Here is a 64,666-nt window from a genome sequence, read left to right on the forward strand (position 1 = left end):
GGGTTTTTCTCTATATTTTAATGGTATCTATGAAGCTTTTATCACATTCAGAATTCTCAGTTTAATGATAAACCTTACACTGTTTCATATCATTCACCTTCATTATAATGTTATTCTTTTTCATTCCAGTCTTAACCATATTGTATTATCATCCATCTTCATTATATTATTTTTTATAGGCAAAAGGGTTATTTATGTCCTTATAGTATACTCAATTTATCATTTTTACCTTTATTATATTTTTATATCAATTTAACCCCTAAAATTGCTCATTTACATCATTCTATTTCATATCACTCACTTAAAATCTTAAATTGAGGGTTTTAAGTTATAGATTAAAGTATGATTTAGGGTTTAGATGTCATTGGGATATGATTTAAGGTTTAGAGATATTGATTTAGGGTTTTAAGTTAGAGGTAAAATATAGAATGATGCAATTAAATAACTTTGAAGATTAAATTAATGTGAAAATACGATAAAGACGAAAATAATAAATTAAGTCTACTACAAGAATAAAAATGACCATTAAATCTTATTTATATCAGTTACGATTTATATTACCCTTTATTGTTATTCATCTCAAATAGTGTGGAAATTTGAATATGTTATTTATTTAATAATAATTGATTTTTTTTTTTGAAATTAAGAGATAAATATTTATATAAAAATTAATAAAATTGTCAATGAAAAATGAAAAAAATACTACCAAACTGTAATGTCGCTCTATTCATATAACGTGTAATTTGTTTAATAAATAAATAAATTGTGAAAAAAGAGGATATATGATTAATCTTATCAATAGCTAACAGAAATCAAAATCATTGATTAAATCTAAAAAGTGGAAAAACCTTGTAGCTACAAACATCTTGTAACACAAATATAAATATATCCCAATAATATAATGTAGTCGAAGTGAAAAATGGCGTTTTTATTTTAAAAAACTCATAATTAATTTTTTTTTATAGAAGTTGTTAATTTTATTAAAAATAAAAAATATTCAAATTGTAATGTATATTCACAACCACAATTGTAAACTAAACATATAATAAAAACATTTTCCTAAACACAAGAAAACTAGCCACTTAAGATCACACAATAATCATGTAAGGAAAATATTGAAAAACCTAACCAAATAAACTTGAACAACAGATAAATACGAACATATCTGACTGCATCGTCAAGCGAACCACAAAATGAAATAAAACTGTTAAAAGACCACCGATAAACTGCAAATCAGAATCGAGGGATGTGAAAATACAATCCACGAACTCAAATCGCATATCCAAATTCAATCTGAGGGTCCAAAACAGGGAATATCATCATAATAACAAATAAATGTCATATTGATCAGCCGTGACGATGCCAAATCCAACTATGAAAAAAAGATAAGCAAAAACAATGGTCAAACAACCAAAAATGTGTCATAAAAGTATAAGAAGATGCGTCAAAAAGATAAAATTATTAATAAAAAAAACAAAGATTCATTATAATAAAGCAAAGGAAAAATAATGAATACCGATTATCAACAACTAGTATCAAGATTGGTGCCACCATCGATCGCAAAGATAAACCTCATAATTAATTAAATAGAAAACAACTTCCAAATAACATTATTTAAAAAATTGACCCCCAAACTATCCACGTAAGATTATCTTACATTTTACGAAATATGAGGTCCATCAACTTTTCAAATAAATTCATTTAATTTATGAATAAGTGATACATAAATACATGAAACTCGTGTTTCGTAAAACACAAAGGTATTAATCGTTTTTTTGCGAAACGTAAGATTTATGAGACATTTTTCTAAAAAAAATTGATTAGGGGTTATTTTTTTTCAAGAAATGATGTTTATGAGTTATTTTTTCAAAAAAAAAGTAATTATGGGGCTGTTAAGATAATAATGCCATGAAAAATATCAAATATGGAATTAAAGGTAAATTTAAACATTAAATTAAACCATACATTTTCAAATCAATGTCAGTCTTTTCACTGAAAATGTAAAAGAGTAATGAATTGCAAGGTTCATTCTCTACCAACTTTTTTACAGACATCACATGCCTCTTTCCAAAAGGGCAATCACAGCAAATAAGTCTAATTTACCAAAAAGGATAAAGATAAATTAAGTCAATATGTTATTAATAATATATATTATATTTATATTAGGCATAAGTTAAAAGTTACATACATTGAAATTATGTTTATGACTAAAGTATACATAAAATTATATTAATATTTAATTAATAAATTATTAATAAATTATATTCATGAATATGGATATTGTAACATCGATATAAAATGACGATAAAAAAATGAAATAACTCTCGTTTTATCTTTGTCACGCAATATTATTATTCATCTTCATTATATTGTCATTCATGTTTTCTTGTAATTTTGAGTATATTGTTTTATCACTTATTTTTATTATATTATTATTCATATTCGTTTTAATCTCTGTCAGGCTGTATTATCATATATTATATTATTTATTTTTGTTCCAGTCTCTATCTCATTATATTATTATTCACTTTAATTGTATCATCCTTCATGTACATTACAATCCATATTACGTTTTAACGCTATTTACATTGAATAGTGTAAATATATATATATATATAATATTTATTCTAAATTAAAAATATATTAATTTATAAAATTAATAATTGATTTCTTGAAAATAGAAGGATAAATATTTTATATATTATATTGTCATTCATATTCATTCTAATTTCTAATCATATTGTATTATCATTCTCTTTCATTATATTATCGTTAACTTTTATTTATCTTTATTACGATATACTATCATTCACTTTTATTATATTACCATTCATATTCGTTATAATCTCTGCTACGTTGTATTATCTTTCACCTTTACTATATTACCATTCATTTTTGTTTCAGTCTCGGTCACGTTATATTATCATTCATTTTTATTATGTTGCCATTTATTTACGTTACAATCCATATTAAGTTTTATTGTTATTTTTCTCGGTTAGTGTGAGATTTGAAAAATAATGTTTATTTATAAAAATAATCATTGATTTATTTGGAAATATAGAGATAAATACTTTATATATTATATAAAAATAGTTATTTTTAATATAATTGTGAATGAAAATAATAAAAATTACTACCTAACTGCAATGCATATAGAGAGAGAGAGAGTCTCAAAACCTTCGTCTACAAGTTTACGGAGGGAAGAGGACAACGACTCCTTCGTGTTAATATTTGTTCAGGTGTTCTCTTCTGTTCTCTTGTCTTCTGCCCCGGAACAAAAGCCATGGAACCAGTTGACATGGAGATAGACATTTCCCAACAACAATTTGCTGATCCTGATCCTCTCTTGTTTGCCAGAAGGTGGTTCCTTCTCATCTCTTTTCTTTTGATAGTTTAGCTGATGAAGTGGGACAAAGTTTCTTCCTTTTCTTTTTATTCTGTTCTCTAGTCACCCTTTGTTATGTCAGATTCAAGAACTAAAGTCAAAAGCTGTGATCTTTTCTGTATTTGCTTGTTTATGCAACAGATACCAGGTTGAAGCATTAGAGAAAGCTATCAACCAAAACACGATAGCTTACCTGGAAACCGGCTCCGGCAAGACACTGATTGCCATCATGCTTCTCCGCTACTATGCCTACCTCATTCGCAAGCCTTCGTCCTTTTTTGCTGTCTTCTTGGTTCCCCAAGTAGTCCTGGTTAAACAAGTATGCCATATTACATATCCTCCCTTTTGATTCATACCATTACTAGAAAATCAGGAGAACAGAACAGGTTTTGTTGCTGAGACTTTTTGAACAGTATCTGTCCCATGTATATTGTTACAGAATACTTGAATTTGAGTATGATAGAATAGTGCTTTTATTTCCATATTGCGAGCATTGCATAACATTTTTTAGTTATGTATTGATATTAGTGTTTCCTTTTTAAAAAGCTTTTAATTTTGTCGTTTCTCTCATTGTTTTACATAATAATTAGTAAGCTGATGCTCTGGAAATGCATACGGACTTGAAAGTGGGCAAATACTCGGGAGATATGGAGGTCGACTTTTGGGATGGTGCGAAATGGAACAAAGAAATTGAGACATATGAGGTGGGGTTTCTCTATATGTATCATTTAGTTGATATGGCTGTGATGCATGACATCTCCGGGATGGACACAAGATTTTATGTCGCTTTATTCTAATCTAAGAAATTATATTAGAAATTGTGAGGTACGGAATTATAAAAATAGGAGGTTTTTCTATATTGAGTGGTCATTGGTCTGACATGCTGGTACTTATAAAATAGAGCTTTATGGTGTTCCATGTATCTCTTCCTATTGATCATCAAACACTAATATATATAGCCTGCAACATAGTTTCTTGCATACGAAGGTCTATCCTTCACGATTAAGGCCCCTAGTTCGTCACACATTCTCTGGCAGTTCAGTCAAAAAGGGAGCCATAAGAAGTTTATCCAAGCTGTCAGTTGGCCTTAAGATATATGTAGTTATACTATTTTAATGATGATTTACAGTGAGGCTTGTGGGTTAGTAGTCTACACGTCATTGCAAAATCTGTGAAGTGAAAACCATTATTAACTTTATTGTACGAAAAATGGGTTTGAACCTACTCATTCACTGGCATAGGATTCTTTTGTTAACTAGTGTTGTGCATCTTTCTTTCTTTCTTACATGTTGTACATGCAACTTAGCAATAACATGTCTTTCTTACAAACAGGTGCTTGTTATGACGCCTCAAATTTTACTAAATGGACTGCGACATGGATTTTTCAAAATAAACCTGATAATGGTTTTCATAATGGATGAATGCCATCATGCTAAAGGAATGCACCCTTATGCTTCTATCATGAGAGTGAGTTGTCTTTCTATTCACCATGTTGTACATGTTTTATGTTTTTACATGTTGATAACTAAGTATAATTCTATATTATATAATTTAGTTATGTTTGAGGATTTATTTATATTACAGGAATTCTATCATCGTCATTTCGAAGCTGGTGTATCTGACCTTCCTAGGATTTTTGGGATGACTGCTTCCCCTATTAACACAAAAGGTGATTCATTCAAGTTTTCATGTTTATTGGTTATTTGTGTTTCTATTTTATATTACTTGAACATCTTATCCCTCTGTATTATTTTAGGGCCAAGGTCGGCTGATGGCTATTGGAGGAAGATCCATGAACTGGAAACAATTATGAATTCAAAGGTTGGATTTTTCATTTCTGTTTTTATGGGACTGTTCTAATTTCAGTTTTCACATCTTACAAGTTAGTCTTGGAGTGGTGGGAAATTATATTTTAACATTTACATGGTATGTTTTCCTCCATTGAAGGTATATACATGTACAAGTGAATCAGTACTTGCTCAGTTTGTTCCATTTTCAACTCCAAAGTTCAAGTTTTACAAGCATATGAAAATACCAAATGACTTGTATGCACACTTGGAAAAGGGACTAGATGCTTTAAAAGTAAAGGTACTTATATTCTTTGTTGAAACTTTCTGCTATGTTGACAGTTTGTTGCAGAAAATTTCTTCTCTTTTATGAGGTTTGTAGGAGTGAGACTTTTACCAGTGAGGAATTGAAAATTTCTTCAGTTTCTGTTTTATATAACAATAGATGTACTGCTTTGCAGCATGAATGTTCGTTGGACAGTTTGGATCTTGAAGCTTCTGCAGCATTGTCTACAAGGAAAAAAAATATCAAAGATACATTTGGTTTTAATGTACTGTTTAAATGAGCTCGGTATCTGGTTGGCTTTTAAGGTACCTATTTCGACAATTAATTATTGTTGCGAAAGTATCGTATGTGTATCATTGATTCTGTTCATTTGTAATAGGCTGCAGAGTACTTGTCATGTGAAAATGAGTTTTTTCCATGGGAGAGATTGGAAGTGTGTGCTAAGAAAATTATTAGGAATTTCAGTTCGGATGCTTTCCATGCAATTAAAGCGTGCTTACCATCTGGTATTTGTATATTCCTCGTAGAGTTGATAATCAGTTTTGTTGTTATTTTTCTTAGTTATTTTTCTTTTCTTTTTGATTTCACCATTTAGGTACAGACTGGACCATTGGTAATGATATTAAAGCCAGTGTGAATGCTGGGTTTCTTACCACAAAAGTTTTATGCCTTACTGAATCTCTTTTCGAATACAGGTAATACAGTTAACATAAAGTTGAATCTCTTTACTCTATCTCCCTCCTTTTTCTCCTGGTTTGCAATCTTTCGGCTCGTTATATTCTGTTATGTGCTACGATGCAGGGCTTTCAAGGATATCCGATGCATAATTTTTGTACAGCGGGTTTTGACAAGTATTGTACTTGAGTCGCTACTCAGTGCATTACTTCCGAAGTACGGTAGCTGGAAGGCCAAATACGTGGCAGGAACTAGCTCTGGATTGCTAAATCAGACTCGGACAAAACAAAATGAGATTGTAGAAGAATTCCGTAAAGGAATAGTATGTTTTTACGTCACTTATAGTAGGAAATAATGATTTTTCTAGCAGCTGCATTTGAATAATAGTATTCCGTTCCTGCAGGTTAACATTATCGTTGCAACTTCAATTCTTGAAGAAGGATTGGATATCCAATCCTGCAACCTAATCATCAGATTCGATCCTTCATCAAACATTTGTAGTTTCATACAGTCTCGAGGACATGCTCGAATGGAGAATTCAGATTATCTATTAATGGTGGAGAGGTAATGTTCTATATTTCTATTACTAGTGCTACTATAGATAATTTATGTCCTTAACGATGCTTCTGGTTTAATCATTGCAGCGGGGATTCGAAAACACTATCTCGACTGCAGGATTATCTTGCTTGTGGAGAAGTAATGAGAAAGGAATCATTAAGCCATGCATCCGATCATTGTGCTCCTCTTACTAATGACTCATATGATGAAGAGTTCTATTTTGTTGCGAGTACAGGGGCACGTATGACCCCTAGTTCCAGTGTTGGTCTGATATATTTCTATTGCTCACGTCTCCCTGCAGACATGTTAGTAATACTCAGTATTTACTCGTCATACATTCCAATTAGAGCATTATTATCCTTATGTCCATGGTTTAATGTTATTGTTTCGTTTTCGTGTTTGTTTGTTCTCTCCAGGTACTTTAAACCGAGTCCGAGGTATGTCGAAGACAAAGAAATGGGGATTTGCACCATCCATCTACCCAAGAGTTGCCCTATACAAACTGTTTCTGTCAAGGGAAACGGTAAAAGCCTCAAGAAAAAGGCATGCTTTGAAGCATGCAAGCAACTCCATCAAATCAGTGCTTTAACAGATCACCTTGTACCTGATGTTGTGGAAGAAAAGGATGTAGAAGAAACTGGTAATAACAATGCATGCCTATATTTTCTCCATCTTTAACGATCATGCATGAGATTATTTGATGTAATTATTTGGTTTGTAGGAAAGGAACCCTATAATGATGATCAACCGATTTTCTTCCCACCTGAGCTGGTTACTCAGGGTTCACAGGAGCCCCTGACAAAGTATGACTGCTACTTAATGGAATTGAAGCAGAAATTCGAATACGAGTTTTCGGTTCATAACATCATGCTCCTCTTGAGGAATCAGCTTGAAATTGATGAAAAAAGTGTTGGATTTGAAATGGAAGTTGATAGGGGTTTAACAGTTAACTTGAAATATGCTGGACCAATTAGTCTTTATTCAGACCAGGTTATAGTGTGTAGAAGGTTTCAGATTGCCATTTTTCGAGTTCTTATCGACCGTAAAGCAGAGAAGTTGACAGAGGTGTTGTGTGACCTTACTTCAGGGCATTCTGACATTGATTATCTTATTCTTCCATCAAATTACGTGGACCAGAAGCCTTCCATTGATTGGTTCGCAGTTTCTTCTGTCTTGTTTTCTTACGAAAAGATCTGGAATCGTCACAAGAACTGTAATGGTAGTATGATACAGACCAAAAGTGGTCTGCTATGCACCTGCATGATTGAGAATTCGTTGGTCTCTACCCCCCACAATGGCCATGTCTATATCATCAATGGTTTTCGAAACAATTTAAATGCGAATTCGGTTTTGAAGGTGAGTGATGGAAGCATACAAAGAGTATTATCAACAACGGTAAGCATCTTTTTTAGTACTTTTGTGAAGAATTGATTTGGAATATGTTAGTAATCCAATTCTCTTGTGACATTACAGGCATGGTATTCATTTACGTTTCACTCGAGTCTATTTGCTATCTGCACGACACATTTTCCCTATACATAATCACCTTCAAAGGTGCAGAAGACAGAAGGAGAAAGGTATGGTTTCACTTATCATCTTGTCTTCTACAGATTAGAAAGATGGCTGTGAATGATTTTTATTTATTTATTTAGCAGAATCAAGTACTAATGCATTTGTAGAATTGCCTCCTGAACTTTGTGATGTCCTCGTGTCTCCCATATCGATCAGCACGTTTTATTCTTTTGCATTCGTTCCATCGATCATGCATCGGATTGAGTCTTTGCTCCTTGCTACCAGCTTGGGAAGAATGATTCATCCAGATCATTGCATGCAGAATGTTGCTATTCCAACCATGAAGGTAAGCTAGCATTGTTTCGAATTCATCGTACAGGAATATTATGTATTACTCTTTGGTTCGACTTGATGCGACTGTGCTCAGTAGGTTTTGGAGGCAATTACAACCAAGAAGTGCCTGGAAAGTTTTCATTTGGAATCACTGGAGACCCTCGGCGACTCTTTTCTGAAGTACGCCATTTGCCGGCAGCTATTCAGAACACATCAAAATCATCACGAGGGCCTTCTCAGTATCAAGAAGGACAGAATCATCTCAAATGCAGCTCTTTGCTTCCTAGGATGTAACAAGAAGCTTCCGGTAAATTTTCCTCTACATATTTGTTTAATTCCATCCGTGATTAGCCTTTTAATATGCTTCAAAAACTCCAAACTGCAGGGATTTATCCGTGATGAGCCTTTTGATCCAAAAAGTTGGATGATTCCTGGTTGTCGTTCAGGAATTTATACTTTTAATGAGGAGACTCTTTGCAACTCAAAAAATATATATGTTAGTGGGAGAAGAAAGGTGAAAAATAAAAAGGTTGCCGACGTTGTCGAGGCACTTATAGGTGCATATCTTAGCACTGGAGGCGAAGCCGCTGCCTTAGCATTCATGAACTGGCTCGGTATAAATACCGATGTTCCGGAAATACTGTATGTAAGACGATTTGAAGTGCAGGCAGAAACTTTTGTTAATGTCCGGTACTTTGAGTCACTTCTAAATTATTCATTCAAAGACTCCTCTGTGTTGGTGGAAGCACTAACACATGGTTCTTACATGCTTCCTGCAGTTCCGGGATGTTATCAGGTTAGTCCGGTGATAATCCACTATACGATCAACATGTTAAAATCATATCGTTTCCTCTTTATCGACCATAGTCAATTCTTTTCCGTGCAGCGGCTGGAGTTTCTTGGGGATTCTGTTTTAGATTACCTCATCACTCTGTATTTTTACAATAAATATCCCGGCATCATGCCGGGATTGTTAACCGATCTGAGGTCGGCGTCGGTTAACAACAACTGCTATGCATTATCGGCTGTCAAGACCGGGTTGCATAAGCACATTCTCCACGCTTCACAGAAGCTACACAAGGACATAAAAGAAACTGTCCAAAGCTTCCATGAATCGTCGTTGGAATATACATTTGGTTGGGAATCCCAAAAGTCCTTCCCCAAGGTGTGTTATTAAATTACATTTACTATTACATAAGTCATTGTTGTAAACTCTTTTTAATGTTTCTGTACTTAATACAATGCATGCACCAGGTACTCGGGGACGTGATGGAATCGCTCGCCGGGGCCATATTCGTGGACTCGGGATACGATAAGGACGTCGTGTTCCGGAGTATAAGGCCGCTGTTGGAGCCGATGATCACTCCCGAAACAATGACGGTTCACCCTGTCAAAGAGCTGCACGACATCTGTCAGAAGGAATATTATAAACTAGGAGAACCCGTTGTTTCTCGCGACGGCGGCGTTTCTTCGATTACGATCGAGGTGGAAGCAAATGGTAGGGTGTTCAAGCACACATCGACGGCTTCGGATAAGAAGATGGCGAAGAAACTGGCTTCCAAAGAAGTTTTGAAGTCCCTAAAAGCGGCTAATTTTAGCTAGCTTGGTTCTAACTTTGAGCCTTCTTCTCCATGAATTCTCGAAAGCTTGTCTTGTTGATGATAATTTTATGGGATCCTCCATTAGTGCATCATGCTATGAAATCCTCCATTGTCTCAATCTAAAAAAAAGTAAAGGATGTCATATTTGGTACCTGTATTTTGACAAAATGTTTAATATAGTATTTACAATATGATACTTGTATTTTTCACAAAATATCTAACCGGATACTGAAACTTTTGTTATATTCTCGTTCATTTTATTTTAATCTCTGTCACGTCATATTATTATTCACTTTCATTGTATTATTATTCATGTACGTTTTATTGTAATTTACATTTAATGGTATGAAAATTTAAATATGATACTTTAAATTAAAAATATATTTATTTATAAAAGTAATATATTTTTTACTAATTATAAAAGTAGTAATTGATTTTTAAAAATGGAGGGATAAATACTTTATATATTATATTATCATTCATACTCAATAATTAGAGAGATGATTGTTATCTTTAGATGTATCAGATTCAAGCACTTAAGACTGTAAATATATTTAAATTTTTATTATTAAATACTTACAAATCTTTAAAATGGATTATACTTATAATCCACCTAACATTAATAAAAAAAAGAAGTCTATCATAGTCCTTCGTTATATTACTACTCATTTTTATTCAGTCTCTGTCACATTATATTATCATTAACTTTCATTATATAACCATTTATGTACATGACAATCCATATTACTTTTTTTTTATTTTAAATTAAAGATATATTTATTATAAAAGTAATAACCGAATTCTTAAAAATAGAAAAATATTATATTATCATTCATATTCGTTTCAATTTCTGTCACACTGTATTATTATCATCCTTCATTATTTTACTATTCATTTTGATTTCAATCCCTGTCACGTTATATTGTCATTTACTTACATTTTATTACCATTCATATTTGTTCTAATCTTTATCATATTATATTATCATTTATATTTATTACAGCCTATATCATGTTTTGTTATTCATCAATAAGTAAAACATATTATATTCTTAATTTTTAAAGTTTAAAAATAATATTATAATAATGATTAATTTGTAACTCTAAGATGAAATATTGAAATGTAAAATGAAATAGAAGACGAAATTTTTTTACATATTTAGATTTGAATAACTAAAAAGGTAAATAAATATTTTGGCATTTACATTTGGCTACAAGGTATGATTGGATATGTAAGTTCTTTTATCCAATTCGATATTTGGATTTGGTACTAATGTTTAATTTGATATTTAATATTTTTTTGTCTAAATACTTAAATTTGATTCTCCAATGCAAAATAATGTCCAAAATTTTTCAGTCTAATTTGATATTTGCGGTAAATAACTTATTTTTAAACTATGAAACCTAGTTTAGATATTAATTTAACCTAGAAATCAAATTTAAATACCTAATTAAACAAAAAAAAACAAATTTTACATATCAATTGTCACGTCAAAACTAAATGCATAATCTAAAGTCAATAAAAGGGGAAAAATATAAACATTATATTAAATCTTGAAATTAAATTAAAATATTATAGAAGCCTATATTATACCCGGCCAAATGCATCCTAAAAATATAGTCACTAAAAAGAAAGGTCGTAGTCCAGATGTACTTAATTGTATTGTTGTAGTTGCTCTTTCTTTGTTTGTGCTATTTGATTCCTTAGAGATGCATCATGTAGCCAATTTGTTATTTTTCCTTTGAAGGGGTGGTACTACGAGATAAGAGAGTTGAGCAAAATAATAATATGATTTAAAATTTAGGTTTTGAGAGTTATATGATTTGAAATTTTAAAATTAAAATAAATAAAACTTATAAAATTTATTTTACATATATTATATATTAAATAATAATTTTCTATAAAGTTATGTTTTATCCTGAAAATCACTTCTCTTTCGGGTTTTTATTGTTTTTTTAATAATTTATGATTATAAGATAATATTTGTTTATAATATTTCTTAATTATTGATAATATATAGAGACTATAGCAGCTCGAATTCAGAATTTCAGATGAAAACAATACACCCTTCAACCTAACACGATTAATAAATCACACGATAATATCTCTTAAAAAGCTTTAAACAACAAATACAGATAATTAAACCCAACACCTCTTAGTTCTCTGTACCTAAAAGTGCATAAAAAAGAAACCACGACAGACGAGTGAAGAAGAACAGCAGCCGATCACCCACAACATCAAAACCAAAGACACCCCACTTTCCTTTTGACTACTCCTCTAATTAAGTTATAATATCTGTACAAATCAAGGGATTTCACCTAATCAATTAATAATCTAATATCTTTTCTTTTTATTCAATCTTGTCATAATACAGCTCCAGGTGATTTACTACTGTATGTATCTCATATATTCTTCATGTAATCTTCAAGCAACGCTGATGATGCTATTGTTATCCCCACTTGACATGGCCTGAAAACTAGACGAGTGTGCCGTCGACGTCGGCGGCTGCTCATCGGAGGAGGAGGGTGTTGAGAGTTTCAACGATAGCGGTAAAGGGTCAAGTTGGATCTTCTGGTTTAAGTTAAGATTGGACATTTTTGATGATGGAGGAAGTGGAAGAATCGGCACCGGACGGATAAGGTTCGGGGACGTTTTTGCTACCGGGATTGGCCCTAGCGTGAGATTCTCCATGGATTTATTTTCTCCTGTGAATTTTAAAACTACCGGAGCTGTGCTTAAACTTACCGGAAACATTGACATTGGAAAACCACTCATCTGCGGTGGCACCGGAATGTTTTCTCGGTGGACTACATCTTCTTCCAATATGGTTGAATTTATGAACTGCAAAATTTAGACCAACAAAAACAAACGAACATAAATAAATAATTACATATTAGGAAGACATGATGCACGAAGTTTACGTATACGTACGGAATCAGTTGTGATATCAAATAGACTAGATCGCCGGCGCCGGCGGTTATGGTTATTTCGCCGGAGAAAGTACTTTTGTGCATGACTGGCCACCTGAGTTGGTGTACGTGTCTTCACGAAGTTTCTGGAAATCCCTCTCCAGTCTCCTTTCCCTACTTTCTGTAACCCTAGTAAGAACAATCTATGCTCCTCCTCCGTCCATGGAACACCTGTAAACAAATTTTGCATGAAAAAACAAACAAACATGAATCATAAAACGAGCATAAAAAATACAATAAAGTAAACCTCTCTTGCGTTCACGGTATCTTCCAAATGCATGAACTACATCGTCGGAAGCATAACCGGCATCCGCGTTAGAATCTTGAGGCGGCTGATCAAACTGAGATAGATTATTCATGCTAACACTTTTACGAAACGATCCTTCCGTCACTCGAACACCGAATAACATGATACCCTTCTCTCCTCCACTTTCGTCGACGCCGACAACCTCTTCGTACCGAGACATGATGCCTCAAGAGAAATGAAAAAGAAGATGTAAGATATAATAGAAGAGTGGAGTGGAATTAGGGGAGTGTTTTTAGTTCATGAAAAGAGGGGATAAAAGGTGGAGCATGGAGAAGAAGATATAGGGACATGTCCAACAAGGGGGATTTATTCAAAGCAACATGATGTGCCATTGATGTTCAACATCTGCTGCCCAATTTAAGTGTTGCCCAATGATCATGAATCACGACCATCCAATGTCATATACCCCAGTAATGGACATGTACAAAATTTAAATTGTGAGAAGAATTTATAAAATTTTAAAATATATAAATTTATGAAATTTTAAGGAAAAAAATAAATTACTAATAAAAATATAAAGAAAATATATATAAAATTTTAAAATTTTAAGGTATGACCACCTCCACTCACCCTAGATCTGTCCATAATAGCCCCTTTTAAAGATATAAACAAGGCCAAGTGTTTTAATAATATCCAATAGACCAGATTCGTCGTATGTTTCCTAACATTGATAGTTACGTTTTGGGACACAAGTATGTTAATAGATTAGTATTTAATATATTAAAAACGTAAAATTACATGTATTATTAATGAATAGAATATTAATTAAAACCACGACGGAATATCACATCGGTTTAATCAACTATCGGTGACCATTGGTTTTGGATCCAATTATAAATTATATGATTTTTTGGGAAATATGTGCATATAAATAAAAAAAGATGTGTTAATGGGGAAAACTATATAATATGAGAAATAATTAAAATAGAATTAAAGATGATTTTAAAAAAAAAGGTATGGTGGAAGAAGTGAGCGTCTCCCTACCGTCGAATTGGCATATTCGGTGATGCTTACACAAAGGTTTGGTTGTCTACTACTCTCTTGTGTCCTTTCCTTCCCCCAATTCTTTATTTATTTAACTCTATCATGGTGGAGGATTACAAAACATGGACCCCACCAATCACCCACAATTCTACATTATAATATTTAATATCTATAAAACAATAAATAATATATAATGAATTAAGATTCACTTATATATTGTAATTTTTTTAATTTTATATTAATTTAAAATTGTTTGACAAATAAAAATAAACGATTGAGATTATTTTTTTTAATAAATATATATGTATTTCATACAATTAATCTCAATAATTTATTTTCGTTCATTCAATAACATTTTTTTAATGAAAATGAAACGCTAAGGGAAAAATTCAGCCTCTAGAAGGGAAAAATGGAATTTCATGAACGTCTCTGTGCAGAATACCGTGGAGCTCGGAAGAAGGTGCCTCGTGAATATCAAAGGTGCCATCAGCAGTAAAGACTCATTTGGCCATATTATCAACAATTTTGTTGGCTTCTCGTTTGATCAGCTGGAAATTGACGAATCACGTACACTTTGCTGCAGAGCTCGACAATGGCTCACCTGGAAGAAAGGACTATCTTTAGACAGTTGTGAGTATAGGTTAGATTTCGGCCAATTCAACTCGAAAAGTATATATTTTTTATTTGACCCGAATTCGAATCTAACCTGATTTTTATTATAAAATCTGACCCGATTTTAATAATAAAAACTATTATTTTTATTTAATAAAAATAGTGATTTAATTAAAAAAATATATAAAGAGATATTATTGTAATTATTTTTAAATATATAAGATGACATTATATTTTTTTTCGGGTCAATCGGGTTGGGTCGGGTATTTTTCACCATAAATTCAAATTCGACCTAACCCGAATATCACCTTTAAAAAAACTGACCCAAACCCAAAATTTATTTTTAAATTTTGTTCTGAGTTAGAATGAATTCAGATAATTAAAAATCATCTCGAATTGTATTTAGGTTGTTAATGGATCTCTCACAAAATTTTAACTGAAGATAATTTCAATTAAAATTAAAATTTTAATTAACTGTTCCATAGATGAAATGTCATTAAATTTTTTTTTCAACAATATTAATACATCATAAATTAATTAAATAATTACATATCACTAAAAGTAAATTTAAATAAAATTAATATTAAAGTTGTTAATAATATCAACATCAAATTCCCTTATATTATATAAAGTTATATATTATTAATAAATAAAATATAAATTGTATTAAAAAGGGTAAAAGATGGATGGGTGGCATTTGATTTCAAGTTTGGTGATTTGGTTGGGGCCCATTTATTCCCTCGTCCTTCTGTCAGGTCCATAAATAGTGTAGCGCCACTACTCTGCTGTTATCTAAAGAGTAATTTTATTAATTTAGATAAAAATATTTTAAATTCAAATAGAATCAATTAATTGTGTATAATATATAAATATCATATATGAAAAAATATGAAAAAATATATATGTATTATATATGATCATAAAAAATTATTTAAATTAAAATAAGATAATATCATAGTATTATAAATATTTATAATTAAATTTAAATAAAAACTCAAACAATACAACTAAACTAAAAAAATTAACTAAAATTAAAATTATAAAATATAACTTATCAATTTAAATAATTTAAAATTTATTGACTCCACCTCATCGAACGTTTACCTCTCGTTATCTTTAAAACTAATGACTGATTTTCAACTTTCATTTCACTTCCCGTATGGTGGGAGCACGTGTTTTATTATTATAATCCTTGTTTTCTTTCTCCTGCTTTTCATAATTTTCAACTTTCTGATGCTTTCTAAATATTTTAATGTAACGTCTACATCCTTATAGGTGATTATAAAATAAATATTTATTTTAAAAATTTAATTATTTATTACTGTCATCATAGTTCTTTTCGGATACAACACTTTTAACAATCTCGATTTAGGGAATTCAAAAATTAAGCATAATATTAGAGTTTTATTAGGATTCAAACTCTTAAAAATATGATAGAGTCTTACTATGATTTAAACTCCTAAAAATAGGATCCACAAACATTATAAATAACCATTATAACTCACTATTGTAACACACAATTTATAGACAAAATACGAACATAAAATTTGAAACAATCAAAGCATTTTTTTGCAAAGTTTCTAAGGCAACAAAGGTAAAAAAACCTTACATTTTTCGGTGGTTAGACTTGTATTTGTCATTTGTCATTTGTTTTTTGTTTTTGATTTGTAAAACCACAAAAACGCAAAAGACTGATGGCCGAAGGGGATTTTTTTCGAAACTAACTTTTTAGATCTACGGAATCTCGAGATTGTTTTGTGAAAATCGTTCGGATATTTAAAAAGAGGAGGGGGAAGAGCTTTAAAAAATTCAATTTTTTTTATATTTTATTTTTTCATTACTATTATTATTATATATATTTCATTATTATTATGTTTTATGTGTTTTATTTTGTTTTATCTTTTTTTAATTTATTATTATTTTTAAAACATTTTATTTATATGTATATTCATTATATTTTTTTATCTTATTTTATTTTATTTCCCTACCATTATTATTATTTTTTCTCTCTCTCTAGTATCTATCCATACGTATTACTATTATATATATATATATATATATATACATTTTTCCATTTATTTTTTATTTATTGCAAATATTATATTTATTATTATATATATACATATATTTTATTTATTATTGTTATACCCTTTTATTTTTATTTTATTTTATTACTCTTCACTTGTTGTTTTTATTATTATTAGTATTATTAGTATTATTCTATTTTATTTATTTCTATTTACCCTTTTTATTTTTTTCTTCCATTTCATTTTTTTTATTCCTTATCTTTATTTTATTTTTTTATCTTTTTTACATTTGTTTTATTTATTTGTATTTTCTTCTTATTTTTTATTTACTTGTTTATTATGTATATATTATTATCATTATTTTTTCATTTTATTTTTCTTATTGTATTCATTTTTATCTTTACTCTTTTTTTTATTCCTTTATTTCGGTCGTTTTTTTATTTTCTTTATTCTATTTTATTTTCATTTTTTATCTAACACGTTTCTTGACTCTTTTAAGGGTACACCTTTAAAACTATCTAAGGTAAGTAATTGTGATCGTATTTTTACCTTTTAATTGTAAATTACAATTTTCTTAATTTAAGACAACTGGAAATTGCGTAGTACCGAAAAGGCAGTTCAAGGGTGCTAACCCTTCCTTGACTGTAACCGACTCCCGAATCCGACACATCTTTGGAAAGACGCAAATCATGTAAGAAATAGGGTATCCGATCAACCCATTTGTTTTAAAATAAATGATCGGTGGCGACTCCAATTCGTTTAATCCAAGTCGAAACCTAATTTCGGGCCCATCCGAAAGATGGTTCCGACAATTAATAAATATTTAAATATTCATGTAAACGACGTGTTCAAACGTAAAACTTATAAAACCAACAAGCATACATGTAATTCTCGAGATCACTTAATTCTTACAATATTCTTCTCTCTTTTTAGTTCGTTTGATCTTGTTAGCTTGCATTTGATGTATAATTATGATAAGAAAAATGTCTACAATATTGTATTGAATTATGGTTAAATATTTGTATAGGGTACTTTTACTTTGATTATGTTGATGAAGATTAAGGTTTTGAGAACCTAAACTCTAAGGCTATGGATGGACTGAGAGACTGGTGGGGGTAGAGGATAATATTTTAGATTTTTTTATTTGAAAATATATTTTTGTTCAGTTGTAATTTTATAAGTTTATATCTTATAAAAAATTTAGAAGTTCGTTTCTTAATATAAAATTATGTATCCATCTCTATCTAACATGAGATATAAATTTATATATAATTACATATTTAATTTTTTTTTCAATCTAAACTTGACTATTTATTTATTCGTTTCCACTCTATAATGATTTATTCTAAATGAAGCAATACAATATATAGGTTATTATCTTCTCTTTTATAAAAAAAAATATTATCTCAAAATCAAACTTAAAATGTATTATAAATTTACTCTATCCCATAATTATCTCTTAAAATATTATTCTACACTCAGACAAGGGTCGCGACATGATCTTGTCAAATATGTTTTTACTTATGGATCATTGATCCTATAAGTTTAACAAACAATCTCAAGGTGTTTGTTTCTTCACCATGACAGAATTCTTTTTACAAGAAATGTTACTTGTCGGTAACCATCATCCTCATTCAATCTATTAGTGGATATCAAGAGGAATTGAAGATTATTGACCGTCACATATACATAAAATATCATAACCACTTCCGTGTTTTCTTTTGAATTCTTTTCATCTATTTTTAAGGAGGAATTTAGTTTAATTTTTTTATTTCTATGGATCGTCATCGATCAACAACTCTCATCAAAAGGAGGTAACAATACCATAATCACCATTTAACTCATTACATATTAAAAAATTAAAAAACAATTTTAATTTTAATATTTATTGTTATACCAGAAATTCAAAAGACAGTTGAAACACTATCATTCACGTTATTGCTTGCCCTCTTCCTGTTGTTTTTTATATTTTATCTCCTCCTTTGCGAAGGACATTGTTTTTCTTATTTTGTCTATTGTTATTAATAATACAATAATTTTTATTTTCTATATTGCATTCGAAATTATTATTTTATACTTATCCCACTAGCTACTCTATTACATGAATTAATTTTTCTCTTGGAAAACCATTGCAAGCTCTTTCCTTGTTTAAGAAGAGAAATGAATTTAAACCGTTGTTTTAGTGCATGCATGCTTCCAATGCGCAACACTGAAGTTGGATGACGTAAGGGATTTGAATACAATGGCAGATTTAAGAACGACTTAGAGCATGTGAACATCTTAAAATTTAAATTTCTTTCGATTAGTTATTTATTTTAGTAATTGTGTTCGTCTTGAAATTTTATTTGTGTCAACTAAAAAATAAATTTTTTTATGTTATTAATATATATATGTACTTAAGTTTATTTTTAGATCTATCCGTGCGTGAATATAATATCAAGTGAGCCATGTAACATGTACTCTTAAATGCTAAGCAATGATGATCAAATTTGGATGGTTGGTTTCTCTTTTGACTTCACATGGAACATTCATGGAATGGATGCACACCCAGCATTGAAAGTGAAAGGGAAGAAAGAGGAAGGTTCATTAGCAATATTCAAATTATAGTTTGAAAAGCATATTATAAAGTGTACAAATTCTGGTTTCACATACAAATCAGTGGGCTACTTTTGGTATTTTAGAGTAAGCAAAAGGATTCATCTGTATCTAGTTGCTTTCATATCATTGTGCGGTCACAAATGAAAAAAAAATCACCAACCGAGGAGAAAATTGCACTATGTCAACGACAAATACAATAAGATATTGATAATTCAAATCTTTAGAGGTTTTAATCGTAACATAAGTTTACATATTTACAAGAATTAAATTTATTCAAAATGCAAATCCGACGCAGAGCAGGGAAAGCAGGCCAGCCAACTTTTTATTCAAACGCCGTTCACAGTATCACCTTGGGAATTTTCAAGACTGCCGGTACTAATACCATGGCCTACTCCGCGCAAGTTACTCCTTGGACGATCACATTCTTACTACCACCACCTATAGAAACATAATCATCACTTGTTTTTGTGTCTTGAGTTAGTAACATCGACTCCATCAGATCATCCCGATGTGAATGCCATAGGCGTTTGCAGCATATTCCGGTGAAGAGATGACGATAAAGTGCTGGAAATGAAACACATGAGGATGATGCAGGAGTATCCGGTCAGTTTAAGATATAATACACATTACTAGTACCGAATTATAGAAAATAATTATTGAAGAAGCAAAAACTGTAATTTCATCATCAATTTACAGCTCTGAAAGAACCCTGTACTCAATTGTGATCCCAATATTTATTTTAAAAAAATGAAAAGAATGAAATTTTGATGGTGTAACTACTTTGTTTTACCCAAATTTGGTATTGTTACAAAACCGGCTTCTCCCAAGGCAAAGCACCTGTGGCAGGATCAGCTAAATTTGCCAAGACAAAGTCCCTCAGACCGGTGTCCCATACTTCACAAAACTGTAATCGCCAATTCGGTGGTTCAATGGCCTCGATTCCAAGCCCGGGCACGCGGTCTTTCGACCCTTGATTCTGGTTTTCTTGCCAGTCAACGACATAGGTCGCCACCCTTCTGAAGAACTTGGTTCTGAATGTGTCCCAAAGCTGGTACTTGTAGTGGTTTATAATCATGGAACCTTCGTGCACATTCAGATATCTGAACCCTTTCCTCAGCTGGAAATGGTGCACCACATTGAAAAGTGTCTCGTTGAGCAAATCAGGTCGCACTATCGACTTGTGTCGCTCGGGATTTTGGAGCCGGCAAGTGTAACCCACGGTTACTCCTAGTGATGGAGGTGAACTCAATCCAGATGGCCCAAAACTGTGGCAAACTGTTCTTATTTCTGCAATGGTTGTTGAGGAAGAGTAATTTGCAACCAAGAATCTTAACAAATTTGGACCGAGTAGTCCTCTCCGATGATGAAGAGGGAAGTAGTAGAATTCATCAACGTCGAAGAATCCTACCCATTTACACTCATTTCTCGCTCTCAAAGCACAGTGTGAAAAGCCAGCCTCTTTTGTTTTAATCCCTGGCCAGGCATGTCTGCTGACATTCTAGTCTAGAAAATCTAACTCTTCGATTACTTGCTGAGTTCCATCGTCGCTGTTATTGTCGTAAATGAACCAGCGTTCCACGCCTAGCCACGCGTGGTACGTGATCCACTCGCGCAGTGCCCATGATTGGTTCCATAGCATAGTGCAGGCACAAAGCTCATACTTTCCCCTCTTCTTTTTCTTCATGTAGGAGTTTGAATTGTAAAGTTTAGCCACGGATGGCATCGGATTCAGCTCGCTCCGGCCACCACGGTCAGCATGGACGAGACTGACTCGAATTCCCTGAGCCTTATATGGATTGTTTCTTATACTTGTCGGCAATGAACACCTAACCACCTCTTGTGCAGCCGCTACTGCTTTAGTCATCAGAACAAATCCTTCATCTTTACCCGTATTACCTAAACCGAAGCGGCACCTGAATTGAGTCGGATTCGATACTCGATGGGGTCGAAGATTCAACCCCTTAACGAAAACCACGGCCGTTTCCCCATCGACTGCGGCTAAGCACACCATTCTATCCCATGAATGAACCGTTCTATTAGTACTCAAAGACGAATTATGATGAAAATTGTCTCCACGCCGCCGTAGCCGAGTAATTCAGAGGTGGGAGAGGGCATCTAACAATGGATCTAAAACCATCATATTCATCAACAGACAAAACCCCATGGTGGATAAACACCTTATCTTTACTCTCCTCACTTACTTCAACAGAATCATTCAAAACTGTGTAGTAAACACAGTCCAATTTATCAGCTTGATAAATTTTGCTGGAAACAAGTAAGAGCAAATGATCGGGGAACAAGACTCGATCTTCTACTCTCAAAGGGAACCGTGATTTACCACGAAGAGAATCCTGAAGGGAAATCTTCGACAAGATTGAGAAGCTCGAAACGCTGAGAAGCGGGTGGAAGGGAACTGCCCGAATTGGAAACCGAGAGGAAGACAAGAACAAAGGCAAAACCAAGAAAGATAAGCATACCATTAACAACCTTAGAGAAAAAAAAATGAGACCGGGAGTTGGGTCTATAGCTTCTCTTCCGCTTCCGACGCTGCTCAGACTCCATTCTCTTTCCAAAAACCAAAGAAAACCCAGAAAAGAAGAAACAAAGAAGACGATGGATCTGGGTTGAGTACTGAGATTGGTACTTGGAGAGTGCAGATCTGGGAGCAGAAAGTACCGTCAAGGTGATGATGATGTGGTAGAGGAATTATGAAGATTTATTGGTTGAATTCTTTTATGTTTCGTTTCGTGTTAGGTGGAGACTTTGGTTTCAGACATTAGACATGTGGATGTCCATTGCTTAAGCTTGACATGGAACAGAAGATTAGCAGACAAATGTCTTTAATTTGCTGTTTTGTTCTTTTTCTTTTACTGCTATAATGATGTCCATTGGGGACAATTGACACTAATGGACAGGCATCTGTCTTCTTCACTTTGTTTTACTGTGATAAACAACAAATGTTATGAAGTTTCCAGTTGTTTGATGCTCAACTTAAAAGGGTGATTTTGTTTCTCTTTGAAGCTTAGGAGATTAGATTTATTAGCTTGGTTGATAAGGTTGAAGCTTTTACATATGGATATGGGCAAAGGGCATCTAATTAATATATGGCTCTGCGTTTGGCTTTATTTAAAGAGAAAATAATCTCAGTAACCGAAAATGTCTTATAATATACGATTTTAATTAATTTTTTTGGATTTACCAAAATGACTAACAAAATCGCAACGCGAACTCTAATTTTTCAACTCAGTTTCCAAATTCGCAACGCGAATATCTAGATTCGCAACGCGATTGTAAGATTCGCAACACGATTTTGAAAAATATGTTGCGATAGTTAAAATGTGTTACGAGAGTTTGAAAAACGTGTTGTTGCGATAGTGAAAAAATGTTGCGATAGTGAAAAATCCAAAATAAGTTTACATTTTAACTATTCCAAATTCACGTGGAGTTTGAAAAAATAAAGAATGTGTTGCGATAGTGTAAAAGATTCCCAAGCCATTTGTAAGATCTTAGTTTGAAACAATAAAAAATGTGTTACGATAGTGTAAAAGATTTCTAAGTGTTTGTAATGCTCAATCCCACATAGTATTGGAAACACTATTGGGAATGAGTATTTAAGGCTTGGATTTCTCACTTCCTTGTTGAGTGGAAGAGAACAAGGGGGACTCTCGCGCATCGCCGCCGCCGCCGTCCCGTCTCATCTCAGGTCGTGGTCGTGGTCGTGGTCAACTGCCTCTACTCCAATTCATCCTACATAGAAAAAGGAGCTACCGAAACCTTTCTGCATATTCATAATATAAAATTTAGCTAACTCTATTTCCATATATAATATGTAAGGGGATAAGGGGAGGTATGATAATAGGCTGCCCCCAACATTAGGTTGAGAACAACTTCCGTGGAAGACTTCCGACAGTCAGAATTATGAATTGTCCACTGTGAAATTTAATCTCACGATCACAATGTTAAGAGTGTTGCGCTATTATCAACTGAATTGAACAGATAATTTTTAAATACAATTCATAATACGGATATGATCATAAAAAATCTTTATATCCTAGTTTGTTTATAGTGTTACTTAGATACGCGGGTAAAGCTTTAACTAGCCTAGTCAAGCAGCCAACCAACCCGCTTTTACATTCGATATCTCGTTTTAATATTTTTTTAAGCGTAAACTACATCGTACCATCGAATTTTAAACGTTGAATTTTTTACACCATCAAATTTTTTTATTTTATCAGTTTTAGTATTAACAATTTTTTAAGTGTAATTATATCATTTTGTAGTTAATTATTTAACGGAAGTATGACATAATAATTACATATCGTGACATTATTGACGTGATTATTTTATTAAAATAATATTATTTTAACACAACTATTTTGATACTGAAAAAACTTAAAATAAAATTGTTTTATTAGAGCAACTTAATAAAAAAATTATTTTCTATGAGATTCAAACCAAAGTTATTAATCCTAAACAACTAACCACCAAGCTAACTTAACAACGTGTTATATGCTAAACACCTAAATACCACTTCTCTTTTCACCCGTTTCACCAGTCTCACTTCATCCTCCCCAAATCCTAAAAAAAAACCCCAAAATCTCCAATACCACCTCTCATTTGCCTCTGCTTCCATTTTCGCTTATTCTCAATCGGATCTATGAAAACTCGAGTTTCAAGTTCCGCTCCCTTTTATCAATTTAACTGATTCCCGAAAACTCAAATCCCTTTTATTCCCTAAATGGCTAAAACCCACATCGAGAAGCAACCCAAAGTCCAAACCCTTACGAAAAACTTATCAGTCTTCGAAAGAGCTCTAATCGACGCAGGTAGCGGTGGAATTGCTGGTGCATTCACTTACACCTGCCTTCTCCCACACGATACCATCAAGAGCAAAATGCAGACCAAGGTGTTTCCCAGATTTATGCCAACACCTTCGATGCAGTTGTCAAACCTTTCCAAACGAGTGGTATTCTAGGATTTTACAGAAGGATTTCAGTTGTTATTGTAGATTCCACTGCTTCTTGTGTTGTTTACTTTGGGACGTGTGAGCTTGGGAAGTCCTTTTTGTCCAAATTAGAGTATCCTGCTTTACTTATTCCTTCCACTGCTGGTGCCATGCAGGGCCGGCCCTGGGCCAGGCAAAAGGGGCACCCGCCCAGGGCCACAAATTAAAAAAATATTATTAGTACAATATTTTCTTTTATTTTTTATAAAAATTTTTAAAAAACTATAAAATAAAATAATATTTTTAAAAAACTGTTAAAATAAAATAACAGAGCCATAAATTTATTAAGGTGTAAATTATAATTATTGATTTTTTTATACAATAGAAGAAAAAAAAGTTTACATCCTTAGCACTCCTCCTTTCTTATCAGCTTCCAACAGAAAAAAGGCTTCTTATCTTAAAAAAAAGTCTTCAAAGGGTTATCTAAATTATTGAATTTCTATATCAATGTTAATAAATAATTTCACTTTCTAAAAATTCTAATTAAAATTTTATATTATATATATTTTTAATTTTTTTGGATTAGAGGCTTAATTTTTTAATTTCGTCCCGTATCAAAAAATAGTCAAAACCGGTCCTAGTGTCATGGGAAATATTGTTTCATTATTTTTGTTCATAATATAACAAGTTGTTAAGTTAACTTGGTGGTTGGGTGTTAACATTAGTTCATTAAAGAACTTTGGTTTAAATATCATAGAAAGCAATTTTTAATCAAGCGATCACACCAAAACGATGTCGTTTTAGTGAGATAGCTATGTTAGCAACGTCACAGTGTACAACTGTCATGTCATCCTTGTCGCAACGGTCTTTCGAGTAGTCTGGGATCACATTTCGACGTAAAGTAAATTTTATTTTTTTTTGAGATGCCACCAACCTTTTTTGATTAGGTAAGGTCGGATACCTAAATTTTACCTTTAACTGGATCTACATATTACTAGAGATGCACTTAAAAGGGTTCCGAAGTAGATTACCTGTGAGGAAGGATGACACACCCATATTGCCCTTTCGGTACCAACACAGTTGCACGTTATCTTACTAGTCAAAATTGAAGTTACAGCCAAAATTTAAAGAAAATATCCAAATTATTTACTTTGAGATTTAGTAACACGAAATAAAAGTGTCACAAATATCAATATAAAAGAAACATACATAAAAAATAAATGTAATTAGTATTAATGTACAAACTTAAAAGGAACATGCAATAAATATAAATAATAAAAATAAATACAATGATTAGAAAAGTAAATGAATAAAATAAAATTAATTTCAAATGAAAAGGAATTTTTGTTATATTAAATAAAAAATAAAAAATATCCAAAAATTTAAAACTAAATAAAAAAGTCAAAATAAAAAGTTAAGTAGTTGCATAAAGTGAATTAAAAGTAAAAAAGGAAAGAAAATCTAAGAAAATACATAGTAAACAAATTAAATTAAATGAAAATATTGAATTAAATTTAATGAGAAAATAATATGTCACAAAAAATAATAATATCAAAGAGCAATTAATGAGAATCAAATTTAAAAGAAAAATTAAATATGAAATTTTAAAAAACTAATAAATTAAGAATGAAAATACATGGAGAATAAAATAAATTTAAAATAAATAATAAGAATAAAAGTTTTAATTATCTCCTACCCGCATAAAATATATGGATCCAATAGGATTTAAACTGGGTCATTGGGTCATTTAATTAAATATAAAAATAAAAAAATAAAAAATAAATCAAGATAAATAAATAAATAATAATTTTTTCATGCAAAATCTACCACAAATTTTCATTGAGAAACCTCAAAGAAAGATTGATTTATGAAGATCTAATTAAAAGCATTTTCCTTATTCATTAGTTCTTTCATTCGATGGAATTTCCAAACAAAATTAACGTCGAAGCAATAAACACAAAAATATAAAAAATCATTTGTTCTCACTAAGAAACCTCAAGGAATGTTAGATTTAATAAAACATATATAGGAATCTTTTCCTTGTTCATTGATTTTCTCTCATCCAAAAGAATTTTTTTAGGAAAAAAAAACGAAGTCGATCGAAACAATAAAGAAAATAATATAGATAAAAAGAACAATAATGAAAAAAACTCACTTTTATTGCTCTTGTTCTTCAAATTACAATGACTGATTATTTTCTCTTCTTTTCATCCCTCTCTTTCTCTTCTCTTTCTCTTTGTTTTCTGTGTCCTTAAAGAGATGAAGAAATCTTCTATTTATAGTTGAGCATCTAAACATCTAATAGTCTAAATTATTTACATTGGCGGTTAAGATTTACCCAAATCATACAAGATCTCCTCATATAAGGAAATAACATATACTTTTATTTACCCAAATCAATTAGTATATTCATCTCCTTTTATAAAAGATCACACACAATATGAAAAGATTCCCTCAAGATATTATATGATACGATGCCACTTTACTTTTCTCCAGTGTTAGTGTGAATGAGCTCTCTAGTATTTAGATAAATTTGAACCCGGACAAAAATTTGATATTATAATCCTTCCTTTAAGTAATTAATAGTAGAGTGATATAGTTACAGTTAAAAGAAAATATTAATACTAAAATTAGTAAAATTAAAATTTTTATAGTATAAAAGCTTAATGTCCAATAGTATTTGATGTAGTTTACCATTTAAAAAAAAAATTCAACGTATACCCATTCGTCGTCACCAATAGCCATATTCTCTAACATATTTCTTTCATTATCAAATCATTTTTCATCTTTTCAATCAAGTCACTATTACAGTGACAAAATATTCATATTACATTAAAATTTTGATGGACATTAAATTTAACATTCGAAATTAGAACCATTAGTATAATGATGAAAGATTTATGCTATTTTAAAATTTTAGTTGACACCGGATTCTATTTAAATTTAGAATCATCGATGTAATAATAAGAGATTCATGTTACTTTCAAATATTGATTGTATATGATTTAAAATTCAAATTTAAATAATATTTTCATTAACTTCTTAAATGATATTTAAATTTGAATCTTTATATTGTGAATTAATAAAAAAATATTAAGGAATACAGTGGAGCAAAGCTTAATATACTTGAGGGACCAAATTGTATATTAGACCTTAAATAAATGTTAATGATGCTGATCAAATAAAAGAACAATGATTTTTTGAGAATTTGGTACTCCAAAATATATAATAAAAACATTATTATATTATAAGCAGAAAACAATTTCTTATTCCCACTCTTTTCTTCGCCTTTGCTCTCTCTTTCTGCATCTTAGGATCGGACCAACCTCCGTTTCATAATCCGACGGTCGAGATGGCTCTATCGTACCTGCGCTCCTCTTCTTCCCGCATCGCCAATCTGAAGCTTCTTTCCTCCGCTGTATCCCTCCGCCGCCCTATCTCCACCGACACCACTCCCATAACTGTCGAGACCTCCGTGCCTTTCACCTCTCACCAGTGCGAAGCCCCCTCGCGCTCCGTCGAGACCAATCCCAGTGAACTCCTCACCTTCTTCCGAGACATGGCCTTGATGCGTCGGATGGAGATAGCTGCCGACTCACTCTACAAGGCCAAACTCATTCGAGGTTTCTGCCACCTGTACGACGGCCAAGAAGCAGTCGCCGTCGGCATGGAAGCCGCCATAACCAGAAAGGATTGCATCATAACCGCCTATCGTGATCACTGCATATTTATGGGCCGAGCTTATGGGACGCCAGGCTGGATGTTCTAAGGGTAAAGGAGGTTCGATGCATTTTTACAAGAAGGATTCGAATTTCTATGGCGGTCATGGGATTGTTGGGGCTCAGGTTCCGCTAGGATGTGGCTTGGCGTTTGCGCAGAAGTATTCTAAAGACGAAACCGTGACTTTTGCTTTGTACGGTGATGGAGCTGCTAATCAAGGGCAGCTGTTCGAGGCGTTGAATATTTCTGCGCTTTGGGATCTGCCTGCAATTTTGGTCTGCGAGAATAATCACTGTGAGGGATATGAATTTGAAAGAAATATTACCAGGTTATAAATTCATTCTATTTGTGTTTTTATTATAACTATTTATCTGATTATATGCAGATGGTATGGGGACAGCTGAGTGGAGAGCTGCAAAGAGTCCAGCATATTATAAACGTGGGGATTATGTCCCTGGTTTGAAGGTGAGAATTAGTTGGTTTGCTGAAGATTGAGACGTTAATGATTGTATTAGAGTTATGGTTTATCTTTTCTTTAGTAATGTTGTGATTATTGTAAGTAAATGATGTTTTAGATGATTTTGGCATTTGAAGTGACTGATAAGCAGATGTCAAAATACTGAATACTAAAAAACTGCAATGATTTTGATTTTGAGCTATGTGAATGTGCTGCTTCTGCTAATTTAAGTTAGATATTGAAGTTTTACAAAACCAGAATCTCAAGGGCTTTATACTACTGCTTAAACTATTGGGTTCTTAGTATTTAAGTTTGTTCTCTTCTAAGGTTTGAGAGTTTGATGCAAAAAGAATGCGTTCATATATATCTATAAAGTGAAAACCTTTTGTTCAGTTGTAGAGATGTAAGTTTTTCTATCATTCCTGGATTTGAGGTAATGCATGTTAATTCCCTTTTTCTCCAAAAGATAGAAAACAGTGGACTTATTACCATACGTGGTTCTATTTTTCATATACTTCACATCTTCTAGGTGGATGGCATGGATGCCTTCGCTGTGAAGCAAGCTTGTAAGTTTGCCAAAGAACATGCCATGAAGAATGGACCAATTGTAAGTTTTTTCATCCAGCTCTTGATTTTTTTATTTTGTCCATTTTCTTGTGCATATTATTTTTCATATACTAGTTTTTCCTTATTTAAGGTTTGAATCAATGAATCCTGCATCAAAAGACTTTGATTTTCTTTGTTCTTCTTTGACTTCTGTAAGATCTTAATATTAGTTTCATTTGTTTTATGCTTAATTTTAGTTTCATTTGTTTTATTCTTAATATTAGTTACTCCATCAGACTGCAATTGGAAGAGTGTTAAAATACAAGAGCACCTAGTAGCATTGACCAATTCAGGACTCTCATTACCTTGGGATTGGTAGAGTGCCTAGATAAGTGAATCTCTGGGACTGTCACATTTTGACAATATCATTTTTGGATAAGAGAGGAGTTTAGAAGGATGTGGAGCAAAAGTATGCATTTCTATTGAGCATAAAAGACATGGAAAAGTGATGCAAGCAAATTTCTATTTTCCTTAAGTTATTTAGATATTGGGAGAAGTGGTATGGAGAAAAATAAGTTATAATCACAATTAAAAAAATATGACGGGGTATACCTGGAGTGATTTTAAAAGTGGATAGATGATAAGTTGGCACTAATAGCTTTTCTTGTCCATTTTGAATTATCAAAACTGGAGAAATTTATGGTTTTCTCAATTTCATTTTCTTCTTTCTATTTCTCTGAATGATCATATTACTGATATTTTGTCTAAAGTCTCCGTGTGAAGCCAATAAGCAGTATTTGGAAGCTGTAATATTTTTTGTTTTGTAGCTATTAAAACATTGTAGCTCTACATGCTATCAGAGTTGCAACCTGGAAGCTTAACCTTATCTACTTAAATCATTTAACCTTTCAGCAGAGTAAGCTTTCAAATTTAGCTAGTTTTTTATAAGTCACGCCCATTTTTAGGCTTAGAGCAATTTTCTGATGCACCTTTAACTTATGGATATCAAATTATCAATTCTGGCCCTGAAATTCCTAGTCATATGCTTCATACCTGAGTGTCTAGTTATGATATCTGTGTCAAGATTAATAGCACTACAGGCAAGCTGAAACATGGTAGAGCATAACCAGAACAAACATTGGAGATATCTTGTAATGATGCTCCAGAAGTATTCATTACATGTGAAAAGCTAGGTGTAAATTTACATCAAGGGAAACATAACTTCCAATTTTTTTATAGAAAGGACGAGCATCTATGCTACTTCACTCGTGTTTTATGGAATTTATGATACTTCAATGTTAGATGCTTGTGATCGACAGCTTCTTCAATTAGGGAATGAGGATGTTCTAGTATGGCAGTCATGTAGCAGCTGATAAGTTTTGTTTTTTTTCCCCTGATATGATATCAGATGCAAAGATTTTTGCATGGACACTCTATTGGTCTGATAAAAGGAGTCATATAAGGAACAAGTTTTAAGCATTCCTTTTGGGTTTCCATTGCCATTTATGAAGCAAAACTAGCATTATCCTAAAATCATTTGGGGCTTATAGGATGATCCCTGTAACTCCCAAGATGTTTGATATGGGAAAACATATTTAGGTGCTTCCCATGGAAAATTAAGAATATGACTCCCTAATGCATAATTAAGTGGTATGAATACCTGGTTTTGGGTTTGGGACTGAGTTTTTTTTCCAGATATTTTTGCCCTTGTATTTATTTTAAAAAAATAACTAATAGATACTTGTATGATGTAACTTCTTAGCAAGAAGACGCTATCAACTAAATTAAAAGGATTTTATGTTTTTACTCTTGTAACTCACATTAGTTTAAAGGCGTAAAAACTGTGTTCTATTGATGTGGGCTTTTCAATAACGATATTGCATTTTTTATTGAAGGACTAATTGAATCCTTGCATGTTATCTGATATGTGGAGACCTGTTTATTTGCTGCTAATTCCTTTTTAAAATCTCTTACTATTTTCTATATTTTCTATATTTTCTTGCATTATTGCTTCTGATTCTTGTGCAACTATGCAGATTCTTGAAATGGATACTTATCGGTATCATGGACACTCTATGTCTGACCCTGGAAGCACCTATAGAACACGTGATGAAATTAGTGGTGTTAGACAGGTTGATACTCAATTCACACTACTTTTACAAGGACTCATTTTTCAAATGTTAGATATTTCATGTTGTGTTGTAATCAAGTTACTGGAAAACTGAGATTCTTTATGTTATGTTTGTAGGAGCGTGATCCAATCGAAAGAGTAAGGAAGCTGATATTATCCCATGACCTAGCTACTGAGAAAGAGTTGAAGGTATTTTACTTATGTTCATTTATGAAACTATCAGCATTGAAATGTTGTTAGTGGCTTCTTTGCGGTTAACACAATTATCAAATTATTGGAAAAAATTCAGGACATTGAGAAGGAAGTGAGAAAAGAGGTAGACGATGCGATTGCTCAAGCCAAGGTAAGTATTTATTTATATATATATATTAGTGAAGTTATTTGCATGTGATTTATTTATTTAATTTTATTTTAAAATTTTTATTTAGTTGTTTTTTCTGGTACCAAATGGTTGTCCACACTTACACAGCATCGATTCTTTTGCCCTTCTTTTCCCAGGAAAGTCCAATGCCTGAACCTTCTGAACTCTTCACAAATGTGTATGCCAAAGGTTTGGGTGTCGAGGTACGAATTTTTATTTGCCCGACACTATCTCTGCTCAATTTTCTCCGCTAATAATCCTCATTGGAATTCATGATTTCTATTTTGGTTTTAAACTGCAGTCATTTGGGGCAGATAGGAAAGAAGTAAGAGCTACACTTCCGTAAATCGAGTTTCGAGCATAAGATTTTGAGCTCTTCATTTGTTTTTGACTTTTACTACACAAAGAAGAAGAACAATAAAGCAGACAAGGGTGATTTGTGTGCCACGGATTCGAATTTGCATTTCTTGCCTGTGATCGATTAGGTCGCTGTTGGCCCAGCAGCAACGTATGAATAATATTCTTTTCTTGAACTGCGGATGAGCGTTTTATGCTTAGTTTTATGGTTAAGTAGCTTGAGGAGGTTCAAATATAAAAAGTGATCAAAATGAAGAAAGAGCAGTCAAGTCTGATATCGTATGAGAAGTTGATGACTGTTTGAAGAGATCCGATTTTGAAAGTGATTAAAATATAATTTCTTAAAATTAAATAGTCAAAATCAAAAAATAAAAATAACTACTAAAACAATTTATCCTGAATTTTAAGATAGTAGTAATTCTATTTGTTGTTGAACATGATCTCAAATCTTTTCAAGAGAATCCCCCCCCCCCTTATATCCTCTTTGGTGTGGTAGACTCCCTTTCATCTTCTTCAAGGTCCATTAAGTAGTATTGCCAAAGATGCTATAATATCTCTTCAATATATATGAAATAAAAAATCATTATAGCATATGATGAAGTTAGAAAAATTAATTACGGTGTCAAATTTAAAGGGAATGTAATATATAATTAGAGTCATATAATTTATTTTTAAAAATAATTTCAATTTAATTTTTAATTTTTTGATAAAATTATAAAAATATATATATTTAAACAAATTTTAGGATGTCATCTGACACTCATCCACGTTGGGCTATAATATTTAATATTTTTATACAAATAAAATTTGTCTGGTTTGAATTTAAAATCTGTGTACTTATAACAAGACAGAACTTTTATCGCTTTACCATTGACCTGATTGATATTAAAATATGATTAAATTAAAATAAGTGTTTATATAATTAAATAGAAGATATTATTTGTATTTTTTTTGAAATTTATGGGGATGAAGAGTAGCTAGCAAAAGGTGAGGCCCTCATTTTCACGCCGAAGCAAAGTGGTTGTATGAACAATCAAAGTCTGAGTAAAATGTAGGGTCCAAAGATCTTTCCAGTATCAGTTTTGCCCAATGGTTGCAGAGCACTACCTTTCACGCCAATCCGATGTGTACCCTTTCACATATACCATTCTCCTTATTCCCTAAATTGGACCGTTTCTTAAATAAAATCTCACATGGTAATTTTATGTGAATACAAATTATTTTAATATAAATTATTTAAATAATATTTAAAATTTGGTGTTCAAAAGATACGTTTTGAAAGTTGTATCTTTTATATGTGATATGATATATTTATTTAAGTGGTAAGTCATCCGAATAGTTTTTTCCTATGATAATGTCACTCACCAATAAAATAAAAGAAATAAAAAATATAAATAAAAATCATACAAAATTTATTTTAAAAAATAACACGCGTAGTATGTGTCTTCAACATATAATTACACAAGCACGAGATGATTAAATAGCAACGACGACAAATATATATAGACTTTATTTTCTATCACTAAAAATATATATGTATATTTAAACACTTTTAAAAAATATATAAAATGTGAGATTTAGTAAATTTAAGTTAAAATTTTGTTGCTATTGAACTACTATAAACAGTTCTTAAACTTGAGATTCATATCAATATGTCATTTAAAGACAATTAGTTTCTTATTAAATATTTATGATCATAGTGTTCAAACAGTGATTGATCGAGAAATATTTTTGAAAGTGGACACGCATATGTTAATAACACAACAAAATTTAATAGCTGGACACATATAAAATTTCAGGCTGAACACCATTAGTAAAATAAGTAACAAATCGAAGAAAATTATATATAGATTTTTTTTAATTATCTTACTTATATGAGTTTGATTGAGTTTAATAATTGTCTTTGACAAGTGAAAAACAACAAAATTTTAATATAATTTCTTCAAATATCATATTATTTATATATTAATCTTTTTAAAGTGATTAAATATAATATTTTAGACATACATTCATTGACCGGATGAAGATTAGATTTATAGTTATCCGACTTATATATGCTTGTGTTCGTGTAATTATACATGTTACTCTTTTTGGATAATAGGAAATTCTCTTGGATGATCTACTAGATAGATGACAGTACACCTTAAAATATACCTTTAAAAAAACACTTGTACATAAACGCATACCATTTTAATAATAATAGTATTCGAATATCATTTTGAAAAATAACGATATAATAAATATGCCCACATCCTTGTAATGATATAAATTTTAAAATTGGTGTACATAAAATATAATAAAATAACATAATTTTTTATATAACTGGATTGAAAATAAGATGAAGTGGCAGTTGTGTCACGCCAGGCTAGCCTTAGTAGCACACAGGGAACACACACCCACGTCCCCACTGCCCAATCTTCTTCCAAATATTCCCTTCTCGACACCAATATCATATCGTATCCCCTTCTTACATTATTATTCCCATGTTAATATCATCTGGACCGACCCCTTCATACATCACAATCACCAAAATTAATTAATTTAATCAGAATCTGAATTAGGAGAGATTTTGCAAGTGACTTTGTTACATTAGTAATATATTATAAAATTAACAAAAAAAGTACAAGAAAAAAAAAACAAGTGGACCAAATAATGGGAAAAAAAGTGAAACCAGCAACCAAAAACCGTTAAAATTAACGGAGAATTGCAAGAGGAATTCTAAAAACTCTGTGAATGAATTAACTTTTTTTTTTTGCTTCTGTTCTATTCGGAGCTTGTCGCTTTGAGACGTCTGGTGGGAGAATCTAGTGGTGATGGAGAACTCGGTGCTGATGCTGATAGGATTGACGGCGGTGATGGCGACGGCGATGGTGAGTGTGATTGTGGAGATGGAGATGGAGATGATGATGATGATGATAAAATCGTAGATGATGATAAAATGGACGGTGGAGATGAAGAGAGATCATCAAAGCTGTCTCTTAGCTTTCTCTTGTTGATTCCTTTTCTTGATTTTTCTTTTTCTTCTCCGTCTCCGATTCGGAAGTCTCTGTTCATGTAATCTTTTATGCGTTTAACATCTGATAATTTCACCGGCTTCACTATGAAATCCTTCGCTCCTTCTTCTAAACATCTGTTCATCAAAATTTTAAGAGAATTAGGCGAATTGCATTCGTTTAACAGATTAAAAACAAGAAAAATACCTGTCGACTCGAGCTAGAACGTTCTCCGATGACATGATTACGACAGGGGTTTCTCTAAAAGCAGAGGATTCCTTCACTTTCTTGAGCAGTTCATAGCCCGTCATTCCGGGCATACAATAATCGGTGATAATCAGATCGACTTTCAAATCCTGAAATCATGAAAGAAAAAGAAGGTGCGAGTCAGCTGAAACTTTCTAGGAAACTGGGATTTTTTGGGGAGAAGTTCGAATTAGACTCACGTTAAAGCCATTACTGTTTTTCTCTTCATCTAATCCCAAGAACTGCAAAGCTCTGATTCCACTATCCACTGCAGTCACTGCATCGACCAAACAAAATCGAATGAGCAAATTCATAAAAAATGCAATGAATTTTGGATGAAAACTCAAAGAAATTACGAAACCGCGATGACCCACCTTTGCAAGAGGATATTCTGAGCAACCTTTCAATGACTTTCCGATCAACGAGACTATCATCAACGGCCAGAACATGAACTTCGCCGTCGATCTTCTCCGTCGTCCGCCACGTAACACCGCCGTTTATCGCCATCTCTCAAGGTAAACCCAAGAACTCAGAACCAAAAGAGGACCCGGATTTTTCTTTACAGCTTGGATCAAAGGAAAAGGAGAAAATACACAAAAATAAAGAAGAAGAAGAAAAACACAGAGTCTTTTCCCTAGGATTTGTGGCCTTGCTTTTATTTATACGCTGCAACATAAAATACAATGCCTATCTGTCTCTTCGGCTTTTCTTTATTTTATTACTTACTATTTGTTTTTTTTGTTTTTTTTTCTCTCTCTCAAAATCAAATCTTTATTTCTCTAACAAATCCCCGCAATCTACTTTTTTAAATACAAAAGGCTTTTCATCGATGGGATTCGATCACGTTCTCGTTGGAAAAGAGATATTAGTCAAATCTCTCGGGATACGTGGTAATGGTCGGCATATGGAATTTAATCGGAGACAGGGACGGCGTTAGGTAAAGAATGTGAGGGATACAGTTTTAAAATTGCTTCGTCTAATCTTATTCTAAGTCCTTATTAATTTAAATTTAATTTTTTAATATTAAATATTTACAATTTTTTATTATTCTGAATTTATATAATTTATTTCTTTTAATATTTGATCTTAATTCTATCTTTATAGAAAATCAATGAAAAATTGTGTTTAGTCTCCTAGTGAAAATCGATTAAATAAATAACTTTCTGATAACCTACTAAAATGATCGTTTTTGTTTCATAAATGTTCACTTTTAGTCATCAAATAAAAAAAAATGTCATATTTTAATTATTTATGTTATTGATTTATAAATTTTGGTTAGTGAAGTGTTAAATACTTTTAATCTGATGATGCACATTAATAAAAATGTTAGTTCTAAAATTAATACCAAAAGTTTAAAAACTATTATTTTGATTCTTTAATTTTAGATAAATTATAGATTTGACTCTTAAATTTTAAATAAAATATGAATTAAAATTTAAGTATTAATTTAAAAATTAACTCTTTTATTAACATTTTTTTATTAATATGTGGCAAGTACAAGACATTATCTGTTCAAATATAACTCTTAACCTCTCGACATTGAACGCTCACACCCCTGACATATATGGTGTTTAAACCCGATTCCTCAAAGAATAACAACAATTTTTTACCACGAATGCCACTTGATTCGTGTCTTTTAACATGTCTAGTTAACAAACCAATAACATTTAATATCTTAGTGACTAAAATATTGTAGATAGATAAAGTAAGAGACAAATTATTATTTTTTAAAAAAATTGATGACTAAAAGTGAATACTTAAGAAACGTAAGTGACAATTTAGATGGTTTACCCTAACTTATTTTTCATCTGTTTTTTTTCATTTTAACCGTGTTGGTAAAAAAGCGGACAGCATTGGGGTAGGTGAAAACAGATTTTTACTACTTCCGGGAAGGGTTTATCTCCCGAATCCCATTGCTTGTCTCGTATGTGCCACCTCGTGTTTAAATTTTAATTAATTAATGTTTATTTATCTCTTTTTTTTCACTTTCATTTTTTATCGTTTCGTGATAGATTCTGATCTTTGAATGATACGTGTGACCGTTCAAGCTGATGCATGTGGGCCGTGTATGATTGAGTTTGTTTATTTCTTAGATAAATAGGTTTAAATTTATTTAGTTATTTCTAAGATAAATATATGTTAAATATATCATATTTTATGTTAATATATGCAAAATTTCTAAACAAAAAATATGGAAACTTGAAAAATAAAAAAATATATTTTAAAAAATATTAATTTGATCAATTTAATATTTTTTAATAAACTCGTTGATTATAGTAATATTTTTATCTTTTCTTTTCTTTATTTGTCTATTTTTTACTTTGATTTTTTTACCACAAGTACATTATAAAAAGATAATTACTTTTTATTCTAAAGAAAATTATTAAAAAAATGTCATGTAAAAATAAATATATAATATTCAATTATGAAATAACATGTTTTTAACCAACAAATGTAGATTAAAGTGGTAAGTAGTTTGATATCATTGTTCTTGAGAGTGTAAAAATCTCTACTGTAATACTCACCAACTAAAGTTAGGTGTGCGACCCGAATTGATCCGGATTAATCAAAATTAAGCCTTAAAATCGGAAGGACAAGAAAAAATAATATGTTTTTAAAATAAAAAATATATAAAGGGATCAATAAATCGTTATGATCAATTATATGGAAAATTTAAAATAAAATTTATATTTCTAATCAAATATACGTTAAACAAATATATATATATATATATATATATATATATATATATATTGAAATGTATCAAGTAATCTCAAAGTTGAATCAATCAATTTTTTTTACTTAGACGTGGTTAATTTTTTTCTTCATCTTTATAATCAACAACGGCGCTAGTTTTAGTATTGATCGGTCGATTGTTGGTATTCATTGTTTTTCCTTTTACTCTATTATAACAATCTTTGATTTTTCTTATTTTTTATTTTTAATAATTATATTTTTATGACACATTTTTCTGTCTTTATTATACGTTTTCAGTTGTTTGTCAGTTGTTTTCTTTTTTCAATGTTGGATTTTACATCGCCACGACTGATCAATATGATGCTTATTTGTTATCATGCTGATCTTTTCTGCTTTGGACCATCAGATTGAATTTGGATACGCGATTTGTGCTCGTTAATAATATTTTCGCGTCGCTCGATTATGATTTGCATTTTGTTGGTGGTCTTTCAATAATTTTATAATCTTTTGTGGTTTGTTTACCGATGCAATCATATTTGTTCGAATCTACCTTTTGTTTGAGTTTATTTGACTAGTTTTTTTTAACTTTTTCCTTGCATAATCCTTGTGTGATCTTAATGAGCTAGTGTAACATCCTCAATACTGGGTTAGTGATTAAAGTGTAAGCTTTTAAAATTCAATAACCATATTAGATAAATTGAAGAGTGAAGGAATCAATTGAAATATTTGGTGTAGGATGAATTAACAATTGAAGGGAGAAGAAAGGGTAAAAGGGTCATTGAACAAATGAATGAATAAAATAATATTTGGGTTTATCTTATAACCTATGTGGAACACACTTGTGGGAAACAAATGTTTCCAGACTTATCTTTCTTCATCTTCTTATTCTCCCAACCGTGAAGCCTCATAGCCAAGGTAAGTTGGATTTCTTTTGGTTAATCCTTAAAATTTAAGTATGGTTTTGGTTAAGGAAGACTTAGGAAACATGATGGAGATGAAAAAGGTCATAGAAACTCAAAGATTTGTAAGTTATGAAAGATTAAAGATAAGAAGTGGATAAGTGAAATTTTAAATAAGGATGTATAAATGAATTTAGAAGTTGAATTGGACTTCTCATAGGTGTGAATAAGAAGTTATAAGCGTTAAATCAAAGTTTGGATAACATGGAAAATTGGGTATGAATCTTAACTTTAAGAATTTGTATGGGATATGGGAGATAATAAGGTGTTGGAATGATAAAAGTTAGTCAAAATGGTTATAGTTGAGTTTAGTGGTATGAAAGAAGTTTTATATGAGGAAATTTAATGAAAAGTTGTGGAATTTTCGGGTGAAATCAGTTTATTATTGACAGGTGCATCGGTACACTATGAATGGGTACCGATGCACTAAGACCAATTTTGAAGGTGCATCGATACACATTGACATACATCGATGCATGAAAATTTCGAAGCTATTTTGGGTACTGATGCACCCATAGTGCATCGGTACACTCCTAAAGGAAAAGTTGAAGTTTGGTTTATTAAATTAGCCTAAGTTATTAATACCAAGTTATAAGGTTTAGGCTTATGATAATAGTCTCGAAAATTATGTTTATATAGATATTGAGCCTAAACGAGTTCAGGAACAAGTGACAAGTAAGATTGATCGAGGGAAAGACAATGAAATATAGGTGAGTGCATTTTATTTTGATATAGAATTATGTAGAAATTGGACTTGCTATAGGTCTATTTCCTATAATTATAGTACATGAAGTCATAAATATAAGCATGTATGAATATGATTTGTATGCATTATATGCCATGTGAACATAAGAGGACAGAACATAAATTACATGATATGAGATAAGTGAAGGTATGCATATTTGATATATGTATGAAATAAGATATATATGATTATATGAGATATATGAGAAAATGTACATATGACATGTGAATTAGATGGAAATGATCTACATGTGTAACACCCCGACCCGGATCCGAGTCTGAGGTGTCACATTGACTTTTCAAAACATTTTGATTACAAATTGGTTAAAATTCAAATTCAAAATTCGAGAAAGTGAATGCTTTTCATTAACTAAAACATTTAGTCTTACAAAACCTATGAGAGCATATTCAATATCATCCACTTAGTACATGCCAACTACAATTGATATAACAATATACATAAAATTTACAATTATTTTTCTAATATGTACATCATAAAGGAGATGTTGACCTGTTTTGCTCCTCTTAGCGTATCTTCTCGCTTTTCCGGAACCTACATGTGAAACACTCACACGCTAAGTCGATGACTTAGTGAGGCATAGATAATCTGACTATAGCATATCTTAACTAATTCCTATTATGCAAATTTCATGTAATCATGATAAACTATATAATGCATCCAAACGTAAACACACACACACACATATATATGTATATATACCATTTCATTTTAGCGATTATTATTACTCCTGTTTAATATATATATATTATACTTATTTCATTTTGTATATCATACATATACATATTGTTTCACAAATAAACACACATATCATCATATAATTCTGGTAACATGTTTCGTAACACGAAGCATATAAATCGTATGTAATAAATTTATCATTATCTCTTTAATAGTCTTATTTGCGTTCTTTATCTTTTAGACATATGTTCTTATATATATTCTTCTTAACCAAGCTATATACACATCATCATATCATATATATCAACCAAACAAACATATAACATCACATAGAATTTTTGAATATTATGTCTTTAATGGCCCATGTACACATGTGAGAACTATATATATGTGAGTCTATAGAGGTTGTGCACTAATGCTGTCACCACAGCTCGTATAAATGTACCAAAGTGCCACGTAGAATTGCACCGAAGTGCCATATAAGATTGTCTCTAAGGACCACATAGAAATTCCTTAAGAATCATATACATATGCCAAGAATCAAGTATGTGTCTCAAAAGACCTCACAAATGTTCCAAAGAATATATATATATCCCGAAGGACCGCGTAGACCCTCGACTCTTGGCATGCCAACTATACCTCTAGCTCTCATGACACATAACATGGGCATATTTATTTATGTTATCACACATTCACATATTCATATCACATATACACATAATCTTATAGTTCTTTCACATAGCTCATTATCACATTTTCATAAGATTACACATAGTCACATAGTTCATTTTCATATCATTCACGTATACATATACTCATATAGTTAATATCATTTCTCCTATAATCACATAGATCACATCTCATAACAGACATCATGTACATATAATAACTTATTCATATCATATAAATTATGGTTTGTACTTTTATACTCACATATATCAATATCATAGAACTTGGTTCACTTTTTCATGTTATCATACCAACATATAATCTTATATAAATCCTATAGGTAAAACTATTTATCCTTATCTCATTTTCCTTTTGTACCAACTTACATGGTTTATTATACTAACATGTACAATAACATATAACCCTTATCATTTATCTCACATTATTTAAATACGAGTTTATTATATCCATTTAATTTAGTTTCACACAACTCCTATAACCTTCTCATAGTGTTTTATAGTTCTTTGTTTTATACCTCCTTTATTATAGTTTCCTTTTAAGTATATCACTCTTTCCTATAGTGCTTATCCTATAAGTTAGTATCATCGTTATGTTTATATCCCTTAATTTATATATCATTTTCATAGAGTCTCTTAATTTATTGTCTTCTGATTTATATTTTGTTCTTTTAAATATTTTCATAGTCACATATCTCCATTACTTATCACTTATATGAAGTTTACATTTCATTCTTATGTATCGCAATAAACCTTGGCTTGATTATTCTATCAGTAACATATACTTGCATGGCTTGTTTCTTACAAGCATATCTTTACTTATCTTATTTTATGATATTCCATTATCACATAATAATATTTTACATAAATCATGTATCATATACAAAGCATATAAACATATAACACATATAATCATATCAAACTATGCTTATGTTCATGACTTCATGCATATTACTCTAGGAAATAGACTTATCGCAAGTCAAATTTCCAGTAAACATTACATATCACTAATATGCACTCATCTGGCCTCACTAGTCAATATCGATCTCTTATCTTTCCCCTGATCGATCTTACTTGTCAATGGTTCTGGAACTCGTTTAGGCTCTGTATCTACATAATTATACAATTTAAGGTAATTATTAGATACATACACCTTATAATTTGATACTAACAACTTAAACGAACTTAATAAACCAATATTCATTTTTTCCTTTAAGGGGGTATCGATACCCTACTTAAGGTATCGGTACCCTCATGGCATTCTATGATTTTTTCGTTCAAGGGGGTATCAATACACATTCATATGTTATCGATACCCTCTGCTAAAAACAGGTTTTTTCACCCGAAAATTCATCAACTCTTCTCTAAATATCCTCATACAAAGCTCCTTTCATACGACCAAATTTAACTACAACCATTTTAAATAACTTCTATCATTCTCACACCTTATTATCTACCATATATCATTCAAATTCTTTAAACTAAGAATCATACCAATTTTTTCATGTTATCCAAAATTAATTCTAACACTTATAACTTCTTACTCTTCCACATGACAAGTCAAATTCAACTTTTAAATCCATTTATATATCCTTATTCACAATTTCACTTATTCACTTACTAACTTAAATCAACCATAACTTATCACTCTTTAAGTTTCCATGTTTTTTTTTATTTCATACTCTTTCCTAATGCTTCCTTAATCAAAACCATACTGGAATCTTAAGAATTAACCAAAAGAAAACCAATTCACCTTTGCTTAAAAGCTTCACGGTGGAGTAGAAGAGAATGAAGAAGAATAGAAGAAAACTCTGGATGTTTTTTTCACATGTCCCACGTTTTATATTACTCAAAAAGTGAAGATAAAAATATTTCCTATGAAAAGACCATTTTACCCCTTTAGTTTATCCATCTTTACTATTTAATCAAAAATCCTTTACTTAAGTCCCTGAACTTTTAGCTTATTTCAAAATTAAGCATAATGTTTTCAAAATTTATATTTTAGTCACTGACCAGACTTTTGGGATGTTACAAATCTCCCCTCATTTAAGAAAATTTGTCCTCGAATTTTCACTGCATACATTTATAATATCATGCCTTCTAATATTTTCATGTTGTTTCCTTTACTTAATATTTCCTGTTATCGCTAGTAAACTTACCATATTCCCCCACTCAATTCTTCATATACCTCCACATCTTTATAAGTACATATAATATCATTCATTATATACTAATCCATATTCCTCAATATTATGAATCAATTAATATTTTTCATCATTCTCTATGTGTTTTGCACATAAATCAATCTTTTGCTCATTTTTTAATCCTTGTCTATATTACTATACACACAATCTTTTCATATAACCCTTACGTATTTGTTCAAAGAATAATAACCCATTCTCGTTCTTCTAATAATTGAAAGTTGCATCATTTCAATATCAAACTTATAACTTATATCTCAATATACCTCTTGTCATACTTGATCTTTTAAACTCCATCTTTGACTTTTCCTAACCCTATATTCTTTCATTCCTTCAAAAATCAAAATCCTTTTATACACATATCATACCTTTTCTTTAATGTTCACATACTCTTATCTTATCATTTATACTCATCTCTGATTACCGATCTTCATCGCATCTTCGTAACTTTGATAATCCACTTTACTTATACAAAATCTCATTCTTTACCATCACTTGTACTTGTATTTTTCTTCCTTAAGGCCCTATTTTTAAACATACAAATACTTATTTCCTTGCCTACATCATATTTATATGATCAGAACCACATCCAAATCTATATCATACTTGATTAACTTAACTTTATATTTTCTTCAAATCTTATAACTCTATTATCCATACTATTACAGTTAATCAGTAACAACTTTTCAATTTAGGGCATAAGCCCTAATCAGACTAATCATATACATCTTCTCAGTTGAAATCCAACCAGTGTAATTTACTCACTTATCAAACCCACACTCTTATTCATATACATTACTATTCCCTTGTCACTTCCATTAACTTACATTTCCATGATCAAAATACATAATCATGACTCAATTCACACCATACTTAGTTAATTTGCCCTCACATCATATTCTAATCCTTTTACTTTAATACATTTACTATCACATAATTCTATTAGTCGTCACCAGTTCTTCCAATCTAAAGCATAAACCTTCATCAAACCATTCATATATATTCTTTCTAGTTGGAATGATATCAACAATAGTTTACTTAACTTATCAAATCCACATTTATTCTCATACACCATGTAATTTCCGTTGTTCCAACCCAACATTCTAACTTCATTTATCTTATAAACTGATCACTGATGTACTCATTCTTAAACTCTTCTTATCAATCCGTAGCTTTACTCAAACATACAAATCCTCACCTTCTTCACTATGTCACATTATTATGATCAAAATATACAACTGTATCTCGATCTACCTCATCTTTGGTTATCTTATCCTGACAATATCTCAAAATCTTATAATTCCAATACATTTTCCATCTCATAATCTGGTTAGCCAACGTTAACAATTTCCATCTAGAATACAAACCTTTATTATATCTACACTCTTGCTTATACACGGTACTATCTCTTTGCTTCAAATTCATCACTCTGGTTTCATTTATCTTGTAAACTGGTCATTGATTCACTTATTCTTGAACTCTTCTACAAATTCTAATCACATCATTAGATCTTTTAACTTTCTTATGGTGACACATGTTCACCATATTCTATCTTATCCGCGTAATAACAAAACTACTCCATATTACTTTTCCGATTCGAAACAGTGAAGAACTTCTATCACTATTAGGATATGATTTTAACTTTTTGAAATCAACCTCTGATCTTACGAGGCACTTCCTGAGGTATGCGCTCTTCATCCTGCCTGGCCAGGGCAGGTGAATTGCTAACACCATTAGGTTTATCGCCTTTTAATTCACTTTGACCATTCTATTCTCATAACTATCTCATACTAATCTTATTATATTAACAAGACAACACACTCCTAACACTATCATATCAGAAATTTTTCACTCTGTGTTGGCATGTACACATTTTAAAACTCTTTTACCTTCAGTTTCAGCTTAGAATCGGCTAAATCATAGCTCTGATACCATTAAATGTAACACTCCTAACCCGTATCTGACCCGGATCCGAGTCCAAGGTGTCACATTAACTTTTCAAAACATTTTCTTTACAAATTGGTTAAAATTCAAATTCAAAATTCGAGAAAGTGAATGATTTTCATTAACTAAAACATTTGGTCTTACAAAACCTATCAGAACATATTCAATATCATCCTCTTAGTACATGACAACTACAATTGATATAATAACATTCATAAAATTTACAATTATTTTTTTGATCTGAACTTCGTATAGGAGATGCTGACCTGTTTTGCTCCTCTTAGCGTATCTTCTCGCTTTTCTGGAACCTACGTGTGAAACACTCACACACTATGTCGATGACTTAGTGAGGCATAGATAAACTGACTGTAGCATATCATAACTAATTCCTATTATGCACATTTCATGTAATCATGATAAACTATATAATGCATCCAAACGTAAAATCATATATATATATATACATACCATTTGATCACACATATCATCATATAATTCTGGTAACATGTTTCGTAACACGAAGCATATAAATCATATGTAATAAATTTATCATTATCTCTTTAATAGTCTTATTTGCGTTCTTTATCTTTTAGTCATATGTTCTTATATATTCTTCTTAACCAAGCTATATACACATCATCATATCATATATATCACTTCACCAAACAAACATATAACATCACATAGAATTTTCGAATATTATGTCTTTAATGGCCCATGTACACATGTGAGAACTATAGATATGTGAGTCTATAGAGGTTGTGCACTAATGTTGTCACCACAGCTAGTATAAATGTACCAAAGTGCCACGTAGAATTGCACCGAATTGCCGTGTAGAAATGCACCAAAGTGCCATATAAGATTGTCCCTAAGGACCACATAGAAATTCCTAAAGAATCATATACATATACCAAGGATCAAGTATGTGTCTCAAAAGACCTCACACATGTTCCAAAGAATACATATATATCCCGAAAGACCGCGTAGACCCTCGACTCTACGCATGCCAACTATACCTCTAGCCCTCATGACACATAACATGGGCATTAATATTTATGTTATAACACATTCACATATTCATATCACATATACACATAATCTTATAGTTCTTTAACATAGCTCATTGTCACATTTTCATAAGATTACACATAGTCACGTAGTTCATTTTCATATCATTCACATATACATATACTCATATAGTTAATATCATTTCTCCTGTAATCACATAGATCACATCTCATAACAGACATCATGTACATATAATAACTTATTCATATCATATAAATTATGGTTTGTACTTTTATACTCACATGTATCAATATCATAGAACTTGGTTCATTTTTTCATGTTATCATACCAACATATAATCTTATATAAATCCTATAGGTAAAGCTATTTATCTTTATCTCATTTTTGTTTTGTACCAGCTTGCATGGTTTACTATACTAACTTGTACAATAACATATAACCCTTATCATTTATCTCACATTATTTAAATACGAGTTTATTATATCCATTTAATTTAGTTTTACACAACTCCCATAACCTTCTAATAGGGTTTTATAGTTCTTCGTTTTATACCTCCTATATCATAGTTTCCTTTTAAATATATCACTTATTCCTATAGTGTTTATCCTATAAGTTAGTATCATCGTTATGTTCATGTCCCCTAATTTATATATCATTTTCATAGAGTCTCTTAATTTATTATTTTCTGATTTATATTTTGTTCTCTTAAATATTATCATAGTCACATATCTCCATTACTTATCACTTATATGCAGTTTACATTTCATTCTTATGTATCACTTATATCAGTAACATATATCTACATGGCTTGTTTCTTACAAGCATATCTTTTCATATCTTATTTTACGATCTTTCATTATCACATAATAATATTTTACATAAATCATGTATCATGTACAAAGCATATCAACATATAACACATATAATCATATCAAACTATGCTCTTGTTCATGACTTTGTGTGTAACCCCCTAGACCCGACCTATGCGTTTCGACTAAGTCTAGTGGATCACATACATGATTCTTAAAGACATTTTCTAAAACCGTTATTCAATCATTGTAAAATCACATTATAAATGACACGATATTATACTATCAAAACCCAACTTGTAAATATAATACCAGTAAGTAATAAATTAATTTAAAACAGGTCTTCAAAATCAAAATCACAATATACCGAACAGTAATAGTAAAAGTGTCATCATCCTAAAATATGATACTTTAAAATAAGGTCCATGTCACCAAAATAAAGTCAACTAGCAAGATAAAACATTACAATCATATATACTTCAAGAGATATGTTGATCCTCCAAGTGCTCGAACCGAGATATCTAACCAACAGTAACTGAAAGGGGAAAAACATTTTCGAAATGTGAGATAGGCTCAGTGTGTCCCAATATTACCTTAAAATCACAATAGGTACATTAAACAAATCATAGTCCAGTAAATCTCATAAATTCATAAAAGAGTTTAACTTTTGAAAATCATAGTTTAAACCCTTTTCTTGTACACCATCAGTAGTTCCCAAAACTATTTTCCATATAGCTTACTTTAAGCACACAACAAAAAGAAAGCCAACCTAAGGATAAGCTTTAGAGCTTGTATCCTTAGGCCCGTAAGTCCAAGTCCATATAGCTTACCCTAAGCACACAGCAAGGGAAGCCAACCTAATGTATATTGGGGCCCCAAGAGTCACATTAGGCCCATTCTGTTTATTAGCTTGATCAGAGCTATACTATTGTAATTCAATCCAAAAGTTCAATTGCACCGTGACACAAATTCCATAAATCATCACATTAAATTGGTGCATCAATAAAACAGTAACCAAAGAACTCAGTGTACCTCATATTAAAACCAATAAAACAGTTCAGTAATAATTAGGGAACACACCTCGATAATATGTTCAAATAGTAGATCTACTGATTGTTGGTTTCACCACGCTCTGCTACAGTTTTCGAACCTATTTTATAATAACACTATATTACTTATGGGTAACATAAATAAATCTCTAAAATCATAAAATTCACGGGTCTTATGGGTGAATACTGGCATACGTGGTTTAATTGATCTAGAAGAGATAGGTCGAGCTGTCGAACGATCCGAAGAGTCTCTTGTACCTTCAAATAATAATAATTTATCAGCCCCAAATCTTACTTAATTGTTCAAAGCTAAATTCTTAAGTATATAAGCATTTTTAGGGTTTGACTATCAATTTGGAGGATTTCATGTTTGAATTTGGACAAACGGATTGCAGAATCGGAATTAGGACGTCGAAAAACATAAAGTATGCCTTTTCAAAAATTTAAATTCTTGGTCAAAGTCAAAGTCAACCATTTTGACCGTCAATTTGGAGGCCTTAGGGTTCAAATTTGACAAAACAGACTTCAAAAACGGATTCGGGACATCGAAAACTATCAAAATAGGTATACTCGGAAAAGATTAACGATCGTTTAATGGTCGGTCAAAGTCATTTGAAGTTTTGGTCAAAGGAGGTCAACGATCAACGGTCAATGGTCAACGGCCGGGTCGGGTCAACGGACGGGTCGGGTAGGGTCGGGTCAGACCGGTTCAGACCGGTTCGAACCGGTCAAAACTGGTTTTCAACCACTCACTCTCCCTGCGGCGGCGTGTGAGGCCTCCTCCGGGGGTCTAAAAATTACGGAAAAATTTCTAAAAATTATTTTGAGCGATTTTGAGATACTTACAAAGATTGATTCAAATTTTTGAATGGCGGAGAGCTCGATTTCAACTTGGCTGAATCTTTGACTACTCCACCTCCTCACGCGCCGCCGTCGACGGAGACCAAGGTTGACATCGGCGGACTTGAAACGGCACAAGGAACACGATGGTGCAGGAGGTGTCGTAAACGGAGCAACGATCGGCGGTGAATTTGAGATTTTCCCGGCGATAGAGCTAAAAATAAACGTCGAAGCTTTGACTTGAAATTCCCGATGTTTGGCAGCGTTTCGCTTCAATTAATTTAAGGGGATTGTTCCTGACTCGATAACGAACACGATGGTGATTTCAAAACGATGATCGGAATTTGGACGACGTCGGGATCTAAGTCGGAAACCGGCGTAGAGGGAAGGGAATTTGGGAGCAATTGAGGTGTGGTTTTCTGTTTTGAAACAGAAAACCAAATTATAACATAACATACCTAACTTTCTTGGGTAAATTCAGGGCTTGGTCCCTGAATTTTCTTTAACTCTAAAACAAGCTCTAAGTTTTAAAATCTTTCAATTTAGTCCCCACAATTTACCGATTTTCACAATTAAAACCTCCAATTTCAATTAAATATTATTTTGAAAATATCCGGGTTGTTACATTGTGTATATTACTCTAGGAAATAGACTTATCGCAAGTAAAATTTCCAGTACACATTACATATCACTAATATGCACTCACCTTGCCTCACTAGTCAATATTGATCTCTTATCTTTCCCCTAATCGATCTTACTTGTTAATGGTTCCGGAACTCGTTTAGGCTCTGTATCTATATAATTATATAATTTAAGGTAATTATTAAATACCTACACTTTATAATTCGATACTAACAACTTAAACGAACTTAATAAACCAATATTCATTTTTTCCTTTAGGGAGGTATCGATACCCTACTTAAGGTATTGGTACCCTCATGGCGTTTTGTGATTTTTTCGTTCAAGGGGGTATCAGTACACATTCATAGGGTACCGATACCCTCTGCTCAAAACATACTTTTTCACCAAAAAATTCATCAACTCTTCTCTAAATATCCTCATACAAAGCTCCTTTCATACCACCAAATTTAACTACAACCATTTTAACTAACTTCTATCACCCCATACCTTATTATCTACCATATATCATTCAAATTCTTAAAACTAAGAATCATACCAATTTTTTCATGTTATTCAAAATTAATTCTAACACTTATAACTTCTTACTCTTCCACATGACAAGTCAAATTCAACTTTTAAATCCATTTCTATATCCTTATTCACAATTTCACTTATTCACTTCCTAACTTAAATTAACCATAACTTATCACTCTTTAAGTTTCCATGTTTCTTTTTGATTTCATACTCTTTCCTAATGCTTCCTTAATAAAAACCATACTGGAATCTTAAGTATTAACCAAAAGAAAGCCAACTCACTTTTGCTTAAGAGCTTTACGGTGGAGAAAAAGAGAATGAAGAAGAAGAGAAGAAAACTCTGGATGTTTTCTCACATTTCCCACGTTTTATATTACTCAAAAAGGGAAGATAAAAATATTTCCTATGAAAATACCATTTTACCCCTTTAGTTTATCCATCTTTACTATTTAATCTAAAATCTTTTACTTAAGTCCCTGAACTTTTAGCTTATTTTGAAATTGAGCATAAAATTTCCAAAATTTACATTTTAGTCACTGATCGGACTTTTGGGATGTTACAAATCTCCCCTCCTTTTAAGAAAATTCGTCATCAAATTTTCACTGCATACATTTATAATATCATGTCTTCTAATATTTTCATGTTGTTTCCTTTACTTAATCTTTCCTGTTATCGCTAGCAAACTTACCATATTCTCCCACTCAATTCTTCATATACCTCCACATCTTTATAAGTCCATATAAATATCAATCATTATATAGACAGTAACCCTAATCCATATTCCTCAATATTATGAATGAATTAATATTTTTCATCATTCTCTATGTGCTTTGCACATAAATCAAACTTTTGTTCATTTCTTAATCCTTGTCTATATTACTATACACACAATCTTTTCATAAAACCCTTACGTATTTGTTCAAAGAATAATCACTCATTCTCGTTCTTCTAATAATTGAAAGTTGTATCATTTCAATATCAAACTTATAACTTATATCTCAATATACCTCTTGTCATACTTGATCTTTTAAACTCCATATTTGACTTTTCCTATCCCTTTATTATTTCATTCTTTCAAAATTCAAAATCCTCTTATACACATATCATATCTTTTCTTTAATGTTCACATACTCTTATCTTATCATTTATACTCATCTCTGATTACCGATCTTTATCGCATCTTCGTAACTTTGATAATCCACTTTACTTATACAAAATCTCATTCTTTACCATCACTTGTACTTGTATTTTCCTTCCTTAAGGCCCTCTTTTTAAACATACAAATACTTATTTCATTGCCTACATCATATTTATATGATCAAAACCACATCCAAATCTATATCATACTTGATTAACTTAACTTTATATTTTTCTTCAAATCTTATAACTCTATTATCCATACTATTACAGTTAATCAATAACAACTTTTCAATTTAGGGCATAAGCCCTAATCAAACTAATCATATACATCTTCTCAGTTGAAATCCAACCAGTGTAATTTACTCACTTACCAAACCCACACTCTTATTCATATACATTACTATTCCCTTGTCTCTTCCATTAACTTATATTTTCATGATCAAAATACATAATCATATCTCAATTCACACCATTCTTAGTTAATTTGCCCTCACATCATCTTCTAATCCTTTTACTTTAATACATTTACTATCACATAATTTTATTAGTCATCACCAGTTCTTCCAATATAAAGCATAAACCTTCATCGAACCATTCATATATATTCTTTCCAGTCGGAATGATCTCAACAATAGTTTACTTAACTTATAAAATCCACATTTATTCTCATACACCATGTAATTTCCGTTGTTCCAACCCAACATTCTAACTTCCTTTATCTTATAAATTGATCACTGATGTACTCATTCTTAAACTATTCTTATTAATCCGTAGCTTTACTCAAACAAATGAATCCTCACATTCTTCACTATGTCACATTATTATGATCAAAATATACAACTGTATCCAATTCTACCTCATCTTTGGTTATCTTATCTTGACAATATCTCAAAATCTTATAATTCAAATACATTTTCCATCACATAATCTGGTTAGCCAACATTAACTATTTCCATCTAGAATACAAACCTTTATTATATCCACACTCTTGCTTATACACGGTACTATCTCTTTGTTTCAAATTCATCACTTTGGTTTCATTTATCTTGTAAACTAGTCATTGATTAACTTATTCTTGAACTCTTCTACAAATTCTAATCACATCATTAGATCTTTTAACTTTCTTATGGTGACACTTGTTCACCATATTCTATCTTATCCGCGTAATAACAAAACTACTTCATATCACTTTTCCGATTCGAAACTGTGAAGAACTTCTATCACTATTCGAATATGATTTTAACTTTTTAAAATCAACCTCTGATCTTACAAGGCACTTCCTGAGGTGTGCGCTCTTTATCCTACCATGCCAGGGCAGGTGAATTGCTACCACCATTAGGTTTATCGCCTATTAATTCACTTTGACCATTCTATTCTCATAACTATCTCATATTAATCTTATTCTATTGACAAGACAACATACTCCTTACACTATAATATCAGAAATTTTTCACTCTGTGTTGGCATGTACACATTTTAAAACTCTTTTACCTTCAGTTTCAGCTTAGAATCGGCTAAACCTTAGCTCTGATACCATTAAATGTAACACCCCTAACCCGTATTTTACTCGGATCCAGGTCTGAGGTGTCACATTGACTTTTCAAAACATTTTCTTTACAAATTGGTTAAAATTCAAATTCAAAATTCGAGAAAGTGAATGATTTTCATTAACTAAAACATTTGGTCTTACAAAACCTATCATAACATATTCAATTTCATCCTCTTAGTACATGCCAACTACAATTGATATAACAACATACATAAAATTTATAATTATTTTTCTGATCTGAACTTCGTATAGGAGATGCTGACCTGTTTTGCTCCTCTTAGCGTATCTTCTCGCTTTTCCGGAACCTACGTGTGAAACACTCACATAACTAACTCCTATTATGCACATTTCATGTAATCATGATAAACTATATAATGCATCCAAACGTAAACACACACACACACACACATATATACATATACATACCATTTGATTTTAGCGATTATTATTACTCCTGTTTAATATATATATTATAATTATTACATTTTTTATATCATACATATACATATTGTTTCACAATTAAACACATATATCATCATATAATTCTGGTAACATGTTTCGTAACACGAAGCATATAAATCGTATGTAATAAATTTATCATTATCTCTTTAATAGTCTTATTTGCGTTCTTTATCTTTTAGTCATATGTTCTTATATATATTCTTCTTAATTAAGCTATATACACATCATCATATCACATATATCACTTCACCAAACAAACATATAACATCACATAGAATTTTCGAATATTATGTCTTTAATGGTCCATGTACACATGTGAGAACTATAAATATGTGAGTCTATAGAGGTTGTGCACTAATGTTGTCACCGCAACTCATATAAATGCACTGAAGTACCACGTAGAAATGCACCGAAGTGCCATATAAGATTGTCCCTAAGGACCACATAGAAATTCCTTAAGAGTCATATACATATGCCAAGGATCAAGTATGTGTCTCAAAAGACCTCACACATGTTCCAAAGAATACATATATATCCCGAAGGACCGCGTAGACCTTCGACTCTTGGCATGCCAACTATACCTCTAGCCCTCATGACACATAACATAGGCATTAATATTTATGTTATCACACATTCACATATTCATATCACATATACACATAATCTTATAGTTCTTTCACATAGCTCATTGTCACATTTTCATAAAATTACACATACTCACGTAGTTCATTTTCATATCATTCACATGTACATATACTCATATAGTTAATATCATTTCTCCTGTAATCACATAGATCACATCTCATAACAGACATCATGTACATATAATAACTTATTTATATCATATAAATTATGGTTTGTACTTTTATACTCACATGTATCAATATCATAGAACTTGGTTCACTTTTTCATGTTATCATACCAACATATAATCTTATATAAATCCTATAGGTAAAGCTATTTATCTTTATCTCATTTTCTTTTGTAACATCTTGCATGGTTTATTATACTAACTTGTACAATAACATATAACCCTTATCATTTATCTCACATTATTTAAATACAAGTTTATTATATCCATTTAATTTAGTTTTACACAACTCCCATAACCTTCTCATAGGGTTTTATAGTTCTTCGTTTTATACCTCCTCTATCATCGTTTCCTTTTAAGTATATCACTCATTTCTATAGTGCTTATCCTATAAGTTAGTATCATCGTTATGTTCATGTCCCCTAATTTATATATCATTTTCATAGAGTCTCTTAATTTATTATCTTCTGATTTATATTTTGTTCTCTTAGATATTCTCATAGTCACATATCTTCATTACTTATCACTTATATGCAGTTTACATTCCATTCTTATGTATCACAATAAACCTTGGCTTGATTATTCTATCAGTAACATATATCTACATGGCTTGTTTCTTACAAGCATATCTTTGCATATCTTATTTTACGATCTTCTATTATCACATAATAATATTTTACATAAATCATGTATCATGTATAAAGCATATCAACATATAACACATATAATCATATCAAACTATGCTCATGTTCATGACTTCATGCATATTACTCTAGGAAATAGACTTATCGAAAGTCAAATTTCCAGTAAACATTACATATCGCTAATATGCACTCACCTTGCCTCACTAGTCAATATCGATCTCTTATCTTTCCCCTGATCGAACTTACTTGTCAATGGTTCCAAAACTCGTTTAGGCTCTGTATCTACGTAATTATACAATTTAAGGTAATTATTAGATACCTACACCTTATAATTCGATACTAACAACTTAAACGAACTTAATAAACCAATATTTATTTTTTTTCCTTTAGGGAGGTATCGGCACCCTCATGACATTCTGTGATTTTTCGTTCAAGGGGGGTATCGGTACACATTAATAGGGTACCGATACCCTCTGCTCAAAACATACTTTTTCACCAAAAAAATCATCAACTCTTCTCTAAATATCCTCATACAAAGCTCCTTTCATACCACCAAATTTAACTACAACCATTTTAACTAACTTCTATCACCCCATACCTTATTATTTACCATATATCATTCAAATTCTTAAAACTAAGAATCATACCAATTTTTTCATGTTATTTAAACTTAATTCTAACACTTATAACTTCTTACTCTTCCATATGACAAGTCAAATTCAACTTTTAAATCCATTTATATATCCTTATTCACAATTTCACTTCACTTCCTAACTTAAATCAACCATAACTTATTACTCTTTAAGTTTTCATGCTTCTTTTTTATTTCATATTCTTTCCTAATGCTTCCTTAATCAAAACCATACTGGAATCTTAAGTATTAACCAAAATAAAACCAACTCACCTTTGTTTAAGAGCTTCACGGTGGAGAAAAAGAGAACGAAGAAGAAGAGAAGAAAACTCTGGATGTTTTCTCACATTTCCCACGTTTTATATTACTCAAAAAGGGAAGATACAAATCTTTCCTATGAAAAGACCATTTTACCCCTTTAGTTTATCCATCTTTACTATTTAATCCAAAATCCTTTACTTAAGTCCCTGAACTTTTAGCTTATTTCAAAATTGAGCACTAAGTTTCTAAAATTTACATTTTAGTCTCTGACCCGACTTTTGGGATGTTATAACATGAATATGCAATATATGTTACATGTTATATGATATGAGATAGATGGTTACACATACATGTGGTATGTGACAGAAGAAAAGAAATATGTGATCATAAGAGTAATGATATGAATCATAATGATAGTTGCCATGTTATGTGATATGAGAGCTAGGGGTATAGTTGGCATGCCAAGAGTTGAGGGTTACCTATGTCTTTCGGGACATATGGACATGATTACCTATATCTTTCGGGACATATGGACAGTTACCTATGTTCTTAGGAACATATGGATAGGTCATTCAGGACATCGATTGAGCTGTGGTGACAACATAATAGTACACAACCTTAATGTACTCACATACCTTAAGTTCTCAGTAATGTACATGAGCTTATAACATGTATTAAAAGTATTGTTATTGTCATATGTTATCATGTTATTACTCTTTACATTGAAGTACATGTGACATGATTGAATGATTTGATTATATGTTCATATTTATAGGAATGCATTATTATTATATTTTATGCCTCGCTAAGTCTATAACTTAGCGTGTAAGTAATTTACACGTAGGCACTGAGAAACAGGAGGATCAAAGCTAAGTTAAAAGGAACAACATATATCCGCTCAAAGATCACATCAGAAGTAAATTACATAGTATATATTATTATGTGATAAATAGGTTGGCATGTAAACAAAGTCGGTAAATTAAGTATTTATGCTCTGATCGAGTTTTGTAATGTTTTAAATGTATTTATGTAAATGATAAATGTATAGCGATGAAAGGTTAAATTTTATAAGTTGAGCTGAAGTTACTATTGCAGTGCATCGATACACAATTTATATTCGATGTTTTTGTGCATCGGTACACTGTAGCACTGTTCATAAAAACGTTTTTTCCCTTAAATTTGTTATAATGAAACATAATTCAACTGTATATTATCATATTTTCTTAATATAAGTCAAAATGTTTTTTTTATTTTGTAATGATATTGTTTTAAAAAATCAATGTGACATCTCGAAATCGTATCCGGGTCGGATACGGGTTGGGGTGTTACAGCTAGTTTCTGTGTGTTTAAAAAAAATGTGTTTATTATGAGTTTAGTTTATGATTTTGGTTATAAACCTTTAATGTAATTTGGATATTTTACATTTTTAATAAAATTTTCTTATTTTATAAAAAAAATTAAATCAACCAATTATTTAATGATTTTTTAAAAATTAATTAATTTTATTATTTTAGTTTTAATTTGAAATTTTACTTATATATATATTGACTTTGTTCGCTCCGTAAGTTTTTTCTAAGTTTTCTTTCTTGAAACGTTCACTCCCTTTTCTATTTTTGCTTAGTCGATAGCGATATTAATCTTAATGATGATTGTCGATGGTCGATATATATTGTTTTTATTTATTTGTTTATATTACATCTTTACTCTTTTACTTTTAGTTTTTATACAATTCCACCTTTGTGGCATGTTTTATCTATCTTTATGATAAGTTTTTTTTTTTCTCTTAACGCATTATCGATCGTTTTACCGTTCTTTTCGTTTTAATATTTTTCTTAGGGTTAGATTTAACTACGCATCAACTGATCAAGATGACTATTATTTGTTATTTTAGTATCTTTCATCGAATTATATCAAGATACGTGATTACGTTTTTATATAGTTTCTCACATCGCTTGACTCTAATATATTGTTTGTCGATGATTTTTAAGTAGTTTTCATCCTCTTTTATAGTTTGTTCGATGATGCATCCAAATCTATTTGTATATATATTTATTCAAGTATTTTGGTTGGATTTTTACTTTTTTCCTATATAATTCCTATATGATTTCAAGTGACTAATTTCTTGTATTAATTGTTATACTAGAATATACAAGTTATTCATTTAATTTATAATTTTTCTTATAAACATTTATTGTAATTTTGATTTTTTTTCCCAATAAAACTAGCTGATTATGTATTAAAAACTTATTTAAAAATTAAATTTTATATAGAGAATTAGAGATTTGCCAGTGAATCAAATCTAAGAGTGGGGACCACCAAAGACCTTTCCTCCTTTCTTTTATTAATTTAAAATGCGTTAGACTCTTGCTAGGTTTTTTCAAAACTTTCAGACACTGTCTCCGACATAATCCCCGAGATCGCCTCCATATCGTGCTTTCCGATGAAGATTGATCATCTCGAATATATCGTATCGTATCGTATCATCTCGTTGTAAAATTCAGAAAATTACTTTTTCCAGTATGGGTAAATCTGTCTTCACAAGCGACGTGACATTTCTCCATTGAAATTTTACTTTTACCTCTACCGCCTTGTGTACGTTGAAGTGCCTGACTTTAAGTATAGACGAACAAAAATAAATGAAAAAGCGTGTGGTGCACTGTAAAAAGTAAAGTTGTATTCAGTGAGGAAGTACATAGCTCGGAAGTGCGATCTGATTTACCTGAGGGTAAGTTCTCTGTTTTTGCTTTGATCAACGTCCATGTGGGTCCCGCTTTCAACTTGTGTTGCTATTCAGTCACGAGTCAGTCACGTAATGATTCGTCAACTCTACCAACGTCTTGATGTTACTGCTAATTTTTCTTTTGTTTTTTTTTCTAATTAACTGAAATATTATTTTATTAATATTTTAAAATATATTTTGTTTAATATTTTTTTAGGGTAAACAAAATATTCAATTACTTAATTATTGGCATAGTTTTGTTTCGATCATCTAATTCTTTTTTTTAAATCATATTTAATACTACGTTTTAATTTTATTTTAATTATATGTCGTTAAAAATTTATTAAACTACTGACATGATTTTTATATATTTTGCAATGATAAAATAACATTATCTTTTAGTAATGTGTCAATATCACCATTGTTTTTTTTACAATGAGTGACCTAAATGAAATTAAAATGTAATTTTATGTCTGATTTTAGAAAAATTGTTGGCGACCAAAACTAAACCATATTTATATTGTAGTGACTAAATATATAATTTACCATTTTAGGGTAAAGTACACAAATTATCCTATGACTATAAGATACTGCTTTATTTAGTCATTCAACTATTAAAAGTTATAAAATAGTCATCCGACTATTCATTATGTTATAAACACATATTTTTTCGTTAAAAATTTAACGACCATCTAAGCTGGACTTTAACATGTTTACTAAGATATGATAGTCGTTTGAAATTATGAGATCATATTTTATCATATATTAGTTAACAAGTTAACATTCATGTTAGATTACTGTCAATTTTTTAATTAAAAAGTACGAGTTTATAGCATAATGAATAGTCGAGTGATAATTTTATAACTTTTAATTATCGAGAAGCTTAACAAAGCAATGCTCTATAGTCGTATAATCATTTTATAACTTTTAATAATCAAAATACTTAATAAAGTAATACCTTATAGTCAAGAAACCTGAGTTTATTTTACCCTAATTTTTATATATATTTTTAACTTGTGTTGACTTTTATAATCATGAAATGTATAATAAATATTCTTACTTTATAGTCAGCCAGAATCTGAAAATTGGGAAATTTGGTCCCACCAATTTCAATTCCCTCGTTTACTTGGTAATTAATCTTATTTATTTTCTTAAAGAATAACTGATTAGCAAATTAAATATGGGTGTGTAGGGTCATCCCATCTCTTCCCGACCATTGCGTCTTCATCAGCTCCTGGACATTCGTCGCTAAATTCAATTTGTAATTATTTATATTTTATTAACTTTATACATATAAAACACAATAATTAGTTAATTTTATATGTAATTTTAATTAAATGATATAATTTTAATAAAGACAATAAATGTTGACGTGAGATAACTGTTTCGTACAATCTATCTTTTTATAATGAAATAATTTATCTTTTATGATATGTATGTTTTTTACGTTCAGTTTTTTTTTTTATTTATCTCGATAAGGTTTAATATTGAGTAAGACGATCATATTATTTGAATAATATCTGATTATATTATTTGTTTTTACTATTTTTATATATTGTCGATTTTGTGGTCCTATCATATATTATTAGTGTATATAGCTATTTTAATTAAATTGATAAATGATTTACTATGGGTAATTTTAAATGAAAGATTTATATAATTAAATAATTAATTACTAGTTGATTTAAGCGTTAGGTTATTTTAATAATATTTAAATTTGGATATTGATGTTGTAATGCCATAAGTTTGATTACGTAAGTCAATCTTATAGTAAGATGGTGTATTATTTGATGTGAATTAATCATTGAAAAATTAAATATCGATAATTATATAAAATAATAAAATAACTATCAAACATTAAATTTTTTCTTGATAAAATATACCATATGTTTTTTTATAATAAATAAAGAATTTTAGCTAACTCAAAATTTCGTAAATTTTAGTATCAGTTTTGGTTAGACAAAAATATTATTTTAAAAGTATAATATAATCTTAAAAATATGTTATTTTCTAAAATTATTTGTAATTGTATCTTTAAAAACACGTTTGATGTGATATATTTATTTTACGTAACGTTGAAAGGATTGAAAAGGTATACCAGATGATAAAATTGAAAAAAGAGAAAAAAAAATAAAAAAAATTATGTGAATTTTATTAAAAATAAAAAATTAAAAATAGTAATATATATAAAAGATACACGTGTTAACACAAATACAAGTACGAGTTGGGCGAAGACACGTGTATAAATATTGTATGTTTATTATATTAAGCAATTAAAAAATTAATAGATAATCGTCTTACTCATGCTTGTGTTAACATATGTCTTTGATACATATCACACATATTTTTTTAAACAAATTTATTTATTTGTTTTCTTCATTTTGATCATTGAAAACTCGTGTATTGTCTAGAATCCATACAAGCCGCACTTTATTAGTCGTGTCTTTCCAATACTTTTCGCATAAGCAAAAAACACATTCAACCAGTCTCTTTTTTTTTTTTGTGAAATTTGGGTGCCACGTGTATAAAATCCGTTCAATCATATACGTCTTCCTATAATTTCGGTAAAAGGGCATAATTTCAATAAATAATTAAAATAAGTACCACTTTAATATTTACTCTTAAAAGTAATTTGAATAAATTAACTTAATCCTATCTGTTTAATTATTACAATACATCTTTAAATTCTGTTCAAAGCCAGACAGTAAAATCTTAGAGGCGCATCACCACAATCACCCAAAGGAAAACAATATCTTCAAGACTCGAGTACTTTTCTTTATTTGTGTTTTCTTTTTATCCAAAGCAACGACGGTGTGAACGTTGGAATAATATTAGAAATTTTGGCATCTTCTTTTTCAAAAATAAGTATGATTTAGGGCATTGGTTTCTTTTGAAATTCTACATAAAAAGTAGCATCTTTTTTCTTCCCTTTCGCGGAACAAGTAATCGAAACACCTTTCCCTTCTTTTCAAACCAATCCATGATACCATCTCCAGTTAGTGTTGAACAGAACAATATTCATGTGCATCAAAGATGCCTTGGAATATATGTATGCCATTACAATAGCTTTCGAACAATCTTCATGTATGACACGTTAAGCTTAATGCATAATATATTTAAAACATATGAATCAATTTTTGAATATGCGTGCACGTGTTTCATAAATAGTTTGAATATGTTATATAAAAAATAGATTGTATTATTAAAATTTAATAGAATTATTTATTTCTGTAGACACCCATTTTCTTAAAAGATATAACTAGCAAGAATTCCTCTCCTATGAGGACTCTTCCACCACCATATCTTTTAAAGCAACAACCATACCAACAAACGTGCAACAACCGAGCAAGGAGTCTAGTCGCATTAGGATTCTATTGTTAATATGATTCTAAAAATAGTTAGTTTTTTTACTATAAATACATGTAATCCTCCCCATTTGTAACACATGATTTACATACAAAATACAGAGGAAAACACGAAAAATACAAAGACAAAGCTATTGTAAACGATTCAAAAAAGAAATAAAATGTAACATCCTTTTTACTTTTGATTCGGTCTCTTACATTTACGTTTTAATTATTATTATTTTATTTATTTAACTTTATTTATACGCACAATTCCCTTGTTACTCATTTTATTTAATTGTTTTTTTATTTGTCGTTTCTTTTTTTCATGTAATATTTTTTTTACATTTTATGCATTTTTTTTTACCTTAGTATATATTTTTATTTTTTAGATTTTATATATATATATATATATATATATATATATATATTATCAGTTTTATTAATTTATATATATATATTTACTATTTTTTTATTTATTATATATATATATATATTATTTTTACTTTTTTTTTTATTTTTTTATTTGTTTTATTTATATTTTTTTCTTCTTTTTCTTTATTTTTTTATATTTACTTTACTAACTATTTTATCTTTGCTTTCTTTATCTTATCTTTTATTTAATTTATTTTTTCTTCATTTTAATTTAATTATTTATTTCTTACATTTTTATCTAACATGGTTTTTTGACCTTCTTAAGACCACACCTTTAAAACTATATAAGGTAAGTAATTGTGATCGTATTTTTACCTATTAATTTTAAATTACAATTTTCTTAATTTAAGATAACCGGCAAATTAATTGGTACCGAAAGGGCGGTTCAAGGGTGCTAATCCTTCCTTGACCGTAACCGACTCCCGAACCCGACACATTTATAGTAAAAACGCAGATCAGGTAAGATGGTGTCCGACCCACCTAAATTTGTTTTAAAGTGGTCGGTGGCGACTCCCAACCCAATTATTTCAAGTCGAAGCCCAATTCGGGGCCCAACCGAAAGACGGTTACGACAGCTTGGCGACTCCGCTGGAGGCAGGTAAGCGAGTCAGGCTAAGTTAATTTTCAGTTGTCTTTTTAACTAAAAGGGTAAGTTTGAATTTTAAGGTAACTTTTCGATCTTTATTACTTACTTTTGATTACGTTTTTCAAATAAATAGTTGTACTGACGTTTTTTAATGATTTCATATTTTTCAAAAGTGTTCATCTCAGGCTCTATACCCGAGCTCCGAACCCTTTTAAGTGGGGGTGAAAGCGACGCCTTCGTGGGAATTTATTCTCCGTATGGGCCTAGCAAGTAACCTTCGGGATTCATATACCTTATGTCTTCATGTGAATCTATTCTCCGTATGGACATAAGGGAATGTATCATCTCGAGTTTAACTTAGTCCACACAAGCCTATGATGGGTTTAGGACTAAGGGTCTGGCAAGCCCAAGGGGGCACCAGCAAGGACAACACGGGTACCTTTCTATTGAACCAAAATCGGGAGACCATGGAGAATTAGAGTCCACCCCAAAACCTCATTGCAAACCCTAGGATACTTTGTTTCATGCTTTATTTTCTGTTCAAAACATGCGAACTAGACAAATATGCAGTTAGGATTTGTTTGAAATTAACATGCGGGAAAGAGATCATGTCCGGGTAGGAATTAAAGCATGTGGGGTAGATATCATGTGGGGTAAGATTTTTCATTTTTATTATTGTTTTGATTTACCTCACTAACTCTTTTTATTTTTTGTTCTCTTTTATTTTGTTCTCATCATTCGCATCATTTAAAAGAGGTGTTGATCCACTAAAAAAGTGTTTGTTAAACATGAATAATCTGCATTAATGGACAAAGGGTTGTAATAAGAGAGATGAAGAACGCAAGGGCCTGACTATGGTCAGAAAAGACTCAGAAAGAAAAGGAGGACAATCTGCAAGGCAACTATGTGTCACATTCGATCAAGAAGACGTAGTGCCCACAATCAAGTACATCAAAAGTTAAATTTTCAATGGGTTGACAAAGGTGGCAGGGACAATATGAGAAAAATGTTACTAACCTCGAGAGTCCATTCAAAGACCACAAGAACAAGATGACAAGTCACTGTTGACAAATTCAAGAAACAAGCAAATGAACTTCGGATAATCTATTTGATGGAGGATTTCAATAAAGTTTCCGATTCAGCAAAGGATGAAAGCCAGAGATGCATTCATTCGATACTTTTGGGAACCAGTACAAAAAAAACAACTCAACATTTTCACGGTTCATCCAGAGAGGTCGGAGCGGTTCGACAGGTTATTCAACTGGTGAAAGACGATGGCAAATGACTAGTCAACCTGTTCTGGGTCTAGAGGATTTAGTCCGGATGTCCCTTTAAATATGTTTATTGTCTCTTAAAATATAAAACACTTTTGTCCCAATAAAGATTATTTATAATAACAAACATTTTTTTGGATCAATGCCTCGAATATTTCATGCATTTTGCATTTTGCATATACATTTCATTTTTAAGCATTTTCATAAACATGAAATTTCTTCATGGATGATTCGATGAAGTGGTTTTAACCATATGACACCACATGGAAGCAAGATTGTAACATTAAAAGAAAAAAACTGAAATCACAACGAATGAGCTCGATCAGTTGGTTATACGACTAAGCCTGCCAGGATGATCTGAGAAGAGAGTCCACATATCCTAAGGGTTACGATGTTGAAGTTGTTTGCAGTTGAAGCTGTTTGCAGTTGCCACATAGGATGCTCCATATATTCCTCTGAGAACTATAAGGCGCTGAAGCACGAGATCCAAAACCTGATGGATTCAGGGGCATGGACAGCCGAAGAATGGGACATTGCATATATCATTTGCACTTACAGGATTGTTTTGTTTGAACACGTCTTTGATCTTTCATGTTTGCTTAATCTTTTA

The 64,666-nt window shown here is 31.0% G+C and overlaps 2 protein-coding genes and 3 pseudogenes across 2 annotated transcripts; 2 read left to right on the forward strand and 3 right to left on the reverse strand.

Moving 5' to 3' along the window:
• Positions 1-3,283: 3,283 nt before the first annotated feature.
• LOC120134435 lies at positions 3,284-10,193 on the forward strand (annotated as a pseudogene).
• Positions 10,194-12,561: 2,368 nt separating this feature from the next.
• On the reverse strand, positions 12,562-13,693 carry LOC120134356 (transcription factor MYB1R1-like). Its single transcript, XM_039150790.1, has 3 exons — positions 13,354-13,693; positions 13,069-13,277; positions 12,562-12,978 (listed from the first exon to the last, which is right to left on the reverse strand). The coding sequence occupies exons 1-3, from the start codon at positions 13,571-13,573 to the stop codon at positions 12,562-12,564; spliced, it is 846 nt and encodes a 281-aa protein (XP_039006721.1). The 5' UTR covers positions 13,574-13,693.
• A 6,237-nt stretch (positions 13,694-19,930) lies between these two features.
• Positions 19,931-22,439, reverse strand: LOC120134492 (annotated as a pseudogene).
• Positions 22,440-27,848: 5,409 nt separating this feature from the next.
• LOC120134493 lies at positions 27,849-32,203 on the forward strand (annotated as a pseudogene).
• A 2,704-nt stretch (positions 32,204-34,907) lies between these two features.
• On the reverse strand, positions 34,908-36,052 carry LOC120134395 (two-component response regulator ARR5-like). Its single transcript, XM_039150827.1, has 4 exons — positions 35,765-36,052; positions 35,591-35,667; positions 35,352-35,500; positions 34,908-35,281 (listed from the first exon to the last, which is right to left on the reverse strand). The coding sequence occupies exons 1-4, from the start codon at positions 35,895-35,897 to the stop codon at positions 34,915-34,917; spliced, it is 726 nt and encodes a 241-aa protein (XP_039006758.1). The 5' UTR covers positions 35,898-36,052; the 3' UTR covers positions 34,908-34,914.
• Between the last annotated feature and the right edge of the window lie 28,614 nt (positions 36,053-64,666).

The sequence above is a fragment of the Hibiscus syriacus genome, unplaced genomic scaffold (genome assembly GCF_006381635.1).
Source record: "Hibiscus syriacus cultivar Baekdansim isolate YM2019G1 unplaced genomic scaffold, ASM638163v2 tig00110597_pilon, whole genome shotgun sequence".
Taxonomy (NCBI): domain Eukaryota; kingdom Viridiplantae; phylum Streptophyta; class Magnoliopsida; order Malvales; family Malvaceae; genus Hibiscus; species Hibiscus syriacus.

Excerpts from the sequence above, each read along its gene's own strand:
- LOC120134356 (XM_039150790.1), bottom strand. The coding sequence starts at position 13,573 with ATGTCTCGGTACGAAGAGGTTGTCGGCGTCGACGAAAGTGGAGGAGAG. Across the intron at positions 13,278-13,353 it reads ATACCGTGAACGCAAGAGAG|GTGTTCCATGGACGGAGGAG; the intron begins GTTTACTTTATT and ends ATTTGTTTACAG. Across the intron at positions 12,979-13,068 it reads TTGATATCACAACTGATTCC|TTCATAAATTCAACCATATT; the intron begins GTACGTATACGT and ends TAAATTTTGCAG.
- LOC120134395 (XM_039150827.1), bottom strand. The coding sequence starts at position 35,897 with ATGGCGATAAACGGCGGTGTTACGTGGCGGACGACGGAGAAGATCGAC. Across the intron at positions 35,668-35,764 it reads CAGAATATCCTCTTGCAAAG|TGACTGCAGTGGATAGTGGA; the intron begins GTGGGTCATCGC and ends TGGTCGATGCAG. Across the intron at positions 35,501-35,590 it reads AAAACAGTAATGGCTTTAAC|GATTTGAAAGTCGATCTGAT; the intron begins GTGAGTCTAATT and ends TCATGATTTCAG.